At 42.1% G+C, this 72,089-nt stretch overlaps 1 protein-coding gene and 1 pseudogene across 1 annotated transcript; one reads left to right on the top strand and one right to left on the bottom strand.

Moving 5' to 3' along the window:
• Positions 1-21,305: 21,305 nt before the first annotated feature.
• Positions 21,306-21,575, top strand: LOC115656714 (annotated as a pseudogene).
• Positions 21,576-34,967: 13,392 nt separating this feature from the next.
• Positions 34,968-59,513, bottom strand: RGS13 (regulator of G protein signaling 13). Its single transcript, XM_030572522.1, has 5 exons — positions 59,457-59,513; positions 55,460-55,528; positions 51,986-52,047; positions 40,094-40,260; positions 34,968-37,849 (listed from the first exon to the last, which is right to left on the bottom strand). The coding sequence occupies exons 2-5, from the start codon at positions 55,522-55,524 to the stop codon at positions 37,676-37,678; spliced, it is 468 nt and encodes a 155-aa protein (XP_030428382.1). The 5' UTR covers positions 55,525-55,528; positions 59,457-59,513; the 3' UTR covers positions 34,968-37,675.
• Positions 59,514-72,089: the final 12,576 nt, after the last annotated feature.

Here is a 72,089-nt window from a genome sequence, read left to right as displayed (position 1 = left end):
CAGAATAATCAATACAATCTGAAGTTTTTGGAGTTCATCAGTGTTGAAATGCAGTTCCTCTCTCTTCTACCATGTAACAGGGTCTCTGCTCCACCCGTCGTCTTCCTGCAGAAACACCACAGAGTCCTCCAGGTATGTTCTCATTGAAGCTTTATTTCAAGTCCTCTTCACCAATTATCACCACAGTCCCCCATGCTCCCACCTATCTACAGTGTTTGCCAAGGTTTAGGCCCTCTCAGCAGGAACTGAGGAGAACAGAGGTTTCCTACTCTGAACCCTCTGTGTGATTGTGACTGACTGACTGCCTCTTTTCTTTTCTTTCTTTTTTTTTTTTTAAACCAGCCTGGGACTGATGGGGCCAATTGATTTCTTAGGCCACTAGCCTGATTAGACCATTACCCTCAATCAGCTTCACGCGGGCACTAATTAGCCTCAAGTGATCAGAGTGCAGGCTCACCTACTTACTCCTTGCACTCTGTCACATGCCATCTATATACAATCTAACCTTGACTATCCAAATGTAACAGGACATCCATTTAGATAGTTATGGGATCTGGTTAGGAGAATCATTGGGACTGAGAGCAGGCAGAATTTAGAAATGCTATAGGCTTAAGCGCTTGCATGTAGAGTTTTCCACATAGGAAAAGTTAATGCAGTGAAGCCAAACCTTGGAGGTTTCAGTTAGAGCTGTTTACTCCCCTGCCCCGATGAACACTTATCATATTTATAGATTGATAGATTCATAGACTTTAGGGTCAGAAGGGACCAATATGATCATCTAGTCTGACCTCCTACACAAAGCAGGCCACAGAACCCTACCCGTTCACTTCTATAACCCCTAACCTATGTCCGAGTTATTGAAGTCTTCAGATTGTGGTTTGAAGACCTCAAGCTGCAGAGAATCCACAAGCAAGTGACCCATGCCCCACGCTGCAGAGGAAGGCGGAAAACCTCCAGGGCCTCTGCCAATCTGCCCCGGAGGAAAATTCCCTCTCAAACCTGGATATGGCGATCAGCTAAACCCTGAGCATGTGGGCAAGACTCACCAGCCAGCACTCAGGAAAGAATTCTCTGCAGTAACTCAGATCCCATCCCATCCAATATCTCATCACAGACCACTGGGCATACTTATCTGCTGATAATCAAAGATCAATTGCCAAAATTAAGCTATACCATCCCTTCCATAAACTTATCAAGCTTAGTCTTAAAGCCAGATATGTCTTTTGCCCCCACTACTCCCTTTGGAAGGCTGTTCCAGAACTTCACTCCTCTAATGGTTAGAAACCTTCATCTAATTTCAAGTCTAAACTTCCTAGTATCCAGTTTATACCCATTTGTTCTTGTGTCTACACTGGTACTAAACTTAAATAATTCCTCTCCCTCCCTAATATTAATCCCTCTGATATATTTATAAAGAGCAAGCTTTTCCCCCCTCAGCCTTCTTTTGGCTAGACTAAACAAGCCAAGCTCTTTTGAGTCTCCTTTCATAACGCAGGTTTTCCATTCCTTGGATCATCCTAGTAGCCCGTCTCTGAACCTGTTCCAGTTTGACTTCATCCTTCTTAAACATGGGAGACCAGAACTGCACACAGTATTCCAGATGAGGTCTCACCAGTGCCTTATATAACAGTACTAACACCTCCTTATCTTTGCTGGAAATACCTCGCCTGATGCATCCTAAAACTACATTAGCTTTTTTAACGGCCATATCACATTGGCGGCTCATAGTCATCCTGTGATCAACCAATACTCCAAGGTCCTTCTCCTCCTCTGTTGCTTCCAACTGATGTGTCCCCAATGTATAATTAAAATTCTTATTATTAATCCCTAAATGCATGACCTTGCACTTTTCACTATTAAATTTCATCCTATTACTATTACTCCAGTTTACAAGGTCATCTAGATCTTCCTGTATGATATTCCAGTCCTTCTCTGTGTTAGCAATACCTCCCAGCTTTATGTCATCCGCAAACTTTATTAGCACATTCCCACTTTTTGTGCCAAGGTCAGCAATAAAAAAGTTAAATAAGATTGGTCCCAAAACTGATCCTTGAGGAACTCCACTAGTAACCTCCTTCTAGCCTGACAGTTCACCCTTCAGTACGACCTGTTGGAGTCTCCCCTTTAACCAGTTCCTTATCCACCTTTCAGTTTTCATATTGATCCCCATCTTTTCCAATTTAACTAATAATTCCCCATGTGGAACCGTGTCAAATGCCTTACTGAAATCGAGGTAAATTAGATCTACTGCATTTCCTTTGTCTAAATAATCTGTCACCTTCTCAAAGAAGGAGATCAGGTTGGTTGGGCACGATCTACCTTTAGTAAAGCCATGTTGTAATTTGTTCCAATTACCATTGACCTCAATGTCCTTAACTACTTTCTCCTTCAAAATTTTTTCCAAGACCTTACATACAACAGATGTCAAACTAACAGGCCTATAGTTACTCGGATCACTTTTTTCCCTTTCTTAAAGATAGGAACTAATGTTAGCAATTCTCCAGTCGTACGGTACAACCCCTGAGTTTACCGATTCATTAAAAATTCTTGCTAATGGGCTTGCAATTTCATGTGCCAGTTCCTTTAATATTCTTGGATGAAGATTATCTGGGCCCTCCGATTTTGTCCCATTAAGCTGTTCAAGTTTGGCTTCTACCTCAGATGTGGTAATATCCACCTCCATATCCTCATTCCCATTTGTCATCCTTCCATTATCCCTAAGCTCCTCATTAGCCTTATTAAAGACTGAGGCAAAGTACTTATTTAGATATTGGGCCATGCCTAGGTTATCCTTAATCTCCATTCCATCCTCAGTGTTTAGCGGTCCCACTTCTTCTTTCTTTGTTTTCTTCTTATTTATATGGCTATAGAACCTTTTACTATTGGTTTTAATTCCTTTTGCAAAGTCCAACTCTACATGGCTTTTAGCCTTTCTCACTCTATCCCTACATGTTCTGACCTCACTAAGGTAGCTTTCCTTGCTAATCCCACCCTTCTTTCACTCCTTGATTCCAAGGTTAGCAGTATAGATGGTATCTTCTAATTGGAATGCAAACCCGGTATTGTTAAAGTCCATCTTTGAAATTTGCAGTGTTTGAAATGAGGCAAAATGAATTTGTCCAGCACTAGTTTGAGTGACGTTCAGTATGCCAGACCTCGCAAAACTGGACCTGATCTATGGAAAGCAAAGCTATTGGTTTCCAGACACCAGATTGCTCCAGTAGTTTATTTTTTATATTTTTGATCCTGTTCATTTTTTCCTCCTCATATTTGTGTTTCACATTATTCTTTGACAGAGGCTTGATTGCAACTTTTTCCATAACTGCTCAAGAAATTAATGAGGGGAGTAGGGAGACATGTTACTAGAGGGACAAAATGTACTGGTTGCTCAGTAATTTATTAAAGCAATAAAGCGCAGCAGGGCTTGTGAAGCTGATCCCTAGAATGTAACTGGCAGGTTTCCCCAGTGCCATACAAGAGAATTCCTACATGTACTCTCCAAATTCAGTTACTGCTCTTTTCCTAAAGTTACCATCCTTTTTTTTAAAAAAAAAAAAAGAAGTTTCATGCTAAGAGATTTCTTAGGTAGAGGGGTACATTCACCTCACCATGCTAGCCTTGTTCACTGTGCTGGGATGGGGTCGGAGGATATTCATTTGAAAGAAGGCAGTTCAAGGCATACAATGAACCAGGATATCTTCCCCGCTGGCTCCTAGCTGCCATAGACATGTCCTTTCTCCAGCTGGCACATTTTGAGTTCCAATGGCTGGCCACGTGGCTCCCTCTGTAGAGGTTATGCCATATTCCTTATATGACTCCTGATGAACCTTAGTGCAGACCATGGCACAGATGCCATCATAAATGGTATACATTTGGCACAAAGATATTAGATTCATATATATGTATGTATTTTTTTTGTATTTTAAAAGCAACAAAAAATAAACTTCCAAAGTCGAAAGATTGTAAAAGATTACATATTTAAGAGCTTTTATCATGTTGGGCAAGTCCCCAAATAATGTTTGGAATGTAAATTAGGAAAGTACCAAGCTTGGATGAGTCAGAAATAATTTTTTATTGATTATTACATCAATGAATGTGTGGGGACTATAGAAAAAGGTTGAGTTTCTGTGTTCATTAAATATAGCATGAGCAATAGAGTGGCCTTCATTTTGTCATATGGACTTGTAACTGGAACATCTTTGCATATGGTAGGTATCATTAAGTGTTCATGGCATTCTTCTAGTAGGAGAAATGTAGTAAACATCCACCCGTTGCTTGCACTTGCAGCTCCCTTTTCCAGATTCCACCATCTCCTGCATATGGGTGATACTTCGTATAGATAATTTGTATCTGAAATAAATAATAAAGAATTATTTAAATGCCAGCATCAATTTGAAAATGACATGTTCTGAAAATGCTGTACTTACTGAGTATATAACACTTAAGATAACTGGAACAGAAAGTAGTTAGGGGTTTATTTTGTCATTTTTGTTTTTTGCTTGTTTACTTTTTGCATTGAAGTAAATACAAAGCAGAAATGGTGAAACTGTCATACACAAAGTGGTGACAATCAATCTTTTCAGCAAGGAAGAAATTCTTATATGTTGCCCAATGAAGTCAATAATAAGGCTCCCATTGACTATAAATGTATATTAGCTCAGGCCCATAAATTTCAACAGGAGAAGCAGCCCATATATATTTTTATGAAAGGGTTAAAAAAATAAGGCATAGTATTTAAAGAGAGTTTTATTAGAACCTGGAATTTTTTTGAAGTTAGTCATTTTTAAAAATAGTCAGATTGACAACATATCTCTAAGTAAACCAAAGTGCAATCTGACACTACCTGTTTGCCAATATTTAGAAGAGAATATATTACAATCTAAAGCATGTACCATTATTGCTCTATACGTGCGGTGTACTGTATGTGTTTAGGAAAATGTGTAAAGGAACCACATACTAAAAGATCAAATAACCACTCTAGTAATGCGTGTTAATCACATAAAACCCCAAAACACAGGGCTCAGGGAATTCTGTCCTCTGATCTCATTTTGATGAAATTTGACCATCTATATTTATATATAATTTAAAACTTTGTATTCATTGGACTTGCATCACAGAAGATAGTATCTGGAAAGACAGAACAAAAATCAGTGAAGCAGAAAAGTAATGGTTCACTTATAAAGCTGGAAAGTAATTTGAACAATCTGGTCTAAAACATCTTGCATTGCAGCATTTCTGTCTCTAGATGTCAAAGCTATAGCAAAACTGTGACAACATTTGTTTGCAAAATAAAGAAAATAAATCTTTATTGAGATAATAGGCTACATCCTCAGCTGGAGTGAACCCAATGAAACTTTCTTGATTTAAAACCAAGTTAAAATAGGACTAGGTCCAGGAATCCCTGGATGAAGTTATATGGTCTATATGGAGGACATTGGACTAGAACAGGGATCAGCAACTTTTGGCACACGGCTCACCAGGGTAAACAACCTGGTGGGCTGGGATGGTTTGTTTTCCTGCCACGTCTGCAGGTTCAGCCGATCGCAGCTCCCACTAGCCACGGTTCACCACTCCAGGCCAATGGGGGCAGTGGAAAGTGGCGGCCAGCACATCCCTCAACCTGCGCTGCTTCCTGTTGCCCCCATTGGCCTGGAGTGGCGAACCGCAGCAAATGAGAGCCTTGATCGGCTGAACCTGCGGACATGGCAGGTAAACAAACTGGCCTGGCCCGCCAGGGTGCTTACCCTGGTGAGCCGCGTACCAAAGGTTGATGATCCTTGGACCAGCAGGTCCTTTCTGCCCTTAAATCTTTGAATCTATGACAAGCTACAGATCTTTGTAAAGTTATTTTTTTGGAATAAAACATCATTTTTACATTTCCTCATTTAAAGAATGTGGATTAACCATGTTGTTTGTTCTCAAAGAGTCCAGCATGCAATCAGTCATAAGATTACTGGGTTCTGTGTTGAGTGCAAAGGTGGCTGGAAATGGCCTATCTCAAGTTTTGTTTGTTTCTGATCCCTACCTCTGAGAGAGAGAGAGAGAGAGACAGAGCTTTCTCTCTTTTATAGTCTCTTACCTCACACTATGCATCTCAGAAGACACATTTTGTCTCTATTTTTTTCGCTAGAAACTAGAGAAGGAAAAGACTTGTTTTAAAATTGCAAATAACATTAAACAGAAAGGGTGTGGAGGGAAATGGAAATCCTCCACATCACTTATTTATTACCTATTTGGCTATAGGTAATAAATAACGACAGGAGCTGGGAGTCCTGGTGCCACGGATCGAGACAGAGGGCAACACCATCGTCAGCCCTGGAGCCAGAGGCGTGCTGGAGAAATCACTGAAGGCCGCTGTCCGCGCGCTCTACGTGGACACCCTGAGGAAAAAACCTGACCAGGGCAAGGCCTTTGAGGTGACCAGCAAGTGGGACTCCAGCAACCACTTTCTCCCTGCGGGCAGTTTCACCCGTTTTGCCGACTGGCGATTCATACACCGCGCCCGCTTGAACTGCGTCCCGCTCAACGGAGCCGTCCACCACGGGAACCGAGACAAGCGCTGCAGGAAGTGTGGGTATGCTCTGGAGACTCTGCCCCACGTCCTGTGTAGCTGCAAACCCCACGCCAGAGCCTGGCAGCTGCGCCACAACGCCGTCCAGGACCGGCTGGTGAAGGCCATTGCCCCACATCTGGGTGAGATCGCAGTCAACCACACCATCCCCGACACCGACAGCCTGCTGCGCCCAGATATCGTCGTCACGGATGAGGAGCGGAAAAAGATCATCCTCGTTGACGTGACGATCCCGTTTGAGAATAGGACCCCAGCTTTCCGTGAAGCCCGAGCCCGTAAACTCGAAAAATATGCCCCCCTGGTGGACACCCTGCGGGCAAAGGGCTACGAGGTCTACACCGATGCCCTGATTGTCGGGGCACTGGGTGCCTGGGACCCCTGTAATGAACAAGTACTTAGGGCCTGTGGGGTGGGCCGTCACTATGCACGACTCATGAGACGTTTGATGGTCTCGGACACTATCCGGTGGTCTAGGGACATTTACACAGAGCACATCACCGGCCACCGCCAATACCAAGAGTGAGTCAGCATGGCTGTGTGCACCCATGGGGGGGTTGAGGCCTATAAACACCCCCCTACTAAACCATATCCCCTAAGCCCTAAACCCACCGAACTAGATTGCACCAGGTGAGGGTCATCCTGTCCCCATTACCCATCCTATTTACTTATATCCATGACTGCATGTAACTCACTGTATGAGCAATGTACCCTCACTGCTTCCTTACTGCTTCCTGATCCCACCCACCGTACACCCCACATTGGGGACCTTACGGACTATATATGTTATATGCTAACCAATCCCCAAACACCAACTTCCCACTATACTCTGTATGTTGCCCCCAATGACCAACAACTGACGCTTTGAACTCTTTGTATCATCTTTATTTAAATATTCTCTAATAAACTTTTAAATCTGAAGGCCATTCCTGGCTAGCATGTGTGACCAGATACACCCTACATCTATTTCTTATGACCAACTGGCTATGGTGGAGAAAGTGCAGTTGGCTTTACTTCCTTCCTAGCTTGTTTTGAGCTGACTGAAGGCAGCTGCATTTTGGATTCTGTAAGATGTTAAAGCGATCCTTGTTATATTGGGCAGGGGCTAGAAACTGGAAACTTTTGGTGGTATAGTATTTTCAGTTAGCGGTATGACATTTTACAATGTTTCTATACCAGCAAAGTGTAGTAGTGTAGTGTAGATGCAGTTATGCTGGCAAAAGAGACCTTTTGTCAGGATAGCTTAATTCACTCTGGGAACACTGGGTGTATGTAGTGTATGTAACACTGAAACAAGCACACACTTGCTCCTTTAAGCTGTGTCTACAGTAGGAGGGTTTGCTGGTACATCTGAAGTGGCAAATGTTTTCCAGTGTAGTGTAGGCCTCGAGGAGAGGGGGGAGCAAGAGGGAACAGAAATGCACAAAGGAAGAAGGTACAGAAGGTTCCATGTGAACAGCTTTCTGAAGAGAGAGTGAAGATAATGCTCCTGGTAGAGGCAGATTGTCTGTCTGATTTTTGTTGTGTTCTTCCTAACCAAAATAGGAAGTAGTAAGGCTCAGTAACTAGGGACACTTTTTTTTTTTTTCTTAATCTGAGTGATTGAATAAACACAGGGCAATTTTACAGAAGAACACTGTGTATGTTCTCCCTTGGTGCCAAACCCTAGATCATCTGCATTGTCCTTTTTATTTGCATGGCATGGTCCTCCTGATTAGAACTGCATTGACAGACAAAAGTTACCTTTTATTTCATATTTGATATGTGGGTAATAGTTTCAGGTGTTTGTTTATACACAGTAAACTCAAGGGGCTAAATTCATTCCTTCTGTAACTCCACTGAAGTTGCATCAGGATGGCTTTGGCCTACGATCTATTTTTTTCTGTCATGTATGATGGTGAATTGCTTATGGGAGGTTGAGGAAATAATTAGGGTTCTGATTATGAGAAACTGAAAAATATCTTTAAACTGATTCCCAAATGAATTGTCATAGGGTTGCTTTATTATTTCAATATGTTGTATGCCCTCTGATTTTTACCTTTTTATTACTGATTTCCCATTTGTTTTTTTCTCATTGGGAGAAATGCAGTCATTGACAATAGGAAAAAGGAGTTAGAATTTAGCACACAGACTTTAAACAGAGATAAGGAATAGAACATTAAATCCTGTCTTCATGTCTATGATTCAGCTCATAAATTTATGAAACCAATCATCAAAGAAAGCTTGGCTTCCTTTCACATTCCTGTTTTCTCACATAAACAGACCTTCAGAATGAAAGCAAACCTTCACATATGTCACTCCTAACTGCTCTCACTCCTTTTTTAGTGAAACTTTGTTCCGTTAAACATTTTAACTTTTTAAATCTCCCAGCTATAAACACTCAATGCATTGGTATCACTTCACTTTCTAATCCCATTTTTGAAGTCCAGATGTGGCCTGAAGAGGAGATCCAAATTTAAAGCTATTTTCCCCCTCCTTAATAGGCAAGACATTATTTATATGCTAATACAGGCATAGAATTGAATGACATATCCTGGGGGGTCTCAACTTTTTTAATTCCCATCAGCCATTTCCTGTAAAATATTGAATTGTTAAAATTACTGCTAGTGTATCTACCCGTAGATAGCAATGCCAGAATGAGTACATACACATTAATATATTCATGTATTATACCAAAAACATATCTTTCTTCTGATTTGTAAGTCTTGAACCACTCACATATGCACCAAACTGCATATAAAAAGCCATGCCAATAGAAACCATTAAGTGATTATAACATTTACCTCTACATCGACTATATGTCCCTGGTTTTGATCACTCATGTAACTCATCGACTATATGTCCCTGGTTTTGATCACTCATGTAACTCATCACTCATGATCACTCATGTAACAGTTTGCTGTTCACCTGCCAGTAAAAGCCTTTTTAAAATACAAAGAAATTATTGAAAATGGTGTGATGAAAAGCCATTCCTAGGTTTTCCTGTTTATGGAGATTTTCTTGGTTATGGTGACTTGTGAGACCACTACAATGGCTTTATCCATTCTGCAAATGATTCTCCCTCTCCCCGCCCTTCGTCCCCCAGGTCCACCATATGTAGAATGAAGACTACATAGGACAGCTACTTGCCATCCAAAGGACTGACCACAGAGGTCCAGATTCAGCAAGAATTCAAGCACATGCCTAACTTCAAGCATGTGTGTAGTCCCATTGAACTTAGTGAGAATACTCACATGCGTGGTTAGTCCCATGCTTAAATACTTGGTTGAACGAGGGCCTATATTGTTCTGAATAACATTTAAGGCTTAGTAGCTGTCTGGCTCCTGGACTGATCACAAATGCTGCCTAATAACTGTTAACTGTCTGCTAATACTTTTGCTGGTATTGTAGAATCTCTGTCAAATCTTTTCTTGGTCTGTTTGAATCTTTCCTAGTTTAACCATTCCTGTTGGTTGTTCCTTTCAGTGATGGGGCTCACATGCTATGATTAAATATGCCTAGCAGTTGATTTACCAGAATACCTGTTTTTGTAGCAGTCAGCTGAGCACCTCTGAGCTAGGGGATTTTCCTCTCCATTTATTACACAGGGTATGTTTACATTTTAACTTATTCCAAGACTATCTTGGCATCTAGTGCTTCACTAATTCACCAGATGTGAGAAGGCTGAGTTTGTTTAGTGTGTGCCAATACAGGTGAACAGTTGTTTGGTTTTTCTTGTTCTGTTCTTTTTAGGTTACTGCAGGCCCATCACCATGCCATCGGAGGGACAAGATATAGTGCGTCTGCTTGATAATATTCATGGAATTCTATGAAATATAGTTCTGCTCTGAAAAGTTACAGTGTAAACTGGCATCTTTTATTTTGATATTTGCTCCCTGTATTACTGTGTCATGTCAGAAAGACAAGATGGGAGAGGTAATATATAATATTTTATTGGACCAACTTCTGTTGGTAAGAGAGAGCGCTTGTGCAGCTCGAAAGCTTAACTTTCTGCCCACTATCTGTGAACAGAATGAGAGCAAAATTTTGTTGGTGTAAATGTTTGTAGAATGGAAACTTTATAAAGTGTTTTATTACAAAATTAAGCATGACTTTAGTTGGCAGTAGTTTATCTAACCTCTACAATCGGGACCAGAAAATATGCCATTTGTGGCAGAGGCTACCTTTTCTAGCAGTTAGTTCCAAGCTCTTATCTCTTGCTTTTGGGTGGAAAAACAAACTACAGCCTTTGGGCGATAGGGAATCACCCCACCCGCTCTCCAACATCTTTATTAGCAAATGAATAGTCCATGTGCCACTATTGGTTCCTTAGTCATTGATTGAGGTAGCCTCCTTCCCTTTGAGGTCTGGACGATTCTCACATGCAGCGCTTTGTAGGTTCCCAGGGGCGACACAGATGAGGTGCTCCCAGTCCTGAGTTCTGCATCTCATGCGTCTGTGCCTCTGCAGCAGCAGTTTGTGCCCTCATACAGTCTGCACAGTCTCATTCTGGAATGGCACGTCCATCCTCCAATCGGTGGAGAGCTGCAGCATGAAGTAGAAGTTGGATTTCTTGCCAGTTTACCCACCACCTGAGGTTCTGGAGGCAAAGGGTTCTTTCACATTGTTGATCTGTGGAGTGGGAGCTCCCCACCATGTGACTTAGAGAACCAATCATACAGCTCTGATATCAGAGCATAAACAGTGAACAGATGATTTGTGATTTGGTAATATTGAATGTCTGATTAGGAACAAATTTTAAAACTTGGAGTCTGCAGACAGGGCACAAGAGTGCTAGAGCTAAATTCACTAAACAAATTATCCATAGTGAATTGTTTACTCACCCTCAGCAGCTAAAGTAGATTATGACTGTTCCCCTTTTCAAGGATAAAATACAGGGCAGAAACTCTGGAATATAGGGTTCTAGCCACTGAATGGATAGTAGCTCACTATGTGACCAGGGGGCAAGTCCTTCAGGCGAAAGTTTTCAAACCTGTGTGTCTGAAATTAGGCAGCTAAATCCACATGACAGTATCTAAATAAGTGGTTTGATTTCCTTTCCCCCTCCCCCCCTGAGCTGCTAGCCACCCATAGTGCCCACTGAAGTGCTCATCATTAGCAATGATATTTACAAATATGGGGAAGGACTCTGGCAGCATCAGTAGCTCAAGGGCCAGCATTATGGTGGAGGTGGTTGCTATAGAATGGCCAGCTGAGGGACTTTTTTATTTTCCAATTTGCAGTGAAAACTAGAGCAACTGGCTTTCAAACCAGCCTGTAGGACCAGGTGCAACATAACCAAATCATATCATACCTAAAATGACAGTGTCCATGTGAGGGCAACTTTAAAAATCTGGATGCACGGAGTTTGTCTAATTTTGAAAATTGGATTCAAGATGTATGTATTGAAATCATGGCTTTTTGGGTTCAACTCTAAAAGCACATAACTTCCTTCACATATGGGATGCTAAATTGGCTGACATCAATTAGCCTGCCTGGGAATTCAATTCATTCTTACACACTGCTTGTACATTGTAACACACTTGTTTTAAAATCTACCAACGTGTTGTGGAGAGTCAGAATGGTAATTAAAGATATTTATAGAGTATTCTCAAGTCAGTATCGAAGCATAACAAATACTAATAAGATTATTTTAAAATTATTTTGCTTGCAACTGCCTCAGTTGAAAGAAAGAATGAGAGTTTAAATAGGGCCACGTTTGACTGTTTAAAGGTATAAAACTAACTATTCACTTATTTATAAGTAATTCGTGACACATCCCCAGGATTTCTGAGTCTCTAAAGGAATACTAAATAAAGCTGCATTGTTCACAGTAGCTGGAAGGCAAGAATAAGTTCCACCTCTGGCAGCACCACCTTTTTAAAGATTTACTAAAAGGGAACACCAGTGACGCATCACAATACTTCCTCATGAATATTTATCAAATGGCTCGAAGATCACGAGCAACTTGATTGGCACTGCATGTTCTGCCAGCTGCACGTACCCATTACAACTGCAGAGGTTGTAATTTATTTTCCACATCACCTTTCTTCTTATCAAATACAGCCACGCTAACGGAGAAAACTGAATGTGAATTTTACTGCATATAGCTGTTCAGGCTGAGCTACACTCAGCTAAGAAATTATATGAAATGTGATGAGATCGAGGAGAAATGCATTGTTTAAAAGTTCAAATTTGGTCTGACATGGGGAAAAATAGCTTCAAAATAGCTTTATTCTCCTTCTTTTATCCTCTCGAACTATATATGGATATAAATCAGTATTTAGGTTTAACACAGCAGCTCTTTCAAGCTGTATAAATGTGTGGCAGAAAATGTGATACATATGATTTTTTAGGAGGTCTTCCAGGGTCCCTTGTTTTTTGTTTTTGTTTAAATGTCTGGTGTACCTGCTAGGCTATGCATGAAAGCCTATCCAAGTGACTCTCCATCAGCTAAAGTATAAGTCACCCAAGAATGTCCACCTCACAGAATGTGAACATGCTTCCACTTCTTTCTAAGTCTCTTCTAGTCTAGGGTAGCAAGAAATCATGTCCGGTCCCAAACTCAGGTCACCTACTGTCCTATTGCAAGCAGAAAAGTCCCCCAACCCTGACTCAATGGCTATCAAAACTCTGGTGGAGATCATATTATCTGAGCCTTCAACAGGAGTCTCTGAGGTGAGCACCATGGTCTTAGCTGTAGGAATAGTGCAAGGCTGAGTCCTGCTATCGTCCCCCAAGGCTTCCAGAATCTCTCTTTGAAACACTGGGTGGAGATAAGTATTTTGAGGAGGAAAATATGTTGACTCTGGTCCAATGCCAGAATTATATCTCCAGATCTCTCAATACTGCATAGACTGAAGTGGAAGAGAAATGTCATGCCCTAAGACCAAATGGACCCATAAAGGAACTCATTGAGCTCATCAGCTGGCCAAATATTGTTAAATCAACCCTGTGACAGGGCAAGGTCCCATCCCTGTCTTTTGCTCTGTCTAGACAGACTATTTGGAAACTTTCAGTTGTTAAACATCACTGTGTAATTTATTTACATTGCTGTTCCTACCACCACACTGATCCATACACCAAACCATTTACAGCATTAGTTTCTTCTCACCCTCTGCAAGGAGCAGGAAGAGGTCTTTCTCCCCAGAGATTCTTCTTGGTTCTGGCTTTCCTAGCTTGTCTGCCTCTCCCTTCCAGCATGTCCTTCCTGTGCCTTTCTAAACCCTCTGTTAATGGGATAAGTAGCTTGTTAGTTAATCAGACATAGAGTGCTAGCTCAGTTATTTGATCCCAGCACTCTGTCACAAACACGTAGTAGTTCTGTGCTTTAACTCACTGAGTCCTTCCTCTTGTATTGTATTTGCCAGCTCTAAATGAGAAGATTTGGAGACTCTAAGAACCGTGCCTGTTCTCAGGAGTGATATTTCTAAGGTTCTCCATATCTCCAGCTCACTGAAGCACTATTGTTTCAGCCCTCCAAATCTGGCAGTGTCAATTTTGCAGCCACCTACAGTTGTGTGCCCGAATAAGGACCTCCAAGTTAGAATGCAAGAGCCCACAGTCTCATAAAGAACTATATTCCATCAAGATAAATGTTATCCTGGAAATATACCAATTTCCCCTCCTCTACAACCGCTGTCTATATGGAATTAGTCCCTCTCCTATCACGTAGATCCTATTGAGGTGAAGTGGGAATCGTTAATCTGGCTCCTAGTAGTAGTTATACATATCAGTTTTAAGTTAATGATTTTAAGACATGTCTATTTTGATGTTTTTTCTAGAGGTCACTTAGCAGATAGTGGAGAACATGACCTGGTCAAATCTACTGACACATGCTTTAGGTTTTGGGGAGATGTCCTCAACTGAGAGGATCACTGGAGTGCTGTTTAGGGCCCTACCAAATTCATGGTCCGTTTTTGCAAATTTCATGGTCATAGCACTTTAAAAACCTTGAATTTCTTGGTTTCTGATATTTAAATCTTAAATTTCAGTGTGGAACAAAGCATGAATATGTATTTTAAAATGGCAAAATATAAACACACAAAACCTGTAAGTTAGTGTTTCTCAAAATGGGGGTCCTGACCCAAAAGGGGACTGCAGGGTGTGTGTGCTACAAGGCAATTGTAGGGGGGTCGCCATATTGCCATTCTTACTTCTGTGCTGCCTTCGGAGCTAGGTGGTTGGAGAATGGCGGCTGCTGGCTGGGCACCCTACTCTGAAGACAGAACTACTGCCAGCAGCAGTGCAGAAGTAAGGGTGGCAATACCATCCCATGTGGCCCTTACTTCAGAGCTGGACACCTGGCTAGCTGCCACTGTTCTCCCAGTGCCCAGCTCTGAAGGCAGCACAGAACTAAGGGTAGCAATATTGTACCATAAGCTTACTAGTTTAAATGGTTACATTTTTTAAACAGAATAGTTTATAGCTTGGGCACCAGGGAGTATCCATAGATGGTCAGGGTTCCCCTTTTTAGTTCATTCCTCCAGTAGAGGTCGCTGGGTGTCCCTGTAGATCCCCAACCCCTGCCAGGATTTAGTTCTGTGGTAGGTCTCACTGGAGGCTCCACTGTATTGTTCTGCCAGGCTGCTGCTGCATGGCTCTTACCAGCACACTGCTCCACCTTCTCTTAGAACTTGTCTATACTACCTGTTCCTGCAAGAAGGGTTCTCCTTTTGGTGTAGGTAATCCACCTCTCTGAGAGGTGGTAGCTGGGCCAATGGAATAATTCTTCAGCTGTTTACACAGGGACATAGGTCAGCTTAACTGTGCCATTCAGGGAGTGGATTTTTCACAACTCTGACCAATGTAGTTAAACTGACCTGATTTTTCTAGTGTAGACCAGGCCTTAGCTAGATGTCCAGCTAAAGTCAGGTCTGTTACTGTTGCTGGGGCCACCGAGAGACAGTGCTGAGTGACAGAATTATTTAGGTTCAAAGAAGCAGGCCTGGAATTCTAGGATCAGAAGGTTCCTGGGTGGTTGGAAATGGCAGTTTTGGGTAGGTTCCTCCTGGCTGCTGTGGTGCCAGGGAGCAGCAGAAAAAACGTTGCTGTTTGCTTACCGAGAAGTAAGAAATAGCATGCCTCAGTGTCTTCCAATCGGTGGGAAGTTTAGTTTATTTCTTGTCCTTTCTTTGGGATAGTTTTGATAACAGTGAGGGAGGTGGACTTGGGGAAGGCTAGGATTATTGCTAACCTGCTAATTATCTCCAAGGAGAGAGAGTGTTTTTCACAGTAGTGAATGTGTGAATTAACTGCTGGTAACAGGGGACCCTAGGGACAAGTTCCCAGAGCACATGTAGCCTCCAGATGTCCATCCCTACAGAAGCCCAGACCCAGCCCTCCTTTTGCTTGTGTCTTCTCAAAATGGATAGGCTATTGAACTTCAAACCCACCCAGACTGAGTCTGATGCATTAGTACCTTAGCCTACCTTCACAGCTCCTTTGGGATGAGGTATAAAGGCTTATACTAAGTGACTTACCCAAGGTAACACAGAATGTCTATGGCAAAGCAGTATGTTTATGGCAAAGCACAAGACCAGGTTCCCAGCGTCCCAGTCCACAACCTTAATCATAAGTCCATCTTTCTTCTCTCCAAGGTGAATGACAAATTGACCATCAATGCTACCAGGGTTGGATCCTTATTTGACTAGTTTATAAAATATCCAGTGAAGTTAATGAGACTCTGTACAATTAAGGCAGTAACTCAAATAAAATTGGACCTAATGGCCCAAGAACAAAACAAAAAAAAAGAAAATTCCATACAACCTACAAACAAGAACAGATTGTTGATATTTACTATAGAGGGGGTTATTTTATTAGGAAGATATTAAGGTATAAAATAAGTATGGGTAATATTTTTATAGTATTTATAGTCTGAGCTGTAGGCTTGTTAAGCACTAAGTTTAACAAGCTTGTCTCATTTTTATGAGCTATTATCCTAACTTCTCTGCTTCCTACATGTGGTATTTTCAGTGGTCTTTATTAAAAATTCAGTATTTGCCTAAACCTATCCCATGAGCTCTGATTCCTAGCTTCGTTGACTTGAGGGGTCCACCAGTGCAATTCCCTTGGCAGGATTGGGGCCAAGGTTACAAAAGGTATTTCCTAATTTTAATTTGGCTGGCAGTGGAGGAAGTGTTGTGTTTCAGAAGTCAGTGTGTGGTAAGTGTTGTCAAATGCTGATGGTGTGGTTTTGTTTTGTTTTTTTTTAAACCAGTGACCAAAGTCTGGGAGGCTTGTTTACAACACCACCATTATCCCATCAGCAGGGGCAGCAGGTTTGTATAATTTTTGGTGGTGCCCAGAATGGGTCCAAGTCTGCTCCCACTACCTACCTAAGGCTCTGGGAGGGAGTTTGGGGGTGCAGGCTCTGGGCTGCAGGAGGGGATCTGGGAGGGGGTTTGGGTGCCAGCTCTGGGCTGGGACAGGAGGTTGGGGTGCAGGGCATGGTGCTGGGACAGGGATGAGGAGTTTTGGGGTGCAGCAGGCAGGCCACCCTGGAGCTGGGGCAGGGGCCCAGAGAGGACTCCTCCCCCACAGTCCTCTTCTTGCTGGCAGCAGTGAGCTCCAGGGGAGGGGGGGCAGGAGGAGGGGACCCTTCCAGCACAACATTCACCCAAGCTCTCGCAGGCTGCTGCTGCTCAGGAGGTCCAGCCAAGAGAAGCCCCCACCTTGGAGTTGCCTGCCGGGGAGAGTGCTGGCATGTGCCTCCTCCCTCCGGAGGCGCGGAAGCTGCCTCAGTCTGCCTTCAGCACCACTCCCTTGTAGCTGGCATTGGGCGGATGGTGAGGGAGCACAGCGCAGAGCTGCAGGAAGCAGCTACCTGTTGTCTAGGCAGGCAGGGATGCTCAAGGGTGGCAGGGGGGGCCAGGGAAGAGACCCAGCCCTGAATATTGGTGGAGACAGGCCCCTGGGGGCCTGAATTTGCTGGAGCCCGGGCACCATGGGCCCATACAACTCGCCACCCTGCCCATCAGACCTTTTGCCAACTAAGTTTTGGAATGGAAGGAAATAGGATAAAAGAAGTGAGAAATGTACCTATTAATTTATCCTCCTATAGCTGCAGGGTATATTGTCATCTGAAAGAGAAACCATGTGAATTTTGGGTTTTATTTTTCTTAAACCTAAATTTAACAACAGCTACAATCAAGTAATATCAACTTTAAAAAAATGTAAAATTGGAGGTGGGGAGACTTCCAGGATTTATTTAAAAATTGGAAATTCTTTAGAAAAGTTGATTAAAAATACTCGTGAGCTAACCTAAACCATCTATTCTATTTCCTGTCAACATTACATCATGTAGTTTCATTGTGTTTACATATCTTTTAATGAAACAATATTTATGCATGTGGAGAAGGGGGAAGTTGGTAGTGGTAAGTGTACAAGAGGCTTTTACTGTAATAAAGGTGGGCAGCAGTGAATGTTTATGTGGTAACTGAAGAACTTTATTTGAAACTAGATAGTTTCAGATGGGAACCACTATTGAAAAGATGAGCCATTCCCTTGCCAACTGGCTCATGGTGAACTGTCATAAAAAAACATGATGAACAAAATGGCAGCGAAGTGCACAAGAACACTTTTAAAAAAAAAACCCTGAGGTGAAATCCAAATTTGCCATTGACTTCAGTGGAGCCAGAATTTCACACTTGAGCTTTTCAGGCTTGGCCCTAATTTTGAAATTTTGGATTTGTGTGTGTGTGTGTGTGTGTGTGTGTGTGTGTGTGTGTGTGTGTGTGTACAGCTCTGTCTTTTGTGTGAGGTGAGAAAGGGGTAGAATTATCCCTAAAATTGGATCTCGTTCTGGTACAGGATCCTAAACTGATTCTCTGTACTACCCACTGGATATGCAATGCACCCCATTAATCTTCAAATCTACCAATGTTAGGTACAGGAGAAGAATAATGCTTCCAGGGCATTTTATCAATCCAATAATGTTTGTTTCTTGCATTTGTCTTTTTTTTTTTTAACATACAAACTGTAGTAGAAAAGAACAGATGCAAACATATAAATAGAGTGCTCCAGTCCAGCTATTTATGACTAACTGCCTTTATTAACAGGTTTTAGGCATGCAATTAATATCCAATTATTTATACATTCATTCAAGAGTAATCCAGTTTACAGAATGTTGGAGGCGTAGTTAAGAAATGTTAAATAAAGCTGCATTGCTCATAATGGCTGGAAGGCAGAAATTGTACCTCTGGCAGCCCCAGCTTTTTAAAGATTTACTAAGAAACACCACTGACGCAGCTCATTGATTCTCACTGAATATTTATCAGGCAGACAGGATTGTGAGTAACCTGACTGATTGATCAGTATTCTGCCATTCAAATACACAAATGGAGAAAACTAAATAAGTTTAAAAGAGAATAACCACATAAGTCTGAGCTACAACAACCCAGTAAATCATCTGAAATTTGAGCGTGTCAAGAAGCTGTGTTTTAAGTTTTCAAAAGTGGGTCTGAGACAGGGAAATAATATGGCTTTAGAAAACAACAGGAGATGAGAAAAATATGGCCACAATTGCCCCTCTGACTGGGGAGTAGGATGTTGTTAATCATAAAAACAATTGTCACAAATAGTGTCTGATAGTAAACTTTGAGAATTCATCCAAGTGAGGAGGACCTATGCAGGGCTCTGTCTAGTACCCATAGTAGGGTTGCCAGCCTCGAGGGTTGTCCTGGAGTCTCCAGGAATTAAAGATTAATCTTTAATTAAAGATTATGTCATTATGAAATCTCCAGGTATAGCCAACCAAAATTGGTAACCTTAACCCCAGAGGTTCTCTGCCCACAAGGTTTGTGGAACTGCTGCTGGGGGTCTCTGCAAAGCTGTGCTGGGAAGGAGAGCTCTGCTTTGGTTTTGAATAGGCCAGAATGGAAGGAGTTAATGGGGGTGAGCTAGGGGAGGAAATCCTGGATCTACACTTACATGGATCCAGTGGTCCAAAAGTCCCATTTGGGGTATGTCTGGAGAAAGGTGTTAGCTAAGATGTTTTTAAAGAATATCTTTTATCTTAATTTAGACAAGCCCTTAGGGAGAACGAAGGGGCACTGTTGGGTGTTCAGCTCCATATGTTGTGTTTTATGCCATGCCCTGCTTTCTGCCTCTAGGCTAGGGCTGGAATTTCATTCCCTGTTTTCTAAGGAATTCTCGCCTTCTTGTGGTTTTGCACTACTACCAATCACACAAGTATCGGAATGTACACCGTACTTGATTCTTGCTATGTACATGGAGGTTGAATTTCACCCAAACTAAAATATTATCTGAAATCCATTAGATCGTTTTGGATTTGTTGTCTACCCAAATGGAAGTGATGGAAAGCTCAGGAGATTATGGAATAAAGAAAACCAAGGCAGTAAAGTTAACAGTTTAAACTAAGGAATTTTTGTCTTTTTGTTTCACAGACTGTAGTGGTCATATGGCCATATTATGGATACTGCAACTTCCAGCGCTAAAAGTGCTTTGATATCTTCTATTACCCAGCTGTGATCGGTTTATCTTAACACTTTGGTATGTCATACGCAGTCACTGCTGATAATTTTTGACCCAAACCCTTATATTTCACCCATGATTCTGAACAAGAAATGCTATTCAGTATTTCTTAATATAGCCTGTAGTGTACAAGTATATTATTCCAGGAAGAAAGTATTACAAAAGCTGCATACGTTATGTCTTTCATCTAAAGGTTACCAAAAAGCATAGGGGAATATGGTTCCCTCACTGAATGTGTATCTTCCATTGATGTAAATGAGAATTGTGCCTCCTCCAAAGAAAGCTATTCCTACCCACTACCCCATTAAACGGATCTTAATCAGATTTTGTGCCCAACTTGGGTTAAGTATAAGTGGGTGAAACTCATCGAAGTCAGTTCCCAAGCACAGCATTGCTGTAAACCGTGGTTTAAGTTACATATCAGTGTAACTGTTAAAATAGATTAACTTTTGTTCCTTCTGCCACACACATTGGTACAACTTCCCTGAAAGGCCAGAAGGGAGATGTGACATGAAAAGCATCTAACATGATGACATGTGATCAAGCATAGGAGCTCTGTCTCTCTCTCCAGCTTCCGCACCACTCTCTCACATACTCTTAATACCTTTTGTTAGCTATTCTACCTTCTATATCTCCCTTCCACTCCCTCAGGAAATTTCTCTTTTGACATATCTACTGAATGCTTAGGGGCTATTTTCTAGCCAATTTACAATAAATGTTTAACTTACCTCAATAACACACACTTCCTAATTTGGCCCTCTGCATATAAAATGCCATGTGTACCTCTGACCAAATTTTGTCCTGATTGACACTCTACATAACTCCATCCAAGTCAATGGGACTGCAAATGGTGCAAGGCAGGGCCCTGTATTTTGTCACTTCTTCATTAATAATGTTAATATATTTTGGTGTAAATTCTGCTCAGAATGACATGGTTGCAACCCCTATTGCCTTAAACAGGATCTACGCAAGTGTAACCGAGTGCCATTGTTTTTCGCCACCATGTGCTTTTTAAAGTATCGGTGACAATTCTTAAGATTTTTCCACTCATTAGCGTACAGGAATCAACTGTAGAGCTTATAAACAAGGCATTTTCTGATGCACAGAATATCAGAAATAGTTTTCATTGTTAACTAGCTGTACATAAATGACTAGCAGACTGGGTGTTGCTGTTTCTTGATAGTGTCCTTCAGTAACAGGCACTGAAGAAGCTGATTGCTTGGTTAGTGAATCTCTGCTGACGGCTGCTCCTACACACTCTGTCATGCCTGTCCTTCCAAGTGGTACCATTGTCGGTGCATCTTCTGGTAAAGCTGTTTGGCCAAAGGGTGCAGGATGGAGTGTCAAACAAAGGAAAAATAACTGCAGTACAAGCCTCTCCACTTCTTCATCAAGCACTAAAGGAGTATGGAGTTTCTACACTGATGCTTCCCATGGGATCAAAGTCGGTCCCTTTACAGTGCTGATCATAAGTATTCTTTTTATTGCTTTTGTAATAATATTACACATCTGGGCCAAGTATACTCGTTCCTAGACTCAGTTGTAGCCATGTAGTCTTTGCTACTTGCATTAATGGACAGCATGAGTTGGGGTGGGTGGAGAAATGGGGAAGCACCTGTCCCAAAACTATAGTGGGTTTTAAATTGTTTATGAAATATTTGCAAGCTTTCTTTTTAGACTAAAAGGGGATTTTTAAAAAATAGTGAGGATTCCCTTCGCTCTTTTATTTGGCTGTTGTTTTTGATCTTTAAAATGGAAACGTGTTAATACTTAGTATCTATGGTTCCTAAAGTTTGTCAGTCACTGGACTATCCACCTATAAAAATGTGTGGTAGAACTCATTTTAAATGCCTAAAACAAGGCACTAAGTCCAACATCTTATGCAAGTTTGAAACAACAAGCTTTTGGAATGAGTGATCTACTGGAAGTTTAATTCTGATATATATTTGGAGGAGTTAGTGTTGCAGTTGCCTTATCTAATTATTTATATGTATGCATAAATAAACTGATTACATTTGATATGATTTTAGACAACATACTGTACAGATTAAAAAGTACATAAACTATGTTATCATATAGGAAGATACAGATTGTAACATCTATAGCAAAAAGGCATGGCATGATATTGCTTGCCACAGTAACATGATTATTTTGGATATGTTTTTATTTTGAAAGTTGGGGTTCTCCCAATCCCTTCACTTATTAAATGTTTAAATAAATGTTTCATCCTGTATGTAAGTGTTTTTCTTTGATTATTCATCATAAGAATTTGGGAATAATAGAAAAAACTCACTGGCAACTTGCCTATATATTTCAACTAGCAATATATCCCATCCATCTCTGGGGTTAGACTGTACCATTCAATTTCTGTTAGCCAGTGGGGACATGGTATGCAAAGGAAGAGGAGCCCCAGTTCTCCTGAATCATTCTTTCCCTCTCCAAAGCCTGTAGAACCTTCTCTGGAGGACTGATACTCTGCTGGATTTTGTGGGTAAAGCCTGGGGCACAAAGAAGATGAGGCAGAGGGCCAGCCACTCTTCCTGTTGTTGTCTCAGGCTTACTCCATGAATAATCCCAGAAGAAGTCCAAGCTCCAAGTGTTCCCACTATTGCTGTATTGAAATTGGCCAATGGCACAAGGATCCTTCAGAAGGTGAAGGGGCATTTGTCTGCATCCACATATTGAGGGCTATCTATCTCCAAGGATACTAGGATGTCCTAGTCTCCTCCACAGACTGCACAACCCCTTCCCTTTTGAGGATGTGATTCTCTGGAAATTTTGCAAGGTAAGTCTCTAGCTGATTTTCCAGCCCCCTCTGTTCCTCTTCTGTAGGTTTTTCTAGTGCAGGACACAATGGGGCCCAGATCATCGATGGGGGACTTTAAGCATTATTCAATGCAAGTTAATAATGTGGAGATTAGCTAAAATGATGTTCACAACCAGGAACTCTTTCTAAATCATACCAATGCATGGATTGTGAGGCCTTCCACCTTAGTCTCAGAAGATCTGTGCATATGACACCTGTGAGCTGACAGTAAACCTATGTGTGCTAGATGGAAAAGTTATTGACAGACAAATGGGCTGCTAGAAACCAGAAAGAATCAGAGATGAACTGAATTATTAAAGTACATAATTACACTATTCTGGGAAAAATAACTACAGTATTTAAGATACTGTGTTACATTAGCTTGATATACTACTGGATAACAATCAGTCAAACCAGGTTAAACGGCTAGGGGGCAAATAATTAGTGTGCTCTATTAAACTGTTTTGTCCTTTCAGCTACTAGGGTAGATAATTTGATTGTTATATATCATCTTCACTGTTTGATCTAGTCTCTGATAAGACCAGGCTCTACAAACCCTCAAACCTTTTATAACATTATACCTAGGCAAGTTTATCAGTGAAGCAATGCTAGAGTGAATCTAATTATTTCACCAATTGTTCCGATTTTTATAGCAAATTAAGCTTTATTTATTTGAGTCTAGAGATGAAGATTGCATAGTCTGCAATGTTTAGCAATGTAAAGTAGCTGTTTTGTAAATATCAAAATGTCTGTGTATGATAACATAGTTTTCTGTGGTCTATCATCCTTGTGTTAATTGAGTGAAACTATAATTTGATACCAGACTTCATGTTGCTAGCAATTACTTCCCAGCATCTGTGATAACTATAGCCTAAATTTAGCTAGAATGGCACCCACTGTAATATATTCTGTGGAATGTTTGCTGGATTCAGAGTTTTGTGTTTACACGACAGCATGGTATTTTGGGCCTCAATCCTGCAATAGGATCTGTGTGAGTGGACCCTGGTGCCTATGCATAGTCCCACTGAAGAAAGTGGATCTCCACAGAGGTTCAAAAGGTCCACCTGAGCAGGTCAGATTACAGGATTGGGGTTTTACTTTGAATGGTGTCCTTACAAATAAATCCCCAAACACTTTACAGACTTAAGTAAGCATTTAGAGTTCAGTGGCAGAGGAGAAGAGAAAAGGGAGAAGAAATTGGCAAGCTCATAAGAAGGAGAGATGGGATGTGTTCTAGATGTAGTAGCCAGATCTCACACTAACAAAAATGGAGAGAACGACCAATGCTAAATCAGAAAGAAAGAGGAAAAGGAAGGGGAAGCAGTGAAGAAAGCAAGTCAGGGAGCATTTGAAAAAGAAAGGTAGCTTTGAACTGACTTGGAAAATAATTGACTTGTTTGAAGGGACAATGTATTCTCCTTTGCTCATGTGAGATAGTGGGCAGAAACCTTCTTCATGTGCTGGAATCTGAAGAACTAAGATTTGGGGAACTTTTAAAGAAGGGATCTGCAATAAACAAGGGGAGAAGATCTTGTATGAGGATTTTAGCAAAAGGTAGAATTGAGGATGTGTCTTGCACAGGAGTAACATGAGCAATAATTTATATGAAAATTTATTGGACATGGTGATGGAGAGTCCACCCCACACCAGACCTGAAAGGATTACGGTGCCTAGCTGGGCCAATTAACTCTCCTGGCTGCACCTGGAGGAGGATCACTTAAGGTTAAAGAGGCACAGTCTCTTGTTGGTGCTGATTAACCTGAGGTTAACATGAGTTTTGTATTTTTATTTATGTAAGCATTTCTAATGCATCCATCCCAAATGTGAGAACCAACTCACTTATGTAAAGTAGACACTCACTGGATGTAGTCTAATCTCCAGAAAACTAATTTACTTGTGCTTGTGCCTTGCATATACCTTAGCATTCCAGATACTCAGTAAAATTCAGTTTAGACCTGGTTCCACAGTAGTCCACTCAGTCTACTCCACATTGCTTTCTGTAGGGGGACCAGATGAGTGAGCCCCATTTCCATGGAGAGGAAGTCTTCTCAATATGAGGCTCTAGTGGTAATAATCCAACTATATACAAGGATTCCAGAGCTTGGCCTAATGAAAAGAGCCTTCCTTGCAGTAGGTTGTATCTTCCTTTCTGGCCCTGACTAAAACCATGCATGGAGAACAATATTTTCTTTTCTTAAAAGGTCAAGTAGCTTTTTCTTGGCAGGTGTACTGCAAGAATTCCAGTGGGCAACCACATGGTTATCATCAGGGTAGCTGTCATGTGCCAGCTTCATCTGGGACCACCAGAAGTAGGGTGAGCAGATATCCCGATTTTTTACAGGGATAGTCTCAGTATGTGGGGCTTTTTCTTACATAGGCACCTATAACATCTCACCCTGTCTCAAATAGCAAGTCTGAAATATTGGGCACTCTAACTAGGCGGAACATTCTGACTGCACTTCCTGTCCTTATCTACATAGGCCTCATATTCCCCCCTGCTTGTCTTGTGTGTCTGTAAACAGGGTAGCAGCCAAACTCTGGCAGAAAGAGAACAAAAGGCAGTCCTGGTTCTAAAACAACCAGCAGCAACATGTGTGGGCACAAAAAGGAACCCTGAGCTTTTTCTTCCCCCATGATCTTCAGCTTTCAGAATGGAATTGCTGTGGCAGAAGGAATGATAAGAGGGCTGCAGAACCATGCAAGTGCTGGTCTGAAGAATGCTGGGGGTGGGGAGGATGCCAAAAAGGGAAAGGAGAAGAGTTACATCTGGCCCAGTAGAATGCCAGAGGAGGAGAGGCAGGGAGGAGATGAAAAGTGGAGTCCTCTTTCAGGCAGCTAAAGAACGGGCTGTCCGCTGCCCCTATTTATGTGCGGGTTTTTTTTTTCAGGTTAAATTTTCAGCTTGCAACATGCTCCAACCCAAAATATGGGGAGTCTGTGGCTGTCAATGCTGATTTCCCCACTCTGGCACAGCCTGCAAGGACTCTTATACTTGCCACTCCAGACTTGTATTAAACCCCCAAGGTTACAGCTTTTCTCTGACCTTGGATTGGTAGATGCTGCCACCATCCAAGTGCAAAACCTCTTTGAGAACCCAGGAAGGCACACTTGGGAGCCCCCTCTGTGGGGTACCCTCAAACCCTTTCACCACCCCCCCTCCGTGGAGAAGAGCTCAGAAGGAAAAAAGAAGGAAATCAGCTGTTGCCACCAGCTAATTAAACTTGCACACAAATCTCTTAAGACACAACAATCCAATTCTGTTCTTAAAAAAAGTAAATTTTATTACTAAAAAAAAAGGAAGAAAATACATCTGGGGACTTAGGTTTCTGCTAGATTTAAAAAAAGAACTACAAGGATTAAGCATCAAGAATAGCTCTCTTGAGGTCCAGCTTAAAGGTTATAAGCAAAATAAAAGCACCTGGGGTTAGCACAGAGGAATCCACAAGCCATAAAGAAATAAAAGGGATAAACCTAACTGCATCTTCCTGGACACTTCCTGATCTACTTACATATCTGGGGTTTTAGATGAGTAGTTTCTGGGTATGATACTGATGATTTTTCATACCTGGCCCAAGCTTCTCATAGCATAACTGCTCCCTGTCTGCCTTTCCTGGAGAACAACAAGAGACAGATAAAAGGGGAGACTCGTTTCAATTTTAAAAAGTTCTAGTCTTCCCACTGGCTCTTTTGGCCAGGTTCCCACTCACTTCCTTTTACCTGTGCATAACAGTGAGACTTTTTAACCCTTTACAGGTAGAGCAATTAGAGAACAGCTACTAAGAGGGATTTTATGGCTACAGGCTGGCTGGGTGTCCATAAAAGAGCTACTCCCCTCCCTTCATTTATCACAGTGGCTTTCCCCTTAAAGGAATAATCAGTAGGTAAAGAGAACCCCTCCACAAATCTATAGGGTTTAATTTTTCCATGCACAATTTTATGGGTTTTCTTATGACTTTTGTTTTGACCTGCGATATGATTTTTGCATGATTGAGGCTGGCAATGCTGCTTTAATTTTTGGGTGTTCAAATTTTCTTTCTGCTGGAGAGAGAAGAGATATTTCTTTTGGGTGGTAAAGATGGAAAATCAAACCCAGCAAAATAGGTAAAAGCACCACAGATAGCGGTAGCATATTTGTGTAAAAAAACCCCAAATAATCCTAGGATAGGGGCCATGTCTACACATCACTCTGGGTCTTGAAAATCCTGGCTGCACATGCACTTTCTATGACTAAGATGGTAGTTTTGGCAACCCTGCTTTATAATCCTACAACTTGATCTGAATTGTTCCATTTCTTCTGTGTCGGCTCATGAGTATTGGTACTGAATAGCCAACTGCTATTTTAAAGTGCCTTTAACTAGTCAAGTTAAGTATGCATGACTGTTTTGATAGTATCATTGTAGATGCATAAATTGGTCAATGATTTTTAGCTATTTTACTTAATATTTCCCTTAAAATGGAAACAGAGAAACCATTACTGTATACACTACAAAATGTTCTAAGTGAAGTAGCCAAAAGTTACAAATGTCTTATATATCGCTTTCTTGGCAATGTGCCAGAATTCCCCCCCCCCCCCCCCGTTAGTCATCAGTGTCTGGTTTAACAAAGAAGCTATGAGAAAATACCTCACTATCAGTAGTTTTATATTTCTGATGGTAAAGAGTGCTGGGGACAGTAGTTAATCATTGCTTATCATGATGAGATATTAGGAGTTTCTGAAATTTAGTTATGGCACTTGGGGGATTATTTTGCTTAGCTGGGTGAAATAGCCACATAGATGTAATAACCAATATCTTAGGGTGACCGTTATATACTCACAAATATGGGTTGAAGCTATGTTTGGCAATCTGAACTTTCATAGAATGAACTACATCACTTTTTTTTTTTTCTCAGATGACATGAGCGATTTTTTTCCCCCATAGCTTTGTGCCTTGCATTACTAGGAATTGTTTTTAGATTTTTAATCTTGGGCATCTAGGCCATAAAATTATTCTCTAGTGTTATTTAAAAAAATCTTTAAAAACTTCCTATGTATTTTAAAGGGATCATCAGTTTTGGCTTTTTGCTATTCTGATATTTGAATGATGAATTTACTACTTTGGAGCTTGAAGCCCAAGATGTAAAATTGATAAGCTCTGTTTTAAGAAGAAAACATTCTGATTTATTGCAATGCCAGCTTTTTCTGAATCAATCAAGTGTTTTTTCTCCTCTCCTCTGATATGTAGTAGTTTCAAACATCTAATTCCATGGGTTGCTTAGGTTCTTGCCAGGTTAAAGGGGTGTGTGTGCATGTTTCAGATTCTTGTCAGCAATGTTGATAGTACATAGGATAATTCTGATGACAATTGATCACCAGGCAGCTTCTGTTGTGCTTGGCTCAAATGTAGAGTCTCTGTAAACATACGCAGCCAGCAAGAGTGTTCTGTTACTTTACCCTTTACCCTGGTGACAGCCATCCCAGTCTTCTCTGATTGATGGATTTCTCATCCTGTCCCCCAGAAAGCAGGGAGTTCATTTCAGTCCCAAATATGATCGAAACAGATGCTTCTGGTTGGAGCTAAGGAATACGCCAAGAGCTGACAGTTTAATCAGTGGAATGTGGGAGGAATGTTCGGGAATTGAGAGCTTTAGTATTAAGTGGGTGGGCCATAATACCTTTCTTGTGCCATGTTGTTCAAGTGCTCATAGATAACAGAACAGCCATGTATTACTTTTTAAAAGAAGTTGCTTGCTTCTAAAATCTCTGTGGGGATGCATGGCTCAATGAGACTGGCGCCTACCTCATAAAGTGCATTCCATTACTCTGTATCTTCCAGGTGAGTGGAGGACTTCAGTTGCAGTATACAGGAAAACATGAGTCGTTCTTGAAATAGATCGTAACTGATCTGCTGTTCAAATAGTGCGCCCATTCGCAAACATTTTGACAAACAGCAATGCAAACTGTCCCCAGTTCTGCTCAAGAGCAAATATGGATTGAGACTTGACCACAGATATTTTCAATTCGGATAGACATAAGGGATTATTTTGTTTCTTCATTGATTCCATGGATGGTTTTAGATACAGTGTGTCTGAGACACAACACAGCAGAGCCTGGATCATACTGCTTGCTCCAACATGGGCGGGGCAGTGCTGGTATTCAGATCTTTTTGATCTATCTACTGCTGGCATCATCAGCTCTGCTAACTCAGAAAGAATGAGACTACATCCCAGTCTGGAACAATTTCTCCCTACCTCATGCATCACAGGATAATGATATACTACTCTCTCTGCTTAGCCTCTAGATCTGAGGCCATGGCTACACTGGAGAGTTGCAGCGCTGGTGATGGGGTTACAGGGCTGCAACTCACTCTGTGTCCACACTTGCAAAGCACAGCCAGCGCTGCAACTCCCTGGTTGCAGCGCTGGCTGTACACCTGGTCTGCCTCAGGTGTAGCGATTCCAGCGCTGGTGATGCAGCACTGGTCATCAAGTGTGGACACCAACAGCACTTATATTGGCCTCCAGGGTATTAGGAGGTATCCCAGCATACCTTTTCAGCCACTTTGCTCATCGTTTCACACTCCACTGCCCTGGGCTCAGGTGACCCACCCTTTAAATGCCCCAGGAATTTTAAAAATCCCCTTCCTGTTTGCTCAGCCAGGTGTGGTGTGCAATCAATCAATCAATCACCATGCCTCCACACCCCAAACGAGCCCCAGCATGGAACACTTCCGAGCTGCAGGACCTCATCAGTGTTTAGGGTGAGGAAGCTGTGCAGTCACAGCTGTGCTCCAGCTGTAGAAATTATGATACCTATGGACAGATATCAAAGTCCTTGCTGCTAAGGGGCCATGAATGGGACGCGTTGCAGTGCAGGGTAAAAGTAAAGGAGCTGTGCAGTGCCTATTGCAAAGCCTGTGAGGGAAATCGCTGCTCAGGAGCTGCCCTCACGACCTGCTGTTTTTACAAGGAGCTGGATGCCATACTTGAGTGTGACCCCACTACCAATCTGAGGAGCACGATGGAGAGTTCAGAGCAGGGAGAAGTGGGGGAGGGTGTAGAGGAAGCTGAGAGTGAGACTACTGGGGTGGAGGGAGACACCCCAGAGTCCCAGGAGACATGCAGCCAGGAACTCTTCTCAAGCCAGGAGGAGGCTAGCCAGTCGCAGCAGCTGGAACTTGTTGGTGAAGAAGAAGCAGAGGAGCGTGTTCCCGGTAAGCAGATTTTATTTTTAGGATGGAAATGTTTTGGGAGAGGAGGGTGGGGGTTATGGCTGCCTGCATGCATACCTAAATGTGGAATAGCCCATTGATTTGGTCTATCACGTCTCTGTAATCGGCCTCGGTAATCTCTTGAAAAGTTGCAGCCAGAGCGTGGGCAATGTGCTTGCGCAAGTTTATAGAGAGAGCCACCGTGGTCCTTGTCCCGGTCAGGCTAACTCATCCGTGCCACTGTGCTGCGAGGGGTTGGGGGACCATTGCTGCACACAGGCAAGCTGCATAGGGACCAGGGCGGAATCCACATTGCTGTAGAAGACCCTCCCTCTCTTGCCAGGGAACACGCAGCAGTGATATATCTGGCAGTAGAAATTCCTGTTGAGAATGTAGAGATAGTGTTCAGTGTAGGTCCCTGCTCTCTGCTTTCCCCAGTGCAGGTCCCCAGGTCCCTGCTCTCTGCTTTCCTCAGTGCACAGAAACCCCAGTGAGCCTTCAGGCAGTTCCCCTTCCCAGGTGAAGTCGCAGCAGAAACACTTACCCCATTGCTCGCCATGCCTTCACTGCCATGGCCTCTCTGTGCTATGTTAGGTATGTGGGAATGATACTACAAAAAGTCTACAAACTCCTTCACTGTGTGATAATAAACAATGTAGCCTCTGTGTATTAAATGTTTCTATTTATGTTTTTTTAAGTGACCTTGAATAATCCAGCACTATCACCGCCTGCCCGACGGTTACAGAACTTGAGGAAAAATCCTAGAAAATCAAAAGAAGATTTGATCAAAGTAGTTATGAATCAGTACGCCAGAGAGAGTAAGAAGATGCAGGAATGGAGAGAGAAAATGCATGAATGGAGGCAAACACAAAGCAGGAGAAAGGAATTGGCTACCAAGAAAAGCACAAAGCAGCTGATAAGCCTCCTGGCTCGCCAAACTGAGGGCTTGTCTACATCACAAAGTTGCAGCGCTGGTGAGGGGGTTACAGCGCTGCAACATAGGAGGTGTACACATCTGCAGGGCATCACCAGCGCTGCAACTCCCTGTTTGCAGCGCTGGCCGTACTCCCGTTTTGTCTCGGGTGTAGAGGATCCAGCGCTGGTAATCAAGTGTAGACACTTACCAGCGCTTTTCTTGACCACCGTGGAATAAGCAGGTATCCCAGCATACCTGAAGAAGCCTCTCTGGTAATCAAGCAGGTATCCTTCCCCGCGGTTTGCTCCGGTGTTCTCCGAATCCCCCACAAGCGGGTCTCCTTCCCAGCGGTTTGCAGGGGGGTTCGAGGAACGCGAGAGCAAACCGCGGGGAAGCAGGTCTCCTTCCCCGGTTTGCTCTCGCGTTCCCCGAACCCCCGTGCAAGTAGGTCTCCTTCCCCGCCGTTTGCAGGGAGGTTCGGGGAACGCGAGAGCAAACCACGGGGAAGGAGATCTGCTTGCTCGGGGGTTCGGGGAACGCGAGAGCAAACCGCGGGGAAGGAGATCTGCTTGCTCGGGGGTTCGGGGAACACTGGAGCAAAACCGGGGAAGGAGACCTGCTTTCCCGCGGTTTGCTCTCGCGTTCCCCGAACCCCCCTTGAAGCCGCCCAACAGCGCTGCAGTGTGGCCACATCTAACACCACTTGCAGCGCTGGTTGCTGTAAGTGTGGCCACTCTGCAGCACTGGCCCTATACAGCTGTACTAATACAGCTGTAACAACCAGCGCTACAAAATTGTAGATGTAGACATACCCTGACTGTATGCAGCCTCTCCTAGCCATGCAGGCAGATCAGTACCTGGTAACCCCCACCCCTCCCAAAGCTTTCTCTCTTGTTCCCCAGTATTTGCACAAAACTCCTTTCTCCAGCAGCCTGTTTCTTACCACCGCCACCTACCCCCAACACCTGTACGATCACCTACCAGCCCTGATAACTGCAACCCTTACTCTATGCACTCAACCCCCATCACGATGCAGCATATTAATCCTGAAGTGCAGCCGGCATTGAACAGCAATCCAAGCAGGACATATTCAAACCTCTGAATGTACAGTCCACCACCCTACCCCCCTGCCCTTTTATGTACTGTATTTTGAATAAATGATTTCATGGCTTATAAAACATTTTTTATGATTGAAGATAGTGATAAATACTGTACCCCAAGGGAAAAACGGGCACAGCAAAGGCACCAAACATTACTGTTGGCTTTCAGCCTCAAATTGCTCCCTTAAGGCATCCCTAATCCTTGAAGCCCTTTGCTGGGCCTCTCTAGTAGCCCTGCTCTCTGGCTGTGCAAATTCAGCCTCTAGGCGTCGAACCTCGGAGGCCCATTCCTCACTGAATCTTTCACCCTTCCCTTCACAAATATTATGGAGGGTACTGCACGCGGATATAACAGCAGAGATGCTGCTTTCCCCCAAATCTAGCTTCCCGTAGAGACACCTCCAGCGCGCCTTTAAATGGCCAAAAGCACACTCCACAGTCATTCTGCACTGGCTCAGCCTGTAGTTGAACCGCTCCTTGCTCCTGTCAAGCTTCCCTGTATACGGTTTCATGACCCATGGCATTAAGGGGTAAGCGGGGTCTCCAAGGATCACAGTGGGCATTTCGACGTCCCCTACTGTGATCTTGCGGTCTGGGAAAAAAGTCCCGGCCATCAGCTTCCTGAACAGGGCACTGTTCTGAAAGATGCGTGCATCATGCAACTTTCCAGGCCATCCTGAGTAAATGTCAGTGAAACGCCCACGGTGATCCACAAGCGCTTGGAGAATCACAGAGAAATACCCCTTGCGATTAATGTACTCTGATGCCAGGTGGGGTGGTGCCAGAATAGGAATATGCGTCCCATCTATTGCCCCTCCACAGTTAGGGAAACCCATTTGTGCAAAGCCATCCACAATGTCCTGCACGTTCCCCAGAGTCACAGTTCTTCTTAGCAGGGTGCAATTAATGGCCATGCAAACTTGCATCAACACTATTCCAACGATCGACTTTCCCACTCCAAACTGGTTCGCCACCGATCGGTAGCTGTCTGGAGTTGCCAGCTTCCAGATTGCAATAGCCACCCGCTTCTCCACTGGCAGGGCAGCTCTCAAGCTTGTGTCCCTGCACCGCAGGGTAGAGGCGAGCTCAGCACACAGTCCCATGAAAGTGGCTTTTCTTATCTGAAAGTTCTGCAGCCACTGCTCGTCATCCCAGGCTTGCAGGACGATGTGATCCCACCACTCAGTGCTCGTTTCCCAAGCCCAAAGGCGGCGTTCCACGGTGCTGAGCACGTCCGTTACTGCCACAAGCAATTTAGTGTCTTGCACGTCAGGCGAATCAATATCATCATCTGACTCCTCATTGTCACTTTGGAGCTGAAGGAATAGCTCCACTGCCATGCGTGATGTGCTGGCAACATTCATCAGCAAGGTCCTCAGCAGCTCGGGCTCCATTTGTAACAGAAATCGCGCTGCAGACTCACAATGCCGCCAAACTACTTGGAATGTGTAGCAAAGCACCACGGGGCGTTTGGAACAGGAAGCGGAAAGACCTGCACCCTTCCGTCCCTTTCCCACAAGCCACAGCGCCAAAATGGGACGAGGTGCTCTGTGGGATAGCTACCCACAATGCACCACTCCCAACAGAGCTGCAAATGCTGCAAATGTGGCCACACTGCAGCGCTGGTAGCTGTCAGTGTGGCTACACTGCAGCGCTGGCCCTACACAGCTGTACGAACACAGCTGTAACTCCCAGCGCTGCACAAATGTAAGTGTAGCCATACCCTGATACTCATTTTGGGAGAGTAGTTCTGCAATTCTAGTTGAATTCCTTAGCTGCCTTTCTCTGGGGTTGTATTGCTTGCTAGGCATTTTTAAAAAATATTTATGTAAAGCCTCTGTCTAGGGCACTAAATGCAGCATTATCATTTCTTACTAACTCTAATAATAAACTGGCCACAGTGTCCTGGACTTTTAAAAAAAAGAACTAAATATTCACAGTTAATATGAAAATATAAATGTATTTGGAAGTACATGAGAGAAAAGATTGTTTATTCTGTGAAGGTTTTTGGTGTTCCGGAAGTATATTATAAAGAACTGCTATTATCAACTTTATCATCCATTAGCACTGTTTTTTTAAATCTGTCTGTACTAGCCTTGCAAGTGTTTTCTTGCCAACTTCAGACACTGCTCTAAGCAATTCTTTATTTGGCTCTCTTTGACCTGCTTTGCCATCTCTTTGCTACCCTCCATTTATCGGTACCTAGTCACCTACTGTGAATGCAGAGTTGATGAAAACTGCATGCAATATTAAAGGGATGATCGGTACTTTATCTCTGCTCCTTTCTTTTCTTCCCAGTGTCTGTACAGTTTAAAATACTAATTTCATTTGGGGTTTGTTTGCTCTTGACCAGTGATTGCTCCTCTGAAGAGGAGGAAAGAGGACTAAACTAAAGATGTCACTTTAAAGAGGAGGAATTTTCATTTAGGCCTGAAAGTTAGGTTAATGATGAGATTTCCTCATAGCTACCATATATTGAACATTGCTCTGTGGTGGTGGCATTATACTAATGAACTGTGCTACTTAATGTATGGTAGGTCAGTGAGAAACAATCCACACCTAATTTAACTGTATGATCAGCTCGCTGTGTCTGCGCCAGTATAAGCTTCATGGTGACTTGCTAGATAACATTCTACATTGGAGAGGAACACAAAATGGTGGCTGTTTCACAGTAGCCCTTGCAATAGACAAGGAAACTGCTCTGTATTTAAGGATGAATACTCAGAAGACAGGATGACAGCTCTTTTCCGTTCCCGGGCAGAAAGTGCCACTTAAATAAGGAGGATAAATGTCAACTTAATTGTTAATGCTTTTAGTTTAGCGTTTAATAATTTAAGCTGTTAACTGGTATCAGAGATAAGGATTTTTAAAATATTTAATCTTGACAGCATCCATTTAGCTGGTTGTGTGACCTGAATTTAACTTGACATACTTATTAATCTCTTACATTGTGTTTGAATATTTGCCATATTTATCACTTCAAATCTTTTACTTTTGTTCTTACCTGTTAAGTAAACAGTTGAAGAATAAAGAGGGAGAATTGACTACTAAGGTTACAGGGTTTTAGATTTAATTTTCTTTCTTAACAGTAGTCCTTCAACTGATAATGATTAATGTTGACATATATTTCTGAATGCTGTACGCAAATGGAAAGTACATCTAAACTAGCTGTTCAAGTGCTACTACTGACAATGATAAATGCATGAGGTCAGTGGTTTGTTCTTGCTGCCATTAGTTACTGTTATTACGAACCGTATGACCTGATGAAAAGCATTGTGATTGTTCATCCACTAATGAGGAAAGGGAATCCAGAGAGAAATAAATTGCCATGTTTCCAGTTCATAGGACTAAGCTGTTTAATAGAGAAAAGAAACAAACTCTGAAACCTTTAGTCGTTTCCTGACAGAAGAAGCTCTGCATTTTAATATTAAATAGACAAACCCTAAAGTTTCATTCTAGAAAGAGGAATTTTAAATGTATCTTGAATAAAATAGCCATAAGATGAGCATGTTTTAGGCCAAACAATAATGCTGATTATTAACTGTAATTTTTCATAGTCATCCCTATGGATCACATTCTTTCCCAAGTGTCAGGGATGTTGTATTGTGAATGGCCCCAGCCTCACTGCACTACTGTAAGCGACCCCATTGTGGGTATCAGTTACGGTACATTAAGCCCTTTCAGAAACTTGGCAGTGTGCTCCTTGTACCATGAGCTTGGGGGCAATTGTTGTAGGAGAATCTCTCTAAAATGTAAACTGGTCCATACCCACCTCAAAGTGACACACTTGTAAGGTTAGCAAGTCCTCCCTTTTGGAGCATAGTTTTATTAACAAGATAGTTTCAAACTAGCCCACATGAATCCCAAATGAAGGAGAGGGCTGGGGAGCTACTGCTGAAAACTATCTGCTGTAGAGGAAACTCTCACAGTCACTAAAAACCAGCCTGAGCAGAGGCCAAAAGGAGCTGGACTAGTAGCAGCTGAAGAGACATGGCAGATACAGAGTAATTTCTGACAGCAAAAAGGAAGCACACAAGCTCTGTCAAATAATATGCTGAGCAAGGCTGGTTGCTGACCATGGAGGAGAGAGGGCTGCTGATTTATGGATATCAAATATGGAGTTGGGGGACTAGGAGGAGTATCCAGAGAATGATGGGCCTATGATAATGGTATTAGGTCGGTACTGATGGAGAAGGCCACCTACAACATCAGCAACTCTCCCTGTAGCACCTAGATTTCTGTTGGAGATCTCCGAAATGCATACAGATCACCAATGCTTAGTTTGTCAGATTGGACTTGATCACAGCCTGATATTTTATATTGGAAAATATTGATTTAAAAGACACTTGAAAAGCTTTAGTTATACAACAGAATCACTTATAATTTAGTGTGTGAGAGAGAGCTTATAATTAGTTTAGATATTAGAACATGTTATGCTCAGGTGAAAACTAGTAGTATCTTATTTTATAATTGGGGATAGCACCACTTCTCACTAATCCAATCCATTACCCAAGAGAAGGATTTGTATTCTGTTTATCCAACAGCTCACAGTAGTCCATTGTTTCCCTTCTAGGTTTTATAGATGAAAGATTTACAAGAAACATTTTCATTTGGATACATTTGTTGTGTGAGGGCCTGATAGTGACGTAAACATTCTAATTATAAAGGGGCAAAAGCTACACTTTTGAATAGTGCAGTGAACAGGCCGATCAGGTGAATCTGCGAAAATGTAAGTGGCATGAAATATAGGGCTAGCCATAATAAACGTCGTATAGTGCTGTGAAAACACAAGTCATGCAGAACTAATCTAGGTGTTTATTTTCTACCATCTGCACCTGGCTAGCCAGATCTATGAAGCCATTCCCAACATGACTTATTAAACAAAAGCATTCCATATCTCTCCTCTAAGGTTTGACAACCTGCTTTGTATCTTACTTTATTAATCCAAGAGCATTTGGGCACAACATGCACAGTAGCTTAAACACGCCTGGCTACAATTACAACTATCCTTGGAGCCTTCTGAAAACGAATGTATTTTTTGTGTAATCAAATGTAATGGGCATGTGTTTCCCTTTACACTTGAGACTGTTGAGCTGATTAACTGGACAATGTGCTGAATTTTAGCTTGTGAATTATAGAGTTTAGAATACTGTACAGTAACTATCATTCTAAACCTCAGCACTTGTATTCTTAAATAAAGTGGCTTCGCTTGGATAGTGGTGGATGTTGATGAGAGTGTGGAACTAGTCTTCCCTAGCTGGTAGGAGAAGGACAGGAGTCAGCTAATTTCCCATGGATTGTGGTGAGTGAGTAGGGTTCTAGGTTTCTTCCCTGTAACGACTTTTTAAAATTCCAGACAGATTGAGGTGAACTAAAAGTGGCTTTCAATTTTTTGACATAAAGCTGAAATATTCCACCAGGAGGGTGGGGATGGAGGGTGGAAAGTATTTTATGTTCAGCTCTAATATCTGCATAAGAACAAACTACCATTCTTTGGAAGGAAAATTCATCCATTGTCTGATTTCTTCTGTTCTTTTTTTACCATTTGAAAACATTAATAAACCAAAAGGAAGTCTCTTCTGCTAAATCCTTAATCTCTCTCTCTAATGTATAGAGTCATTTCTGTCAGTCTGGAGGCCTGTGTTTGAGTTTCTGATAGATTTCTGATCCAAGAAACCTGGGATATGAATCCCTTTCCATGTGCATGTAAGCTATTCTCTGAGCTTCATCAAAACAGGATTGAGTTGGTTCTTGAATATTCCTGAGAATAGCTTCCCTTGCAGGACTATCAATGTTAATCTGAAAAATAAAACAATATTAAAGACAGTTACAACAAAAGTACAGAGGACAAAAATAGTTCTTCAAAGATGAAGCTTGGTAGGCTGCAGCCAATACCTTACATCCATATGATCAATTTTGGCACCATTTTCTCTATGCTGACAAGAAGCTACAGGAGAGAGATTATTAAGAAAAATAAAAATCTAGTATTTAAAAATCTTGGTATAGAAGTGTTTGCCTCCCTCCACTTAAAGTTAGGTTCCTATATCTATATTTATCTAAATTGAAGGCCTGTTTTCAAACATTCCGACCAACTGAAATTAGTGGGAGCCATCGGGTGCTCATCACATTTTGAAAATCAGGCCACTGAAGTCACAGGATATTGTACAACAGAGATTGTACATTAATCCTGATTAGGAAATGGGTTATTGTGTAAGAGACTCAAGAGTCAGATGAGGATTTGCAGTGGATGAGTGGAAGCTTTGTGGATGTCTAAGAACTTAATGTACTGGTGGTGTTTACCTTTCTGATAGAAAGGTACTGTAAATAAAAGTTGAACCTCACCATAATCTAGAAGACTGACCAAGGCGATTGCAGTTCAACTAAACATTTTGTACTTAGATTTGCTCTGCTAAATTGCACTTATTGGAGGCTGAAAGAGAAGCTGGAGGCATGTGAATTAATGTATAACTGTTGATGTGTGGAGACCTTGCTGTACCAAGGATGTTTTTTAAGGGGCAATCTGCTCCTTCCCTAATACTATTGCATTTTTTTAATACAGACTATGTTGAGATAACCATCAGCTTCCATTTAAAAAAGGAAGTTTCAAGCCCTCATGTTTGCAGAGAAAAACTTGAAAACAGGAAGCACGTGTGTTCCCAAAGACTAAAAACCAGAGAGCAAACTAAGAATTCACAATTTATTATTTAAAAATTTTGTTGATCTCATGATTTTGAGAACTGACTCATGATTATTCAATGCTTGAGACTGTCAATACCGATAAGCAAAAGGGAGGTTATCCATGTCTAAGCATACGTATTTTTTTTGTACATTTGTGATTGAATTTCCTATAAAGACCCATGAAAAGCTCAAATTAAAAAAAACAGCAGGCCGGCCAACCAATCCCCTCTTTCCCCCCAAAAAATCATCAAAACAAAAAAAAACCCAAACTCATCATAATGTTTAAAATAATCACGTGAATTTTCAACTTGCAGGGCTGACAATATTGTTGCCTCTTAATCAAAGCTGTAAACTGTCGCCGTACTCCAACCTTAGCTTGGCATCTGAGAATCAAACCGGATTCTTTCTAGCCCTCACATTTCCAGTAATTTGTATTGTGCATTTTTAATTCAGTTAACAATTCTGTTGCTGAAGCATGAGCCAGAAAAAATCTAGCCTCACTCTACCAGTGCTGTGTTGGACCTGTAGTGGTAATGAGTAAAAAGCAGATTAATTTATTTTTCTCAGTAAAGTGAGAAGATATGATTCTGAAGACACCTAGAAATGATCTGCTAGGTGTCATGTTTATTTAGTGTTTTAACAGAAAAGAACTACCCTTTAATATTAATCCCTGTTCATACAGCCAAATCTGGTCTGTTTTTCCTAAAATTTGTCCATGGTTTTTATTAGAGTATTATTAAGGATTGATTTATTGAAGTTGTTTAACCATTTGGAATGAATTACTTCAATTTTTCTTACTTCTCCAGTGCTTTTGGGAACTTCATGGTCTTTTAGCATGCTTCTGCCAGCCCTCAAAAGGGATGGAACTGGGTAGAGATTTCATTTAATTTCCAGGTACTGGACTAAGTAAAGGTCACATTCAAAGTCTACTGAAGTGTTTGGAAAGACTCCTATTGACATCAACAGGTTTGTACATGTCCTAAAAGTATGGAACCCCCCTCCCAGGAATTTAGTTCTAGACCCTGTTCTGGCACTGACTCCCACTGTGGCCTGGGGCAAAGAATTTTACCTATCTGCCTCAGTGTTTTATCTGAAATGAGGTTAAAAATATTTTAATTACCTGCTTCACAAAGGTGCTGTGAAGATGATTAATCAAGTAAACATCTTTACACTGCTTTTTACAGTGAGTGCCATTGCCAAATATTGATTGTTGCATTTTGCAAGCTGCTGCTTTCAGTTTCAACAGATACCACATGCATGTTTAAATATAAATAGGCATGTGTGTGTGTGTGTGTGCGTGCGCGTGCACACACACACACACACATTGGAGGGAGGGACAGAGCAGTTCTTGCAATGTTAATTCACCTCTTTAGGCGCCTGGGGCTGAATGTAATTTTTAAAAATTCTCTTGGCTACAGAAATCCTTTTCCTCCGAGATTCAATCTTCTTGTAAGTTTCACATGCAAGCCAGAATTCAATGTTCTCATCACTGTATTCTGTCTTCAGGTAGGTCTTGTAGATTATAGGTCCATCTGAAAATATTTCAGAAGTCAAACTTTATAAACTATAAATGATAGCATTTAGGAAGATAATTGTCAAACAGGTTTTGCTTAGCTCTGAGTGAAAAATGTCTAGACAAGGATTATGGACCAGTTTTGGTACTTTTTCTTATGTTGAATAGTTCCTGACTCCACAAGAAATCTTTCAGAAGACAATGGGGCTACTCATGGGATAAGGTACTACCCATGGTCAGTATGTGTATCACAGATTACTTCAGGGATGCTGGACCAATTTTTATGGTGGGGGTGCTGAGAGCCATTGAACCAAACTGTAAACCCTGTATATAATGGAAACCATTTCAGTCGAGGGGGTGCTGCAGCACTCTTAATTCCAGCACCTATGAACTACTTTTAAATCTTCTGGCCCTTTTTGTTTTATATTTACATAAAATTTGAGACTGTTAATAGAATGGTTTAAAAAGAATATTTAGGGGATAACTGGCCACTCAATGTGACAAATAAAAGTTTCAGACTTCAATATTCATTTTGTACATGCTCAGAACTCCCATAACATCAGTGAGAGCTGCACATGTGCAGAAAGAGCAGAATATCAAAGAAAATATTTCCTCTTCCTGTGGTTTAAAATCACACATAAGAACTGCCATACTGGGTCAGACCAAAGGTCCATCTAGCCCAGTATCAGGTCTTCTGACAGTGGCCAATGCCAGGTGCTCCAGAGGGAGTGAACCTAAACAGGCAATGATCAAGTGATCTCTCTCCTGCCATCCATCTGCACCCTCTGACAAACAGAGGCTAGGGACACCATTCCTTACCCATCCTGGCTAATAGCCATTTATGGACTTAACCACCATGAATTTATCCAGTTCTCTTTTAAATGCACACAACACATATACCTCTGTTATAAGGCTGATAATTATTGTAAAAATTCAGCTCTACATCAGAGTGAAAAACATCTAAACGTCAAAAAAATCATGATCTACCTGGGAAAAGGGGAAGGCTTTTATAGACTCATGGACTTTAAAGTCAGAAGGGACCATTATGATCATCTAGTCCAAGCTCCTGCACAACACAGGCCACAGAATGTCACCCACTCACTCCTGTAACAACCCTCTAACCTATATCTGAGCCATTTAAGTCTTCAAATCATGGTTTAAAGACTTCAAGGTGCAGAGAATCCTCCATCAGGTGACCCGTGTGTCCCACGCTACAGAGGAAGGCAAAAAAAACCCAGGGCCTCTGCCAATCTGCCCTGGGGGAAAATTCCTTCCCAACCTCTAATATGGTGATCAGTTAAACCCTGAGCATGTGGGCAAGACTTATCAGCCGGACGCCCAGGAAAGAACTCTCTGTAGTAACTCACATCTCACCCCATCTAACATCTCATCATAAGCCATTGGGCATATTTACCAGTAATAGTCAAAGATCAATTAATTGCCAAATTAGGCTACCCCATTATACCATTCCCTCCATAATCTTATCAAGCTTAGTCTTGAAGCCAGATATGTCTTTTGCCTCCACTACTCCCCTTGGCAAACTGTTCCAGAACTTCACTCCTCTGATGGTTAGAAACCTTCATCTAATTTCAAGTCTAAACTTCCTGATGGCCAGTTTATGTCCATTTGTTCTTGTGTCCACATTGGTACTGAACGTAAATAATTCCTCTCCCTCCATGGTATTTATCCATCTGATGTATTTATAGAGAGCAATATCATCTCTCCTCAGCCTTCTTTTGGTTAGGCTAAACAAGCCGAGCTCTTTGAGTCTCCTTTCATAAGACAGGTTTTCCATTCCTCGCATCATCCTAGTAGCCCTTCTCTGTACCTGTTCCAGTTTGACTTCATCCTTTTTAAACATGGGAGACCAGACTGCACACACTGTTCCAGATGAGGTCTCACCAGTGCCTTGTATAATGGTAGTAACTAACATCTCCTTATCTCTACTGGAAATACCTCGCCTGATGCATCCCAAGACCACATTAGCTTTTTTCTTGGCCATATCATATTGGCGACTCATAGTCATCCTGTGATCAACCAATATTCTGAGGTCTTTCTCCTCTTTTGTTCCTTCCAACTGATGCGTCCCCAGTTTATAATCAAAATTCTTGTTGTTAATCTCTAAATGCATGACCTTGCACTTTTCACTATTAAATTTCATCCTATTACTTATACTCCAGTTTACAAGGTCATCCAGATCTTCCTGTATGATATCCCAGTCCTTCTCTGTATTGGCAATACCTCTCAGCTTTGTATCATCTGCAAGCTTTATTAGCACATTCCCACTTTTTTTGTCTCAAGGTCAGTAATAAAAAGATTGGTCCCAAAACAGATCCGTGAGGAATCCCATTAGTAACTTCCCGCCAGCCTGACAGGTCACCTTTCAGTATGACCTGTTGTAGTCTCCCCTTTAACCAATTCCTCATCCACCTTTCAATTTTCATATTGATCCCCAACTTTTCCAATTTAGTTAATAATTCCCCATGTGGAACCATATCAAATGCCTTACTGAAATCGAGGTAAATTAGATCCACTGCATTTCCTTTGTCTAAAAAATCTGTTACCTTCTCAAAGAAGGAGATCAGATTGGTTTGGCATGATTTACCTTTTGTAAAACCATGTTGTATTTTGTCCCAAGTACCACTGACCTCAATGTCCTTAACTACTTTCTCCTTCAAAAATTTTTCCAAGACCTTGCATACTACAGATGTCAAACTAACAGGCCTATAGTTACCTGGATCACTTTTTCCCTCCTTTCTTAAAAATAGGAACAATGTTAGCAATTCTCCAGTCACACGGTACAACCCCTGAGTTTACAGATTCATTAAAAATTCTTGCTAATGGGCTTGCAATTTCATATGCCGGTTCCTTTAATATTCTTGGATGAAGATCATCTGGGCTCCCCGATTTAGTCCCATTAAGCTGTTTGAGTTTGGCTTCTACCTCCGATGTAGTAATATCTACCTCCATATCCTCATTCCCATTTGTCACCCTACCATTATCCCTAAGTTCCTCATTAGCCTCATTAAAGACTGAGGCAAAGAATTTGTTTAGATATTGGGCCATGCCTAGATTATCCTTAACCTCCACTCCATCTTCAGTGTTTAGCGGTCCCACTTCTTCCTTCTTTTTCTTCTTAGTTATATGGCTATAGAACCTTTTGCTATTGGTTTTAATTCCCGTTGTCAGGCCCAGACATTCAACTGCCAGTATCACCTTTTAGACTGGTATCTACACTACCCTTCCTCCTTATGTCCATTCTCCTACCCATGGCTGTATCCTTTCTTACTTCATTTTCTTCCCTCTCAGTGTTAAAATCTGGCATGGAGATTACCTGTACATCTCCCAACCATCTCCCCCAAATTCCTAGTTTAAAGCTCTCTTAATCAGATGTGTCAGCCTCCATCCTAGAAATCTATTTCCTGCCCTACTCAGGTGAAGTCCATCCAGAGAGAACAGTTCTCTGTCCATGAATGCCTCCCAGTGGCCATACATCCCAAAACCCTCCTTATAGCATCACTGCCTGAGCCATGTGTTGAGCATCATAATCTTGTCACACCTTTGTTGCCCTTCTCTAGGAACAGACAGAATCCCACTGAAGATCACCTGAGCCTTGAATTCCTTAAGCATCTTCCCCAGCCTTGCATAGACTCCTTTGATTTGTTCCAGTGAGAATCTAACTGTATCATTTGTTCCCACATGAAGGACAATCAGTGCATTCTTTCCTGCTCCCGTTAGGATCCTCTTCAGCCTCAGGTCCACATCCCGTATCTTTGCACCCAGCAGACAGCGCACCCTTCCGTTCTCTGGATCAGCTCTGGTTACAGGCCTATCTATTCTTCTCAGTAAGGAGTCCCCAGTCATGTAGACCTGCCTCTTCCCATATCCTTCTGGGGCTCATATTTGGTGTTGTCTCCATTGACTCTTCCCTTCTTCCTATAGGACTCACTGCTCTTCTCTTCTTCCTTGCTTTCTCACCTTCAGTGACCACCTGCTGTGCCCCTTCTTCATTTTCCAACTCCTCAAACCTGTTCCTGAGCTCTATTTCTTCTTCACTAGCCCATCTTTTCCTCTGCCTGGTTCTTAGTCACATGCTTCCACTATCTTCACCAGGCAGTCTCCCCTCAGCGTTCTTCAGTCCTGCTTCCATCTGCAAGTCTGAGCTTTTCCATTCAGCCTCCTTATGTCTTTACTTCATCATCTGCTCGAACTCCCTTCTAATCTCAACCAGAGTTCCCACCTGCATCTTCAATCCTCTGATCTTTTCTTCCATCAGCTCTATCAGGCGGCACTTCATGCAAATGAAACTCTTTTCAGGTACCCCCTCCAGGATCATGTACATACCGCAGCTTCAACATCTAGTCATCTTCATTGTGTCTTCCACTGTTTCGGTCACTACTACTGCTGCTTCTGTCATAGACTTCCCATCTAAGTCCTCTTAGTCCAGGAAGCACAAACCAAACCAAAACACCACAACCCACAGCAAAGCAAACCCCCAACAAGCAGCAAAACACTGCCAGAACACCACACACTCCCTTCACTAGACTGTCTGTTCCTCTGCCTGCCTCTTTTAGTCTTCCCTTTGCAAACTCCCAATCAAACTCCCCTGTTTACAGCTCTGTTTGCTGGCTCCTGTGCCACTTCCATTTATTTCCTGTCATCAGAAGGAAAGGTGACTTTTGTTGCTGCCATCATTGTAACTGAGAGAGCTGTCAGTTTTCTCTCCAGCAAATAAAAGGTTTTTCAAATTGTCTTCTGGTATACATTAAGGGTGCAGTACGCCTTTGCTGTTGTGAACCTGGGGATCCAAGCCATTTCTTTAGCATAGCCAGCAGTTTGTTACAGCGAGAGGGGTGGAGGGAGACAGAGCTCCCAGGGCCCTGGCAGGGAGGGTGAGTGGGATCCAGGACTATGTTCACTATAGATCAAGGGTTGCTATTACAAAGGCATTATAATGAGAGCCTTCTGTATTTTGTCCAAACATCCCAACTTCCACTGATTTTTGCCTTTACTGGTGGTAGCAATTGTTGGAAGCCTTAGTAAACTATCCCTTAAAGAACTAGCAGCTTCAAGAATTTAACACCATGTCATTTACACCTACTCTGAGCAGTGCTTGATGATGCAGTGGCTAAAGTGCCTGCAGTCATGAGAACGTTGAGGTTTCAACCGTTGTTACTACTTGCTGAGTATCATCTTTTTTAGCAATGGTGAGAAATATTTTCCAGTAAAACTTAGTGTAGGCAAATACTTTAAGACCAACATAGCTCTGGGATCAGCAGTTGCAGCTTCATTGACTTCAAGTGAAGTTTCTCATGGTTCATATACTTGGCCTTTTGCAGCCTGAGAGCAATGCAGAGACATTTAATCAATGGCAAAATCTATTGTAACAGACCAAGACCAGTGGAGTACAGGAGTCTGGTAGAGGGCAAATATACTGGTCACTGGATGAGTAGTTTTCTGTTCCCTGAGTGACCAGAGCAGGGGCTGAACTAGAGTAATCAGGAACCTGCTAGAACCAATTAAGGCAGACAGGCTGATTAGATCACCTACAGCCACTCAAGGCAGGCTAATCAAAGGACCTGGGTTTATAAAGGAGCTCACTCCAGTCAGGTGAGGAGGAGCCAGAGGAGAGGAAGTGCGTGTGAGGAGCTGGGAGCAAGAAGCACAAGGAGCTGAGAGTGAGAGGGTGTGCTGCTGGAGGACTAAGGAGTACAAGCGTTATCAGACACCAGGAGGAAGATCCTGTGGTGAGGATAAAGAAGGTGTTTGGAGGAGGCCATGGGGAAGTAGCCCAAGGAGTTGTAGCTGTCACACAGCTGTTACAAGAGGCACTATAGACAGCTGCAATCTACAGGGCCTTGGGCTGGAACCCAGAGTAGAGGGCGGGGCCAGTTTCCCCCTAAACCACCCAACTCCTGATCAGACACAGGAGGAAGATCACTGAGGCAAGCAGACTGTGGGGAAGATCACTGAGGTACGCAAATCTGCCAATAAGCGCGGGACCCACCAAGGTAGAGGAGGAACTTTGTCACATTATATATTGTGAGTGATTCATAACTCTCTAGTTCTAAAAGCAAATTTCTCCAGTGATGCAGATCACAGGGTTTTTTTTGTTTCTGCAAGAGATGTCAGCATGCCACGGGATGAGGGTGGTGGTTACAAGCACTCATGCTGCTTGTATATGATTTCTGATATTTTAAACTGCCTCTTTATAGCACAGTGCATTCCAGAGCTTCCCTTGCACAGTAATACTCTATATTGCTCCCACTAAAGGCTGCACTTTTATAGCACAATCTGGCCCTTGACTGATTTGCTTTTCAGTGTAGTAGGAAAAAGAGGGGAAGAGCGAAGTGGCAAAGTTTGCAGATGATACAAAATTACTCAAGGTAGTTAAGTCTAAAGCAGACTTCAAAGAGTTAGGAAGGGCTCTCACAATACTGGGCAACAAAATGGCAGATGAAATTCAGTGTTGATAAATACAAACTAATTCATGTTGGAAAACATCATTCCAACCGTACATAAAATAGGCTGGGTCTAAATTAGGTGTTACCACTCAAAAAAAAAATAAAAAATCTTGAAGTCATTGTGGATAGTCCTCTAAAAACTTCCGCTCAATGTGCAGCAGCAAAAACGGACTGCTGGAAACCATTGGAAAGGGATAGATAATAAGTCAGTAAATATCATAATGCCACTAAATATTTCCATGCTACTAACACATCGAATATTGCATGCAATTCTGGTCTCCCCGTCTTGAAGATATATTTGAAATGGAAAAGGTACAGAAAAAGGCAACAAAAATAATTGAGGGTTTGGAACGGCTTCCATATGAGGAGAGATTGAAAAGACTGGAACTGTTCATCCTGAAAAAGAAAGAACTGGGAGGGATATAATGGAGGTTTATAAAATTTGTGACTAGTGTGGAGAAAGTGATGAAGGAAGTGTTATTACTCCTTCATGTAACACAAGAACCCAGGGTCACCCAATGAAATTAGTAGGCAGAAGGTTTAAAACAAACAAACAAAAATAAATACTACTTTACACAATGCACAGTCAACCTGTGGAACTTGTTGCCAGGGGATATTGTAAAGGCAAAAACTATAACTGGGTTAAAAAAAGAATTAGATAAATTCATGGAGGATATTAGTCAAGATGGCCATGGATGCAACCCCATGCTCTGGATGTCCCTAGCCTCCGATTGCCATGTTCTGAGACTGGACCACAGGGGATGGATCACTTGGTAATTTCCCTGTTCTGTTTATTCTTTTTGAAGTATCTGGGCTTGGCCACTGTTGGAAAACAGGATACTGGCCTAGATGGATTGTTGATCTGACCCAATATGACCATTCTTATGTTTAATTTTTGTGTTAACTACATGAACAAATCTTCTTGCAGTTTGTTGCTGTTTTAGCATGTTTTGTGATTGAAAACAATGGTAGCATTTAGAAATGTGTGGATAACATTTAAGAATTTATATTGCAATGAAACAATATTCATAGTTTATTTCTGTGAATACCAGAAGAGTTCATGTTATTTGCAGTGTTGCAACTGTGTTGGTCCCAAGCTAGGTGAGGTAATATCTTTACTGGATTAATTTGTTAGTGAAAGGGACAAGCTTTGGAGCTCTTCCTCAGGTCTGCAGTAGGTAACCAAAGCATTCAGGTTAAATACAAGGTGGGACAGCTCCTTAAGTATAAGGGGTTAACATATATTGGAGGCCATTTAAAATGAAGTGGGCAATTAAGGGTTAGCAGGCAGTGGGATGTGTTACAAATTGTTGTAATGAGCCATAAATAATAGAATATCAGGGTTGGAAGGGACCTAGAGGTCATCTAGTCCAATTCCCAGCTCAAAGCAGAACCAATCCCCAACTAAATTATCCAAGCCAGAGCTTTGTCAAGCCTAACCTTAAAAACCTGTAAGGAACTAGACTCCACCACCTCCCTAGGTAACCCAGGCTTTACCACCCTCCTAGTGAATTTTTTCCCCCAATATCCAACCTAAACCTCCTCCACTGCAACTTGAGACCTTTACTCCTTGTTCTGTCATCTGGTACCAATGAGAACAGTCTAAATCCATCCTCTTTGGAAACCCCTTTCAGGTAGTTGAAAGCAGCTATCCTCTCATTCTTCTCTTCTGCAGACTAAATAATCCCAGTTCCCTCAGCCTCTCCTCATAAGTCATGTGCTCCAGCCCCCTAATCATTTTTGTTGCCCTCCACTGGACTATTTCCAATTTTTCCACATCCTTCTTGTAGTGTGGGGCCCAAAACTGGATACAGTACTCCAGATGAGGCCTCACCAATGTCGAATAGAGGGAAATAATCATGTCCCTCGATCTGCCAGCAATATCCCTACTTATGCAGCCCAAAATGCCCATTAGCCTTCTTGGCAACAAGGGCACACTGTTGACTCCTAGGTCCTTTTCTGCAGAACTGCTGCCTAGCTATTCGGTCTCTAGTCTGTAGCGGTGCATGGGATTCTTCTGTCCTAAGTGAAGGACTCTGCACTTGTCCTTGTTGAACCTCATCAGATTTCTTTTGGCTCAATCCTCTAATTTGTCTAGGTCCCTCTGTATCCTATCCCTACCCTCCCGTGTATCTACCACGCCTCCCAGTTTAGTGTCATCTGCAAACTTGCTGAGGGTGCAGTCCACACCATCCTCCAGTTCATTAATGAAGATATTGAACAAAACTTGCCCCAGGACTGACCCTTGGGGCACTCCATTTGATACAGGCTGCCAACTAGACAGAGCCGTTGGTCACTATCCATTGAGCCCAGTGATCTAGCCAGCTTTCTATCCACCATACTTTTTTAACTTGCCGGCAAGAATACTGTGGGAGACTGTACCAAAAGCTTTGCTAAAGTCAAGGAATAACACATCCACAGCTTTCCCCTCATTCACAGAGCCAGTTATCTCATCATAGAAGACAATTAGATTAATCAGGCATGACTTGACCTTGGTGAATCCATGCTGGCTGTTCCTGATCACTTTCCTCTCCTCTAAGTGCTTCAGAATTGATTCCTTGAGGACCTGCTCCATGATTTTTCCAGGGATTGAGGTGAGGCTGATTGGCCTGTAGTTCCCCAGATCCTCCTCCCTCCCTTTTTTAAAGATGGGCACTACATTAGCCTTTTTCCAGTCATCCGGGACCTCCCCCGATCACCATGAGTTTTCAAAGATAATGGCCAATGGCTCTGCATCACATCCACCAACTCCTTTAGCACCCTTGGATGCAATTCATTCGGCCCCATGGACTTGTATTTGTCCAGATTTTCCAAGTAGTCCCAAACCACTTCTTTCTCCACAGAGAGCTGGTCACCTCCTTCCCATGCTGTGCTGCCCAGAGCAGCAGTCTGGGAACTGACCTTGTTCATGAAGACAGAGGCAAAAAAAGCATTGCATACATTAGCTTTTTTCACATCGTCTCTCACTAGGTTGCCTCCTTCATTCAGTAAGGGGCGCACACTTCCCTTGACTTTCTTCTTGTTACTAACATACCTGAAGAAACCCTTCTTGTTACTTTTAACATCTCTTGCTAGCTGCAACTCCAAGTGTGATTTGACCTTCCTGATTTCACTCCTACATGCCTGAGCAATATTTTTATACTCCTCCCTGGTCATTTGTCCAATCTTCCACTTCTTGTAAGCTTCTTTTTTGTGTTTAAGATCAGCAAGGATTTCACTGTTAAGCCAAGCTGTTTGCCTTCCATATTTACTATTCTTTATACACATTGAGATGGTTGGTTCCTGCAACCTCAATAAGGATTCTTTAAAATACAACCAGCTCTCCTGCACTCCTTTCCTCCTCATGTTATTCTCCCAGAGGATCCCGCCCATCAGTTCCCCGAAGGAGTCAAAGTCTGCTTTTCTGAAGTCCAGGGTCTGTATTCTTCTGCTCTCCTTTCTTCTTTATGTCAGGATCCTGAACTCAACCCTCTCATCATCACTGCCTCCCAGGTTCCCATCCACTTTTGCTTCCCCTACTAATTCTTTCCAGTTTGTGAGCTGCAGGTCAAGAAGAGCTCTGCCCCTAGTTGGTTCCTCCAGCACTTGCACCAGGGAATTGTCCCCTGCACTTTTTCAAAAACTTTCTGGATTGTTTGTGTACTGCTATATTGCTCTCCCAGCAGATATCAGGGTGATTGAAGTCTCCCATGAGAACCAAGTCCTGTGATCTAGTAACTTCTGTTTAATGTCTCTGTTTAAGTCCATGATTTTTAGTGTTCAGTAGAGTTATGAATTTAAGTTCCCAAGTTTGTCCATTGTGCAGGTTTCCTTTGTGAATGAGGACATCAACAATATTTTCATCCTTTTGACAGATGGCCCAAAATTACTCAGACATTTCCTCCAGAACTTCAAGCACCACTGCCCAACCATCAAACTCTCTTAACATTCCCATGCTAGCATCAACTTCCTGGACACCATGATGGCCCTACAGATGACTATATACAAGAAACTTCTGGATCCAGCAGCCACCCTGAACACAGCAAGAAGTCTGATATCTACAGCCAGGCACTAGTACCACAGAATTTTCTCTGAGGAGAAACTCTGCGATATGCACACAAATGCCTTCACCAAACAAGGACATGCCACCAGAAAAATAGATCACATCATGGAACGGGTCACCCAAATACCTTGGGAGAACCTGCTTCAATACACGGGGGGGGGGGGGGGGGGATAAAAAGCTCACTGAACATATACCCCTAGTTTTCACCTACCACCCCACACTGGAACCCACATGGGGTGTCATCAAACTACAGCCCTGACTTGAAATGACCACATCTTGAAAGAAATCTTTCCCAAACCCCCTCTTTTGGCCTTAAAACAACATCCCAACCTCACCTAGCTTCCCACAGACTAGGACACACCAATTCAAAATGGCATCAGATCCTGCCATAATATCAAGTGGAAACCTGCAGACATATCTCCACTTCCACAATGATCAATACTCCCCAGAACACACCTTTCAAGATTCATGACTCCTATATCACATGCCTGTATCAACCCAGGCCTCAACTAGCAAATCAGATGCTACAAAACAACTATGGGGGTGAAACCAGACAATCACTATGCTCTTGAATGAACCGTCACAAAAAATAAGATAAAAATGACCCGTGAGTGAACACTTTTTACAAAGTGATCACTTCATGTCTGACCTCTCAGTCCTCATCGTCAAAGGAAACCTGTGAAACACCTTTAAAAGATGAGTCTAGAAACATAAATTCATAACTTTGCTGAACATTTAAACCAATGACTTAACATAAATGCTGGATTTATGATTTATTGCAACAATTTGTAACACACGCTACTACCTGCTAAACCCTTAATGGCCCACTTCATTTTAAGTAGTCTCCTACAGCATGTGTGAATCCCTTATGCTTAATGGTCTGTCCCAGTTTGTATTTAATTCCCCAGACAAGGAAGAGCTTGGTGAAGCTCAAAAACATGTACCTTCCTCAGCAGAAATTGGCCTAATAAAAGATATTACCTCACCTAACTTATCTCTCAGAAGGATTCATAGTGATTAACTATATTGCAATGGGCATCGAGGGTATTTGTGGTGATTGATATGGCATTAAAATTTTTCATTTGCTTTCCTCTTTAATGGAGGTCAGTAACCGTAAAACACAGTACATGGAGATATACCAATGTATCACATAAGCTTTCCCTATCCACACATTTCTAAAAAAGTTAGATAGCTGCTGTTAAATAACTCTGCTGGAGTACAAACATACAACTACTTACATTTAGTAGTCATCAGCTTTTCAAAAGATTGGGACCACTGTAGCACTTCTTCCAATGACACTCTTTGCAAAAGGAGGAAAGGTTATTGTGGGATTAGAGTTGTAGTTAACTGCATGGCTAATGCTAGGCTTAAAAATAAAGCTAAATTTCATAATTCAATGAATCTATATGCATTTTGCTCTCTGCAAGTTCATTTTTTGGATGTCTCAGATCTTGTGCTTGCAGTTTTGAAGAAAAGAGAACTTTCAATAACTGGACCCAGTTCTGCACTAAATTAAACGCATACAACTCCCTTTGAAGTCAATGGAAATTGTGTGTGTAGGCAGTGCAGTATAGTACTTCAGAATGGGAGAAGAATAAAGAAAACATTAAGAGTTCTAATAGTCAGCTCTTTGAGGCAGGGGTGATCATGTAGGGTTGCTTTGTGTCTAGAGACCCTGCTGTGGTTCAGGACTTTAGGTGCCACTGCAATGTTAGGTACTATTATTAAAGTCCCTTGGGACTGAGTATGATAAAAAATGTAAAACCTATTTTCTTCTCAACTAACACCACCTACATTTATCATCAGCTGAGAGGCTGAGCTCTGAACATTATACAGTAGAACCTCAGTATTATGAACACCTTGGGAATGGAGATTGTTCATAACTCTGAACAAAATGTTGTGGTGGTTATTTCAAAAGTTTACAACTGAACATTGACTTAACACAGCTTTGAAACTTTACTATGGAGTATAACAATGCTGATTTTAACCATCTTAATTTAAATGAAACAGTTTCCTTACCTTGTCAATTTTTTTAAAACTTTGTTTTGTTTTTAGTAATTTACATTTAACACAGTTCTGTATTGTATTGCTTTTGTCTCTGCTGCTGCCTGATTGCATGCTTCCAGTTTCAAATGAGGTGTGTGGTTGATGGTCGGTTCATAACTCTCGTGCTCGTAACCCAGAGGTTCTGCTGTAGCTGATGAATGATGGAAAGACTAATAGAATCTTGACTGCAAAAGACACTAAATCCATTTAATTACCTACTTGTTTTTAATTTAAAATTAATCACAGTGTTACTAATCAAGAGGATTCTTAGAGGTGACTAACAATGGATTGTTTTTCTTCTATGCTTGTTGTCCTTACATGGCAATTTCCTGGGTTTTAGGAGTCTTCCATTTGTTCTCTTAATTCTCAGTTCTGTGGAAGACTGAGGGATCAGAGAGAACTAAACATCTTGAAGAAAAATAAACTTCTAAGGACCAGATTCTGCACTGGCGTAAATCAGCATAACTTTATATATACTACCTTTGTCTCCGGGTCTTATAATTTTTAGTATCCTACCACTGGTAACTTGAAAAAAATGCCTATGCTAAATGTTCATGTCCATGTCCGTGTAAGAGATTGGAGAAAAAGTGCATTGTAGTTCATTAGGCTCTAATCAAACTGGAGAGGGAGTTTTCATTCTCCCTTGATCCTTCCATTTTGGCATCAGTTACTGAATCCTAACTAAAGCCACTTAATTACTGTAAAGTTCAAGAATAATCCATATTTGATTAAAAGCAGTATTGGTTTGTGGATAGTAGGTACTAGTGGGATTAATTTGTAAGTCTGCTCTGCACAGCAGCTGTTTGCTGGTTTTGTAGTCTAATTTGTGGTGATTTCTTAGATTTGTTTTGATCTAATTCTAGAAAGGACACCACTGCCATGTCTTACTGTTTGTTATAACAAGCGAATCTTCTTTTCTGGGAAGAAAAATGAATGTCAGTTACTCAGCACATTTTAGATAGATTTAACTCCTATTTTTGGTAGAAATTTTGCAACCACCAAACTTTGGTCTTAGTTCTTTCGTAATTTCTGGTCACACAGTTGGTTCTTGTTCAAGTAGGGCTTTTCTCATGCCTAACTGACCTCCTCTTTACATAAATACTTGTTCTTGTGAATGCTTATTTGTTGATAGAGCTGCTTCTGAGTCATATCTGCTGTTACTGACACAGACACATTTTTAGTGTTGTCAGCATTATCACTCTTATCCAGAATAAGTGATGTTCTTGTCTGTCTCCCTGAGCACCATCAAAACTGCCATTTTATTTCCATTTCGGAATATTTGCCTCTAGTGTTTAATCTGCAAAGCAGAACAAACACAGCCTGTTTTTAGTTACTCTCCATGGGTGAGTTTACACTTAGGGAAGATGGTGTTTTACTGTAAACTGAGGAAGTCATTGAGGGGAAAATGAGTATGGACTATTAAGATGTTCATTCCCCATTTTTCTGACTATAACCCCACCTAGTCACAGTAGTTGTATCAGTAGGATCTGCTGCAGTGAGAATCCTTATGGAGAGGGTGAAGAACTGGTTATGTCTCCACTATCCAATGTATACTGCACAACTAGAAAAGACAAAGTACTTAAGGGACCATTGTCCACTGCAGAAAGCCCGGGACTGGGAGTCAGGAGACATGGCTTCTATTTCCTGCTCTGCCATGACCAGCTGTGTGAATTCAAGCAAGTCACTTGATTTGTTTTCCCTTCCAACCTTTTTCTGGTGTTTTTTTTTTTTTTTTTTTTTGTATTTAGATACAATGAGCCTACAATCTCTCACTGTGTTTGTATAGTGTCTTGCACAATGCTGTCTCAATCTTGCTTGTTGCTTCTATGTGCTAGTGTAGTAAAAAGAATAAATACTACTACTAGTAATGAGACTATTGGCTTAGTGAGGTTGTTTTGGGTTCTCATGTTATTTGTACACTTTTAAAATCCATTTGTCTCCCACCATCTTGCAAAGTGCTAAAGAGAGCTGGTTGGTGATTGTTTTTTTTTCCCACACAGAAAAACTTGAACTTTACTGAAAATGGGGCTGAAAGATTTCAATTTGGAAATGCCATTGTGGTACTTCATGTGAGCTGTAGTTTGGTTGCCTCATGCCCCAGTTCTCTTCTATGGGCTGGGCTCCCTGGTTCTGAAGCACCACAATCTCCTCTCTTGCTGAGAGGTTGTAGTGTACATAGGAATCTATGGCATCGTGGGAAACATAAATTGGCTGGAGAACCTGTCCAGCTGAGACACATGATAGCATAAGCACAAATTTTCAACATCTGGCAGTGGGATTGAGTTTTAAAAAACAAAACAAAAAACCACAAACAAAAACAAACCCAAAACATCCTGTTTTAAATTCATCCCAGGTATAGCTCCATTGACTTCAGTGGTTACACCAGGGGTGAACTTGGACCAAGATGTCTATGCCTGAACAGCTCAAATTAAAACAATCCAGTTACTCATAGCATAAGACAATGCAAATATATTGAAATTGTTCTACTGTGAAGCAACAGCATGAATAACAGGTGATCAATGTATGTGCATCCATGAGGACAACATGCACAGGTAAATATTCAGCATTAAATTGTATTGTTAGCCCTATTGACTCTTTCAGTCAGGAGGCTAGATCCCTTCATCTCTTGTAGGATTATGTGACTGCAGAATTATAGTAATACTTACTTAGAAGTGATTTCATTTTCATCTTCTCTGAATAACTTACAAAGACAACAAATATTTGGGCTCATTCTCCTAAATAAAGAAAACATGTGAGTTTTGTAACCTGATATAATACAGCAGGTGCACTTAAAGTTCACTCTGATTTTAGAGGTCTGACCAGTTCCAACGGTATATTTACATATAGGGAATATAACTGGAATTGGTCAGGCCTCTAAAACCGGGATGAACTGTTTAAGTTCACCCACTGTATTTATGAAAATCTTTGACAGGAATGGGGCATCTCAACTCATCTCAGTGGAGAGTTGCCCCCTGGCTCTTAAGCATTAAAGAAAAGAATAATTAACAAACATTCAAAACAGTCTTTCAAGGGCCTAATTGAAACAGATTAAACTATTGAATTTGTGAAAGACTTGTTCCTTTGGTGCTTTTTTAGAAAAACATGAACATAACAATTTCTCTTTTATAAAATGAGACCTCCATAACTCCACAGTCCAAGATACGTGACTCTAGAAAAGCTTCCGTCTCATTACAATCAACTGTAATGATATCCCTAAATTTGGCTTTTCCTTTAATCTTTTCTCAGGGTTTTATGTTTTTCATTTGCTTTTGTTGAACAGTAAATTATTCCTTCTCTCAAAATGTTTTGAGGGACACACTATAAATATGCCTGGAGAGGTTTTGGAGATTTTGGGCCTGACAAAATACATTGAAATCAGTGGGAATCTCTCCACTGGCTTCAGTAGCTTTTGGATCTTGTATGTGAGAACTTTGATTTAAGACTTTGATTTAAACTGAATAACTTCGAGTTTGTGAGTGAATTATTGAATCTCCAAGATAAATGTCTGGGACATGCTAAATCAATATTAATCCAAATTGTGGATCAGACTTGGTAAACTTATTCTGACATATGGATCCTGTCAGAAACTACGGGTACTATGTAGTGATGAGGAAATTAAGGAAATATCTATCCTAGAAAATTATTTATGAACTGAAGAAAGTCATCTTCTTTTTTTTTTATTTGTCCAATTCCTCCTCCTCTAAGCAATGCCATATGTTCTGAAGGCCAAATTCTTCAATAAGCTTATGTATAATGTTGTTTATGGAATGGGTCTTTCTTTGAAATGAGTTTCTGTGTATATCAGTCTAGAATTAGATTACTACATCATAGTCCCCACCAATAATCAAAGAGATCTCTTTTCAGTCTAGTAATTTAAATCTATAATTTGGTTCAGGTTAGGGCTTGATTGGCCTACACCTGTCCTCGGGCTAGATTGTGCTTTTATATTGGAACACAAAATAAGGATGTGCAGAGTTTCACTGCCCCAGAGGACATTCTGAACTGTGGAATCCTTAAACTCACCTTTCTTATAATTGGACCATATCTTAAAGTCTTAAATCAATGGATCATCATCAGTTTAGACCATCTGAGACTCTAGCTCATTAGGTTTTCTACCAGATATTAAAATGCCTACTTGCAAAGCACCATGACAACTCTGACTCATAATACTATATGAGGCCTTATCCGCCAAACCCGAAGAGAATGCATGCCAGTATCCTTGAGATGGCTGCTCAAATTCTCTTAGCTCTATGGCTTTGCATAGTTCCTTGTGTGTTATATATGCTCCAAACATTGCCCACAAGCAAAACCCAAATAATTGACAACAGAAATTTAAAGCAGACATCAGGGGGAGTTGCTGGGTGCTTTACACTTTAAAAAAGAACAAGCCAAGATTTAGAACCTTCAGGCCTCCATTTTTTAAATACTTAGCTATAGCCTTTATCTGTGCTGTAATAAAAATGTTCATATTGAAATACATTTGTACTTTGGATCATTGGAGTGGAACTCTTGCATAACTAAATGGCTTTATTTTAAAATATAAGGTAGTCTACATTGCTGAATTCTTCTTTAAAGCAGGAGTCAATAACAAATATTTTTTTCTTTAGTTGCTGTATGGAAAACTCCATTGTAAAAGGAGACTGTTTGTTTTATTCTAACTAGAGAACATATATCAGCAAAGATAAACACTTTTAACAAATATTGTGGCCTAGAGCTTAACTACACCTTGGTAGCTCATGAAAGCAGGACTCTGTTGTTCTCTGTTCTTCCTTTACAGGTATTTGAATCGTCTGATAATGCGTTAGATAACAGGCAAAGAAATATAATGTACTTTTTGTAGCACTATGATATGAATTCCATAGTTTCAGCTGAATTTGATCTTTTCCCCCTGAAGCCTTGTCTGCACTGAGGATTTGCGTGAGTTTCAGCCATTGGTGCTAGCAATTTGGGTAGCTGCACTGGTGCAACTCATAATGTAGACAGGGTATTCTGCAGTAAACTATGATTTACTCTGGTGCATCTTATGCTAGTTTCAATCAAGGAACGATCCACTGGTGCAAACAGTGGCTTCAGCTGTCTATATTAGGGGTCACTGCTGCTGCTTTCCTAAATTGCAGTGTGACTTCATTTACCTGAGCAGAGCATTACAGTACACCAATGTACACCATACCAGAATCTGGTGCTAGCCTGTTGACCAGTGGAGTTACACTGAGGGCAGGCTGCCCATGGCTGTACTCAGAGCAAATCTAGAAGGTAAGAAAGACTTGAGTCATTCCTTGAAAGCTTCCATTATGTAGTCTGGTTATTTGGTATTTAGCAGCTTATGTAGCAATATACCCCTGTGTGCACATTGTGATTTGGTAGCATGTACCCCCTCTGTTCATAAGTGCAAATGGCTAAACAAGTGTGAGGCAGTAAAGTTTTGCAATTTTATTGATTTATTTCTTTCTTTTACATCACTGTATTTTAGTACTCATGGTAATTGTGTCACGCTTGAGGTTTTCTGTCCATAGAATGAGCACACCATGGGCATCTGTGTGTAGTGTTTCCCACACCGCTCCTACCATATGCCTCCGATCTGTCCTGGGGAGGTCACTTCTAAGTAATTCAGTCTCTATCATGCTCAGCAATTGGCCTTTCTGAGACTAAAAACAAAACTCCTTTGAGTTCATGAGAACAGAATTTTACCCTACGTTGTCAATTGTGAGGCTGTTTGTAAAAACACTTTTTCCTAAATATTTTGCTCTTTTTGAATTATTGAAACTTCTTTCTGTTTCTTGTTTCCACTCGGCCGGGATTGGTTTTTGGATTTAACTTTAATATTTTTAATGTTATGTGCGGAATAAAAAAAAAAAATCTCTTGCTCTCACGCTCTCTCTCAATTAGCTTTTTACAGAGTTTGGAATTTTTGTATTTTTAGTAAAGAATGTAAAAGCAGCAAAGAATCTTGTGGCACCTTGTAGACTAACAGACGTATTGGAGCATGAGCTTTCGTGGGTGAATACATGCATCTGACGTAGTGCTGCTTTTACAGATCCAGACTAGCATGGCTACCCCTCTGATAATAAAGAATGGTTTATCCCACTTGGTACAGTATTTGCATTTCTCATGCAGTTCCAACTGTTTAGTTTTGCAGAAGTGTGGCTGTCTGGGTGTTATGTCATATGAGAATCTGTGCTGGGCCCCATCCTGTGAAACATTGGGTCCCCAAAATTAGCAGCTGGGCTTAGCACTATTCAGGAGGTGGCTTTGGGTTTTTATGAATCAGCATTTGTAGATCTTGCTTCTCATTCAGTAAGGTTTTTACAAATAGAGTCCCTAGACTGCTCACCCTGACATTCTGCTCCTTAGCCCACCTGCACTGCTTATCTCCAATAATTAAAGAGTATGTGATCAAATTTGATCCTAATACTTTCATTCCCTATCTGAGCCCAACACTATTACTGTTCATAATAAATTTCACTTGTAGGTTTTCAGCTACTGTATCAACACACAAGTCAGTTTATAGAATTACATTCAGAAACAATATGAACATTTCTTTGATAATGCTTTTAAAATGCTGGAATGCACTTCTAAAGCTAAGGATAAGATTAATGAAATATGCTATCTTGGATTAATGTGATGACAGAAATGTGCTAAATCACAAGAGTCTTGAGTATTTACACAATTCTTCTTCATCAGCTTTCCCTTTTCCTTCATAGCCCTGCCCCACGTATGGACCTGCAGAGAGAGACATACACGCTGGTATACGTTTTTGTTTTGTTCTGGACTAGCCCAAGGGTATTGTATACTGTTGAAAATTCACACAAATGTAACTGTTATCAAAGGGGCCAGTCTTCAGCTGGTATAAATCAGCATAGTTTTATTGAAGTCAATGGAGCTATACTCACTTACACCACTTGTGGATTTAGTTCAGAGGAGTTGTGTGCAAATTACTCAAATCTGTTCCTTGGTTTATTATGCTTTTCCATGTAAGCTCATGAGAAGTATCTTAGCATGTAGGATTGTGCATTTCCAGCAGATTTCATCACCCAAAAGACAAATCACAGGACCCTAGCTGAGTTAGTACAATATATGAATGAATGAAGTAGTCACACACATTCTGAGAATTAATCACACTTCTGATAGTAAATGAATCTAAGATCTAAAATTATTCACAGATGGAAAGGATATGAGTAATTTGTTAAACGATACAAGTCTGGGATGACTGTAACTACAATTATCTATAATGAGAGAATATCCTGTGAAATAGAAAAATGTTTTGATAGATCAAAGAGCAAAGCCTTTATTTTGAATGAAACTGTAACATACATTATCTTTATTTCAGCCTGAAAAGATTATGCCATGTTAGGTTGTAAAGAAGCTATTTACTTTTTTTTAATATGCAGCTATTTTGACTGTACAGTGAAGTCTCCATAAAGAAACCTTTATGATAAAAGTTTTAGTTGATTGTATTCTAACCTCTTTTCAGTTTATTGCATAGAGTTTTGTTGATCTTAATATACTGAGAATTTAATGCAGTAGATTCACATAGGTATACATTTATCTACACATTGTACATATTTAGAAAACAGGTGCAGTTGCCATTCTAAGGCTGACCTTACAAATGCATGTGGGAAGTATATCCTGGACAGAAAGGCTATGCCCTTATCTCTACATTCCCTGTGTATGCTGAAGGAAATACTCTAATTCAATTTAAATTCTGAAATGAGTCATGCATAATCTTATACTTACAATTTTTTTTCTTGGATTGTCCCCTCTTTTTAATGTTTCATTTAGTAGTAGCACTTGGCCAGGGGGTCAAGTTTCCAAATTCCATCCTGAGTGCTTTTCTTTATTTTCTTTTAAAGTAAAAAGTCTTGTCACACTCTGGTTGTATCCACACTGTGTGTGCTGTTGTATGACTCCTTTCGTGCAAATATATATGCAAATTGTGTGTGTGGTTAATATGAAAAAAAAAGTTCCATTGGGCTCTTGATGCACCACTGATAAAAACAGGCTATGTATTCTGACACTATTGTGACCTCTGTAATGATGAACTGAAAAGAAGTATTTTACTGTATTGAAATCCTTTAGGTATTCTCTGATGGGGTCAGTTTTGTGACTAATATTTTCCATGCTTGATCAAATGACACTGTACAGAAAAAGTTAGAAACACACTGTTGAAAAGAGATAAGCAACCCGCCACTGAAAAATGACACATTTAGGTTATAGTTGTGATCAAGAAGTGATTATCTCCAGTTGTTTTGTTAGTCTTACTTTTCTGCTCTAAAAATAAGTTCTCTCTGAGCTCCTTAGTATATGTGTTTTACATGTGCATTTCCAATCAACTTTAATACGTTGCACGATAGTTGACTATGAAGCACTGAAAGTAGGACATGTTTTTACATTGTGTGAGGTCCGTTATCATCGTTATCATAGTTGGCAAGAAGGATATGTCATCACTGCAGTGTTAACTCAAGTGCTCTACACTACATCTCGAGTTAGCCTAAGTCAAATGAGAATGGCCAAACTACAAAATAACACTTGAGTTGCTGTGTCCACATTGGGGCTACACTCCCCTAGTGTGTGGGGCTAAGACTTCTGGGGCACATCCCATAGTCGTAGTGAGCTGAGCCATTCTATGAATTCTTTCCCAGTGAATTGTGGGAGGATTTGCCTCTTGTTCCTGCACACATGGGGAATTGTGGGAAGTCACTGGAGGATTAATGGTACTTGAGTAGTACCAGCTTGTGTCCACACTACAGAGTGGTTGTGTTAGCAGATGATGAGTTGTGTTTCTTGAGTTTTAGCCTGAGTTAGTACCATATAGGAATGAATGAAGTAGTCCCACAGTTTTCAAGAATTAACTGCTGGGGTGGCAGATTCTCCCTGGGTTTGGCTTAGCTGCCCCTGCTATCCTGAGTGGCATTATGGCTCTGTGCTCCAGAGCTGTCATGACATTGGGGCAGCTGGGACAAACCTGAATAAGTGGCTCTGTGACCTGCCCTTGGCTCCACCACTTCTACCATAAACACTGAACCATTGGAAGGTTTATTCTGTCCCCCAAGAAATTCAGATGTGCCCTCCCCACTGATTTCAAAGCTCTATTCTAGGAGATCTGAGAGGGACAGGGTGGCAGATTATCTTGAATACGCTCTGAGTTTTGACATGAACAGTTTAGTGAAACAGACACTGATTTGCAAAAGAGTTTTGAGGGGACTGACCCCCCCCCACGTTTAATTTTTCATTAGATCTTTTCTTCTCTGATCTCCCTACTCTTTTTTGTTTTACTTAGTCTCTTGTAAGCAAAACATGAACCTAGTTCACTTAAGTTAAAGTCAAGTTTTCAAACCATTAGAATTTAGTGTGCCAGGCCTATTTTATTGCAGATGACTCTACCAATGTATGGCCCTTTGATATGTATAAACGTGTACATCCACCTGGTCTATTCCAACACTGATTCTGTTTCAGGGGGGAAAAAATGATCCCAATCCTGCAATGTGAAAATTGCAGAGAACCCTTGGCAGATTTCCAAACTTCGGCGGGATTCTACATACTCATTGCACAACTGGGACCTCTTTTTGCGAAGAGGAGTTTAAAAATGTTCTGAGTGTAAGTATTTCATGATTAGCCCAACTGTGTTGGAGAAGGGAGTTTTTGTGTGGAGAAAAAGGAAGGAAATTTCAAAGATTCAAGTTCAAATAAGTTTCCTAGAGGGGTCTGAACCTGCCAGTATGCTTCTCCAATTAGACATTCTGAACCTTTCAAGATTCACTCTTCTAATACAACCCTTTTCTGATGCATTCGTTATAAAACAGTATTTTCATTCTGCTTTTGTTTACTCTTCAAACCTTTCCATAAGCTTTATGAGTACAGTGTCATTTAATTATTTCTCACACAGATCACTGGACAAATATTTGTGCAGTGTAACTCGAGCTTCTTATTTGCCAGAATAAATGATGATGCATTGCCCAATTTTATTTGCATGCCTTACCAAAAATAACATGTATTTGCACAAGCTGCAAGTTATAGAGGCTCATGAATTCATAACTAGAGTAACATGAAGAAGTAGGCAAAATGTGACAGGAGGTGAAGCACCTCACCTTTACAATTATATTCAGAAATCTTTATTTAAATAATGTTGAGGCAGTGGAACAATCTGACTAAACTTGCTCAATACAAAGCACAGTTAGGCTGTTTAACCTTCACCAGTGAGTTTAGCCAGTGTCACTCACGCATTTGTGTATAATTGATATTTTCTAAATAGAAAAATGTTACAGATAAGAAGAGGTTAAATATCATATTCATCAAAAGATTGCAATGTCTTGAATACATTAATACCTAAACTGGAAACCTAATTGACTTTAGAAAGAGTTAGCTGATTATTAGAAAAAAGTGTAATGACTGAATGTTATTACTACCTAGTGGTTCCTTGTTGGCTTATATGAAACGAATGTGCTGGTCTCAGTCTAGTTTCTAGTGGACAGTTGTCCTTTTAACAATTACACCCTTACATTGGCATGCATTGACACTCCTGTTGGCAGTCTCAGTGGAGGCCCATGGTAGGAATGGAAATATTGTTATTTATTTGTATTTGTGGTAGGGTCTGGGAAATCCAATCATTGACCAGAACTCCTTCATTGTGCTAGGTGATGTACAAACCCACAGAGAAAAAGGAAATCCCTGCCCTAAGGAGCTTGCAATCTAAACAGAGACTCAGTTCCTCCATTTCTCTTACAAAGGGGTTAAATAGACTATCTCTTGTGGGTGGAGACCCCCCTCCCATGCAAAGTCCAGCTTTAAGATGGAGTTTTGGAGTCACATGGGCATGTCACATGTCCAGGCATGACTCAGAACTTACAGGGTAGCAGCCATGGTTCACATGCTTCCTTGAACGTCCTCAGGTAGACTTCGTATGTGGATTGGAGCATTCCAAGATTCATTGTTCCTTAAGTGCCCAGTCAAGAAGCACTTAACTTTGCAAATGCCTTACCAAGCTTACTTAGAAATCAAGCAAGTATACAGCCAATATTCATAACTTCAAGTACAAAAATGATACACACATACAAATGGGATGAATACATTCAGTAGATCATAACCTTTGCATAGATATGTTACATGACATATGTAGCCTAAAACATATTCTGGTTATGTCACATACACAATCATAAGCATATTCTATAAAGCCTTTTGGGGGGCTCCATCACACCCACCTCATGCCTAGTTTGAGTGGCGGAACAGGCTGTTGATACACTCCCTCACTTCACGGGAATCTCCCTCAGAGATCTTCAGGAAACTCTTGTGGAGATACTTGGTAATTTGCTCCTACAAGTTCCTCAGCAGAGGTGCTTTTGTTTCTTGCCCCATTAATGGTAACTTTCCCATGCCACTGTGCCATCGCAAGGGGGTGGAGGGAGGGGGAGAACCATTGCTGCAGAGGGACCAGGGCAGAAGCCAAAAGCTTGGAGAAGACCCTCCCTTGGTTCCCTGCTCATCCTCAGCAATGAGATCTTCTATAATGATCACATCCTGTGGAAAGTATGGGGACAGGAATGATCATCAGGCCCACCCTATAGTGCTGGCTGTACCCAAAAACTATGTGGCCAGTGTACAGCATGGTCCGGGAAGAGTTATTTACCCTGCCCTGTGGTTACTCACCATTTTGGGGGTCTTTTGGCTTATGTGTGCTTGCCTGGGGTCAGCCAGTTAGTGACAGGTGTGTGAGAATTGGCTGTGTTTTAAAGCACTGGAACAGTGTTGTCTGTGTTGCAAATAATACTGCTTCTGTAAAATGCTGCATTTAAACTTCACAGAGATGACCTTGGGAGCACAGCCTCCCCCTTTGTTATCGGTGGCAGAATGGTTGTGAAAAATTAGGAAGCGTCCAAGAAAATCTAAGGAGGACTTTATGCATGAGGTTATGATGCACTCTGCTGCTGAGAAAAAGGAATTGAAGGAGTGGCAGGACAATGAGAAGAGGGAATGAAAGGAGAACACAGCACACCAGAAAGAAGCCATAGAACGGCTCTTAACAGTTATGGAGCACCAAGTGGACACGCCCCAGGCGATACTAGCTCTTCAAACAGAGCAACTCTGCCCCCGCCCTCTCCTGTAGCCGCTGTTGCAAAACTCTTTCTCATGAGTCCCCCCACAACACACTTTTCCCTCCTCACAGTCCAGCAGTGTGGAATCCCAATACCCACTGCACTCAACACCCATCCATCTGCAGTTTGGCCCTGCTGAAGTACAGCACCTGCTGCATTGTACTCCAAAGGAGAAGGTTGGATATGATCCCTGGACATACACAACTCTGTAGCCGTCCTGGGATGACTCCTCCTCTTGAGAACTTCCATTCCCCCACACCCTCCCTGCTGATGATTTTTTCCATTTGACTATCTCTGCCGGTGGTTTGCTTTGAAACAATTATTTTATTGAAAGACATCTTTATTCTATTCAGTGAAAGCAAGAAGAGCCCTGCAAAGCAACATACAAATATGTTCAGGCTCCTTCTTGCATCTTGTGCATCAGTCACTTCCTAGCATTACAAGCACTGCAAGCCCGAGCTAGCAACAAATATTGGTGGCTTTCAGATTCAAATTGCTGTCTCAAAGCCTTATGTCCCCGTACTGTGCCCCTCTAATAGCCTTGGTCTCTATCTGTTCAAACTCAGCCTTCAGGTGCTGACCCTCTGCAGTCCAGCCCTGAGTGAAGCTTTCACACTTCCCTTCACAAATATTATGGAGTGTACAGCACGCAGCTATAAGCATAGGGATATTGTCATAGACCATAACCAGCTTCCCATACCGCCATCACCAGAGGGCTTTTAAACAGCCAAATGCACACTCCACAGTCATTCTGCATTTGCTCAGCCTGTTGTTGAACCACTCCTTGCTGCTGTCAAGTTGCCTCATGTATGGATTCATAAGTCATGGCATTAAGGAGTAGGCGAGTGTCATAAACAGATAGCTAAGGGTTAATGTCTCTTTCACCTGAAGCACCTGACCAGAGGACCAATCAGGAAACTGGATTTTTTCAACTTTGGGTGGAGGGAATTTTGTGTCTGAGGTCTTTGTTTTCTGTCTGCCTGCTTTCTCTGAGCTTTGGAGAAGTAGTTCTGTTTTCTAATCTTCTGTTTCTAAGTGTAAGGACAAAGAGATCAGATAGTAAGTTATATGGTTTCTTTTCTTTGGTATTTGCATGAATATAAGTGCTGGAGTGCTTTGATTTGTATTCTTTTTGAATAAGGCTGTTTATTCAATATTCTTTTAAGCAATTGACCCTGTATTGTGTCACCTTAATACAGAGAGACCATTTGTACGTATTTTTCTTTCTTTTTATATAAAGCTTTCTTTTAAGACCTGTGAAGTTTTCTTTACTGGGAAATTTCAGGAAAATTGAGTCTGTACTCACCAGGGAATTGGTGGGAGGAAGAAATCAGGGGGGAGATCTGTGTGTGTTGGATTTGCTAGCCTGATTTTGCATTCCCTCTGGGTGAAGAGGAAAGTACTTTTTGTTTCCAGGACTGGGAACAGAGAGGGGGAGTCACTCTGTGTAGTTTCACAGAGCTTGTGTCTGTGTATCTCTCCAGGAGCACCTGGAGGGGGGAAGGGAAAAAGGATTATTTCCCTTTGTTGTGAGACTCAAGGGATTTGGGTCTTGGGGTCCCCAGGGAAGGTTTTTCAGGGGGACCAGAGTGCCCCAAAACACTCTAATTTTTTGGGTGGTGGCAGCAAGTACCAGGTCCAAGCTGGTAACTAAGCTTGGAGGTTTTCATGCTAACCCCCATATTTTGGACACTAAGGTCCAAATCTGGGACTAAGGTTATGACATGGTGTAGCAGCGGTTGGGAGATAGACAGAATCCAGAAGCCAGTAGGAATATTATATTTTTCTCTTCTCTGCTAAGGGCTTTTTAGCAGAGAGAAACAATTTGGTTTTAAAAGGGAAACAGAGAGAATTTTTTTTTTCTGCTCTCTCTGGCAGTTGTGGCTTGCATGTTAAGCAAGAAGCCATTAAGGAGCTGTTACAGGTCTTTTGTCATGCAATAGCACTCCCATTAGGAGTCATTACCAGCACTATATACATGCAAATAAAGTGGTTTTTCAGGTTTACTTAACATTGAAGATTAGCTAAAGGCACTGTTGCTAGGCAGACTTCAGGAGGCAACAAAGAACCTGCAGTTCAGAAGATAAACACCGGAGGGCACCCCAACACAAGAAAACAGGAACCATGACTTCTAAGGCAAAAATTGAGGCCGAAGAACAAATCAAAGAAGCTGAACACAGGCAAGAGATGGAAAAACACAAACAGGAACTAGAAATAAAACAAAAAGAGATGGAGCTGAAAGAAAAGGAAGACAGCATCAAACTGGCAGCCTTCCAAAGAGAACAGGCAGCCAAAGAGGCAGCACACAAAAGAAAACTAGAAGAAGAAGAGGTGGCCTACCGAAGGAAACAAGCAGAAGAAGAGGCGACCCACCGCCAAGACATAGAAAAACAACAAAAAGAAATGGAAAAACAACAAAAAGAGAATGAAGAGAAGGAAAAACAGAGAAAACATGAACTGGAGTTGGCAAAAGCTGGGCTGCCTGTGCCAGCCAACCCTAACAACCCGGCGCCAATTATTGCTCCACAGCACAGGAAATTTCCCACCTACAAGGCAGGTGATGACACCGAGGCCTTCTTGGAAAATTTTGAAAGAGCCTGTCTTGGGTACAGCATCCCCGTAGACCAGTACATGGTAGAATTAAGGCCACAACTCAGTGGACCTTTAGCAGAGGTGGCAGCCGAAATGCCTAAGCAGCAAATGAATGACTATAAACTTTTTCAAACCAAGGCCAGATACAGAATGGGGATAACCCCAGATCATGCCCGTCGGCGCTTCAGAACCCAAAAGTAGAAACCAGAGGTGTCATTTCCCAAACACGCCTACTACATTGCAAAAAACTATGAGGCCTGGATAACAGGAAACAACGTTCAAACCTTGGAAGAACTGCACCTCCTTATACAAATGGAGCAGTTCTTGGATGGTGTTCCTGAAGACATCACACGGTACATACAAGATGGAAAACCCAAAGATCTCGCTGAGGCGGGGGAGATTGGAGCCAAATGGATGGAACTGGCAGAAAGCAAGAAAGCTACTGTCAAGGGGAACGATTACCCCAGGGGGCACACAGACCATAAACCCTACAACCGAGGACAGCCAAAGACCCCGCATACCACCCAAGTAAAGCCACAGACACCCTACCCTTCCACCTCACCAGTCTCCAGTAACTCACCTCGGCCCAGTGACCCATCAGATGGAAGATGCTTTAAGTGTAATGAACTGGGACATATCAAGGCCAACTGTCCAAAGAACATCATGCGAGTGCAATTCATTACACCACCATCACATCAAAGATCCCCAGGCCCAGATGCCTCTCAAATACCCTTGGAGCGAAGGGAAAATTTGAGAGTGGGCGGAAAGAAGGTTTCTGCATAGAGAGACACGGGGGCACAAGTGTCAGCTATCCACCAATCCTTCGTTGACCCCAAATTCATCAACCCAAAGGCCAAAGTTACAATTTACCCCTTCATGTCACAAGCTGTAGACTTGCCTACAGCTCAACTGCCTGTCCAGTACAAAGGCTGGTCAGGAATGTGGACTTCTGCAGTCTATGACAATTATCCTATCCCCATGCTACTCGGGGAAGACTTGGCCAACCAGGTGAGGCGGGCCAAGAGAGTGGGAATGGTTACACGTAGCCAAACCAGGCAAGCTTCCAGACCCATTCCTGTTCCTGAGCCATCCACAGAGGCCCCGTCTGTGTTACCAGAGACCCAGACAGAGGTAATGGACCCGGATTCCATGCCTACCACTGAAACAGCCACAGCATCTCCAGTCCCAGGCCCGGAACTGGAACAGCAACCAGCACCAGCAAGTGCAACCACATCTTCAAACTCAACGCCAGAGGGCGCCAGCGAGCCAGAACTGGCAAAAGCAAAAGACAGCCATACCCAAAAGGCTCAGCCAGAGCCTGAAATACCCTCAGATGCACCAGCGGAGAGCGGTTCACCAGCAACGGAAACAACCCCATCACCTACGTTGCTTCCAGAGGGACCAAGCCCAAGTCCACAGTCTGAGGAAGAACTGGTGACCCCAGCCTCAAGGGAACAGTTCCAGACTGAGCAGGAAGCAGATGATAGCCTTCAGAAAGCTTGGGCAGCGGCACGGAGCACCCCACCGCCTCTCAGCTCTTCTAATCGATCCCGGTTTGTTATAGACCAAGGACTTTTATACAAGGAAATTCTTTCTGGTGGACACCGGGAAGAATGGCAGCCGCAAAAACAGTTGGTGGTTCCAACTAAGTATCGGGGGAAGCTCTTAAGCTTAGCCCATGATCATCCCAGTGGCCATGCTGGGGTGAACAGAACTAAAGACCGGTTGGGGAAGTCCTTCCACTGGGAGGGGATGGGCAAGGACGTTGCCAAGTATGTCCGGTCTTGTGAGGTATGCCAAAGAGTGGGAAAGCCTCAAGACCAGGTCAAGGTCCCTCTCCAGCCACTCCCCATAATTGAGGTCCCATTTCAGCGAGTAGCTGTGGATATTCTGGGCCCTTTCCCAAAAAAGACGCCCAGAGGAAAGCAGTACATACTGACTTTAGTGGACTTTGCTACCCGATGGCCAGAAGCAGTAGCTCTAGGCAACACCAGGGCTAACACTGTGTGCCTGGCCTTAACAGACATCTTTGCCAGGGTAGGTTGGCCCTCTGACATCCTTACAGATTCAGGGTCTAATTTCCTGGCAGGGACCATGGAAAAACTGTGGGAAACTCATGGGGTGAATCACTTGGTTTCCACCCCGTACCACCATCAAACCAATGGCCTGGTGGAAAGGTTCAATGGAACTTTGGGGGCCATGATACGAAAATTCATCAACGAATTCTCCAATAATTGGGACCTAGTGTTGCAGCAGTTGCTGTTTGCCTACAGGGCTGTACCACATCCCAGTTTAGGGTTTTCACCATTTGAACTTGTGTATGGTCACGAGGTTAAGGGGCCATTACAGTTGGTGAAGCGGCAATGGGAGGGGTTTACGCCTTCTCCAGGAACTAACATTCTGGACTTTGTAAGCAACCTACAAAGCACCCTCCAACACTCTTTAGCCCTTGCTAGAGAGAACCTAAAGGATGCTCAGGAAGAGCAAAAGGCCTGGTATGACAGACATGCCAGAGAACGTTCTTTCAAGGTAGGAGACCAGGTTATGGTCTTGAAGGCGCAACAGGCCCATAAGATGGAAGCATCATGGGAAGGGCCATTCACGGTCCAAGAGCGCCTGGGAACTGTAAACTACCTCATAGCATTTCCCAATTCCTCACTAAAGCCTAAAGTGTACCATGTTAATTCTCTCAAGCCTTTCTATTCCAGAGACTTACAGGTTTGTCAGTTTACAGTCCAGGGAGATGATGCTGAGTGGCCTGACGGTGTCTACTACGACGGGAAAAAAGACGGTGGCGTGGAAGAGGTGAACCTCTCAACCACCCTGGAACGTCTGCAGCGGCGACAAATCAAGGAGCTGTGCACTAGCTTCACCCCATTGTTCTCAGCCACCCCAGGACGGACTGAGCGGGCATACCACTCCATTGATACAGGTAATGCTCACCCAATCAGAACCCCACCCTACCGGGTGTCTCCTCATGCCCAAGCTGCTATAGAACGGGAGATCCAGAACATGCTACAGATGGGTATAATCCGCTCCTCTACCAGTGCATGGGCATCTCCAGTGGTTCTGGTACCCAAACCAGATGGGGAAATACGCTTTTGCGTGGACTACCGTAAGCTAAATGCTGTAACTCGTCCGGACAACTATCCAATGCCACGTACCGATGAGCTATTGGAGAAGTTGGGACGTGCCCAGTTCATCTCTACAATAGACTTAACCAAGGGGTACTGGCAAGTACCGCTAGATGAACCTGCCAAGGAGAGGTCAGCATTCGTCACCCATGCGGGGGTGTATGAATTCAATGTCCTTCCTTTCGGCCTTCGAAATGCACCCGCCATCTTCCAGAGGCTGGTAGATGGTCTACTAGCGGGACTGGGAGAATTTGCAGTTGCCTACCTCGATGATGTGGCCATTTTTTCAGACTCCTGGCCCGAGCACCTACTACACCTGGAAAAGGTCTTTGAGCGCATCAGGCAGGCCAGACTAACTGTTAAGGCCAAAAAGTGTCAAATAGACCAAAACAGAGTTACTTACCTGGGGCACCAGGTAGGTCGAGGAACCATAAACCCCCTACAGGCCAAGGTGGATGCTATCCAAAAGTGGCCTGTCCCACGGTCCAAGAAGCAGGTCCAATCCTTCTTAGGCTTGGCCGGATACTACAGGCGATTTGTACCACACTACAGCCAAATCGCTGCCCCATTGACCGACCTGACCAAAAAGACCCAGCCAAATGCAGTTAAGTGGACTGATGAGTGTCAAAAGGCCTTTACCCAACTTAAGGCAACGCTCATGTCTGACCCTGTACTCAGGGCCCCGGATTTTGACAAGCCATTCCTAGTAACCACGGATGCATCTGAGCGTGGTATAGGAGCAGTTCTCATGCAGGAAGCAACAGATCACAACTTCCATCCTGTCGTGTTTCTCAGCAAGAAACTGTCTGAGAGGGAAATTCACTGGTCAGTCAGTGAAAAGGAATGCTATGCCATTGTGTACGCCCTGGAAAAGCTACGCCCATATGTTTGGGGACGGCGGTTCCAACTACAAACTGACCATGCTGCACTAAAGTGGCTTCATACTGCCAAGGGGAACAACAAGAAACTTCTTCGTTGGAGTTTAGCTCTCCAAGATTTTGATTTTGAAATTCAACACATCACAGGAGCTTCAGTCTCCCAGGATCACAATGGGCATTTTGACTTCCCTAGGGGTGATCTTCTGGTCCAGGAAGAAAGTCCCTGCTTGCAGCTTCTTGAATAGGCCAGTGTTCCGAAAGATGCATGCATCATACACCTTTCCGGACCTGCCTGCATTAATGTCTGTGAAACACCCACAGTGATCCACAAGTGCCTGGAGAACCATTGAGAAATACCCCTTGTGATTAATGTACTCAATGTACCCCTTATGATTAGGTGGCCTGGTGCCAGAATTGGAATGTGCTTGCCATCTATCACCCCGCCACAGTTAGGGAAGCCCATTTGTGCAAAGCCATCCACAATCTCACACACCTTGCCCAGAGTCACGGCCTTTTGGAGCAGTATGTGATTAATGGCCCTGCACACTTCCATCAACACAACTCCCACTCTGAACTGGGTAGCAACCGATCGGTTGCAGTCTGGAG

Source organism: Gopherus evgoodei, chromosome 8, assembly GCF_007399415.2.
Source record: "Gopherus evgoodei ecotype Sinaloan lineage chromosome 8, rGopEvg1_v1.p, whole genome shotgun sequence".
Lineage (NCBI taxonomy): Eukaryota > Metazoa > Chordata > Testudines > Testudinidae > Gopherus > Gopherus evgoodei.
The sequence above is the reverse complement of the archived record's forward strand: the minus strand, read 5'-3'. Positions and strand labels throughout refer to the sequence as shown.

Coding starts and splice junctions, on each gene's coding strand:
- RGS13 (XM_030572522.1), bottom strand. CDS start 55,524: ATGAGCCCAAATATTTGTTGTCTTTGTAAGTTATTCAGAGAAGATGAA. Junction 40,261..51,985: donor AAAGCTGATGACTACTAAAT/GTAAGTAGTTGT, acceptor AAATATTTTCAG/ATGGACCTATAATCTACAAG. Junction 37,850..40,093: donor AGCCCCAGGCGCCTAAAGAG/GTGAATTAACAT, acceptor TTTATTTTTCAG/ATTAACATTGATAGTCCTGC.